The sequence below is a fragment of the Bubalus kerabau genome, chromosome 15 (genome assembly GCF_029407905.1).
Source record: "Bubalus kerabau isolate K-KA32 ecotype Philippines breed swamp buffalo chromosome 15, PCC_UOA_SB_1v2, whole genome shotgun sequence".
Lineage (NCBI taxonomy): Eukaryota > Metazoa > Chordata > Mammalia > Artiodactyla > Bovidae > Bubalus > Bubalus kerabau.
The window spans coordinates 25,284,903-25,356,991 of record NC_073638.1 but is presented as its reverse complement, the minus strand read 5'-3'; the positions used below and the strand labels follow the sequence as shown (position 1 = coordinate 25,356,991).

The 72,089-nt window shown below is 43.3% G+C and overlaps 1 long non-coding RNA gene across 1 annotated transcript; it reads right to left on the bottom strand.

Annotated features, from left to right (window-relative positions):
* Positions 1 to 14,303: 14,303 nt before the first annotated feature.
* LOC129628014 (uncharacterized) lies at positions 14,304 to 59,696 on the bottom strand. Its single transcript, XR_008702689.1, has 2 exons — positions 59,442 to 59,696; positions 14,304 to 14,732 (listed from the first exon to the last, which is right to left on the bottom strand). It is a non-coding gene; the product is annotated as an uncharacterized LOC129628014 (long non-coding RNA).
* Between the last annotated feature and the right edge of the window lie 12,393 nt (positions 59,697 to 72,089).

Below are 72,089 nucleotides of genomic sequence, written 5' to 3'. Positions count from 1 at the left end.
GAGATGTCCCTGACCTTACAACCCCCTGCCCAGCACTTTGAATAGCCTCCTACTCTACTGTTTTTCTTCCTAAGAATGTAGGACTGCCTGACATTCCATTAATATCTTTATTTGTTTGATTATGCATTGTCTAACTCTCCCACCGTACTGTAAAGTCCATAAGGATGAGGGCTTATTTTTTAACTGTTCTCTTCCTAGTGCCCAGACTAGGTGGATGGTTATGTGTATGTATGTGTGTTAGTTTCTCAGTCGTGTCTGACTCTCTGTGACTCCATGGACTGTAGCCCATCAGGCTCCTCAGTCCATGGAATTCTCCAGGCAAGAATATGGAGTAGGTAGCCATTCCCTTCTCCAGGGCATCTTCCCAACCGAGGGATTGAACCAGTGTCTCTCCTGTATTTCAGGTATATTCTTTACCATCTGAGCCACCAGGGAATGGTTGGTATTCAATAAATATTTGTTGAGTGATCAAAAGAATGATGGGAAGCACAAGTCACAAGGGATGCTGGAGAGATTTTGTGCACAGTTCCTGATGGTAACACCAGAGAGATGAAGGGGGAAAAAATCATCTATTTGGGGGCCCCCAGAGAGGGACCAATTCAAACAACTTCCCTCCAAGCATAAAAAAGAGATATGATAATGTGGAACTCTAAGAAAAATAATAATGAAACTCCCCCTGCCACTCAGAGAGCCACACTTACTCAGGAAGAGGAAATACAAACCTGGTTTTTTCCCTCTAGAAATTTCAGTTACTGTCCAGGTCATTTGCAGGAGTGGCTTAAACCCTTGAGAGAAGGGAAAGCACTGCATTTTTATCCCAAACAGAACCTGCCCGGCAGGAGAACAGTGAACACATGCATACGGTAAAGCAAAGGGGACATAGTGGGTCCACAGGCCCTTCTCCATTTTACAAACTCTTCTTAATTACTAAAATTCTTTAAGAACTAACTCAAATACCATTTCCTTTTCCTAGCAGTCTCAAGCAGAATTACATGTCCTTTGTACATATCACTGGAATAGTACTTTTCCCGGTGGGTGATTGGTTGTTGTAGACACACCCACTTGCCCTGCTGGATCGTGTAGGTAATGCCATGTCTTATTTGTCTTTGCACACCAAACATGCATGCTACATGCTAGGTTGTTTCAGTTACGTCTGACTCTTTGAGATGCTATGGACTGTAGCCCGCCAGCTCCTCCGTCCACAAGATTCTCCAGGAAAGAATACTGGAGTGGGTTGCCATGCCCTCCTCCAGAGGATCTTCCCAACCCAGGGGTTGAGACGGGGTCTCCTGCGACTTCTGCATTGCAGGTGGATTCTTTACCACTGAATCACTGGGGAAGCCCACTGAACATGTTATTTAATAAACGTTGGCTTAATTAGGGACCAGCTCTATAGAACTCATGCAATTAAAAGAAGGGGCTTTTTACCAATGTTTTTCTCTGAGTAGGACTTAAAAGTCTGGGGTATAATGCAGAATTGCTTCTTTGTTACTTACTTAAAGCCTGCATCTGTTGCCGTCTGTCTATGTGAAGCCCATTTCCACCCACAACCCTTATTTCTGGCTCAACAGATCTTCCTCTGCAAAGAAGATCCCTGTCCTCTTGACATCCATCTCCACCACTTCCACCTTCTGCATGCTGTCCTGTAAACTGGCTCTCAGTTTGTTTACCTCTGTCCAAGCTACTCAGCCAACATTCAGAGCCCTCTATGAGCTGTCCTGGACTACTCCAGATGGCTGGCTGAGGGAGCTAGGAAAAATGAGGTTGATACATTAATTCCTCCCTTACTCACACATGGTCATCACTAAGCTCTGCAAACAAACCTACTTGATAAGGTGCATTGATCAAAGGAGGACACTAAGGCAGAGTTGCCCATTTCCTCTAATCTCTTATTCTTGGTCTCAAGGCAAGATAACTCTATCTGGGTATCCTTTCCTGGCATGGATGTGGCTGCAACAAAAATGACTGTCAGGGGAGAAGTGGAGAAGAGATGGTGGCTCTTGGGCATCCTGTGAACAGGTGGGATGGGTTTTGGAGCAGTTCCAGGCTGTGACCAGGTTCTGTCTTCTCAAGTTTTCCATTTCTTCCTACATCAACTTGAGACTTTATTCTCAGAGTGCATTTCCCCTAAGACTACTAGCTCAGAATTCGAGTTTACTTCTCAGTGATTGTTCATGCACACTTTAGTCTCAGGGACCCAATTGGTGAGGGAAAATCAGTTTTAATAATACAAGAAGTTAAATAATTTCTGGTCTGAGGAGTATAGTTATTAAAGTGCTTATTCTAATTAAATTAAATCTCTCCACTTATAGGAACTGGTGTTGTATATTTGCAGAGTTGATGATTGTGGCTCAATTAGATTCCTCCTCATCTCCTGGCTAAGTGCATAAAAGAATTGGGTTGGCCAAAATGTTCATTTGGGTTTTTTCATAGCATCTTATGGAAAAACCCAAACAAAGGGTTTTGCCAACCCAATATAAAACCATCTTCTCCACTGACATACAGTCATGCATATTGCTTCTTTCTCTCACCAGTTTTCTTTAGTTAAAGACCATTGAGTACAACTATAGCTCCATCTTTTTCAGATTTCCCATAGCACAACCCTGTAATGTTGGAGAAGACGCTTGAGAGTCTCTTGAACTGCAAGGAGACCAACCAGTCAATTCTAAAGGAAACCAATCCTGAATATTCATTGGAAAGATTGATGCTGAAGCTGAAGGTTCAATACTTTGGCCACCTGATACGAAGAGCCAACTCATTAGAAAAGACCCTGATGCTGGGAAAGATTGAAGGTTGGAAGAGAAGGGAACAAAGAGAAGGAGATGGTTGGATGGCATCACCAATTCAATGGACATGAGTTTGAGCAGGCTCCAGGAAATGGTGAAAGACAGGAAAGCCTGGGGTGCCGCAACCTATGGGGTCGCAAAGAGTCAGACACAACCGAGCAACTGAACAGCAACAAAAAGCACAGCTCATCCACAGCTTTAGTAGAATACCTCCCTCATAATATTAATTCCAATTAGTAACAAGAATAATAAGAGTTTACTATATGTAGGCATTGTTTCAAGGACTTTACAGACCTTATCTCATTTAATCCTCACTATAACCATGAAAACTTTACCACTACCCCCACTTTATAGAGGAGAAGGCTGAGACAGGGAATTTAGATGCCTTGGCCTATTCATGAAACCATAACATTTCCAGAGCAGAGCCTAGACAACTGTACATCCTCCCTGGTACATAGGAACACGCAATAAAGTATGAGAAGGAGATTTTAAAAGGAATTATCACACCAATCAGTGCTTGACCATAGTAGGAAAAGGCAGCAGGGTCTAAAGAAAATTAATTTAGGTTCAACCTTCTGAGTCCTGGGGAAAGAGGAGGGATGGGGGTGGTAGGCAGGGTGTATGTATGTGTGTAATTGAAAAGTCTGTTCCTCAGTTTCCTTATCTGTAAAATGGGGATAATAACACTCACCCTGTTTGTTTCATAGGGTAATAATGAGAATCTGATGTAGTGATGTATATATGGGAAAGACTGTATAAACATTAAGTGCTATACAAACCATAGTTGGTATGAATTAGTTGAACTTAGAGTAGTGATTTTATACCTGAGGCTCAAAATTGTCTTTATATATGACAAACAGAAGTTTTATGAACCTTGCCACCTGCTCTTTCAAGACACTTGGATGAAGGGATCTGTGATGCCAGGCCATGGCCTGTGCTGCTGGATCAGCTGCTGACCAGTTGTGGACAGAAGTGTGTGTAGGGTGCATGGGTGTCCTGTGGGTGTGTCTTGAGTGGATGAGCAGAGTTACGTGGGAGATTAGTTGGTACCCTTTGTCAATAGATTCAAAACTTGGATATCACGTTGCGTCCCCTTCTCTCCACAACTCTTGTCCGGTTACTACTGGTAGAAAAGTAAGTAGAATAATGTTTTCCTTATTCCCACCATAGTCTGTGTCCCACTATTGATGAAGAGGGGGCTTCCCTGGTGGCTCAGATGGTAAGGAATCTGCCTGCAATACAGAAGACCCAGGTTCGATCCCTGGGTTGGGAAGATCCCCTGGAGAAGGAAATGATAACCCACTGCAGTATTCTTGCCTGGGAAATCCCATGCATAGAGGAGCCTGACAGGCTATAGTCTATGGGGTCGCAAAGAGTCAGACACGACTGAGCAGTTTAACACGCACGTTGATGAAGAGCAGGTGATTCTTTCCAAGGCTGATCTAAGACTGAGGTTGGGGTTAGGGTTAGCTCCTTATCCTCCATCTTGCTATAGAGATTGGGAGCCTCTGGGTTTGGGCACACCAGCCCCAGCTCTGCAGCCTGGCCTGCTCCCTGAGTTCTCATATTCTCCATCCATCTCTCTCACTGATTGTCCTGGGCACATGGGGTAAAGTGTGGGTTCTCACATCACCATTTCCTCCTCCAAAGAAGCACTGCTCTCTCCCCTTCCTCCAGCCAGACATCACTGCATCTATCTCAGAGTCATTTCATCGAGATGTGAGCTGGAACAAAGCTGGAGCAGCTGCTTCGTTTCTAAGTGCCCTTTAGGGACCCCCTCGGCAGACACTTTGTGGGGTATAATGATGACATTCTAACGAGCATTAATGTACATGTTGTCATTTTTCTATATTTACTCTTCCCACAGGAGGCATAGCTCTGAGAAGGCATCACAGAAAGCAGGGAGACAGGGAGAAAGTTCTGTGGGCAAACCTCACTGCCAACCCATTGGCTGAGGAGAGAAAAGCTTGGAGGGTGAGGGTCAGAGAAATGGAACATTTTGGAGGCCAAGAGGATGGGATAGGGGAGCAGAAATGGTAAGACTCCTAGAATAAGCAGGAGACAAATTTGGGAGGAAATAGATTCCAAAGGGCCCCTCAGGTGGCACTAGTGGTAAAGAACTCACCTGCCAATCGAGGAGACATAAGAGATGAGGGTTTGATGTTTGGGTCGGGAAGATTCACTGGAGGAGCGCACAGCAACCCACTTCACTATTCTTGCCTGGAGAAACACTTGGACAGAGGAGCCTGGCAGTCCATAAGGTTGCAGAGTCGAACATGACTGAAGTGACTTAGCATAGCACAAAGATTCAAAAATTGATTTAGGACTCAAGACTGTCTTTCTAGATCAAGAATATTACATACATTTTCTTCAGTTCACAACCCTGAACGCTGTGTATTGCATCTGTCCATCCATCCATCCATCCATTTGATAAGTACTGATTGAATTCTTCCAACATGGCAGACATGGTCCTAAGCACGCCAAGAGTACAAGGGTTTCTAAGGAGGACCTCTCAGAATTTAATTCACTGGTGGTGGATTGCTGAGGCCTGTAAAGGGTAACATCACATATGCCACTGACCCCTCATGACAACTGCATGAGGTTAGTGCTAATTTCCTTCTTTTATAGATGAGGGATGAGGGTTAAAGCTCTGAAGAGTTCAGTAAATTCTTGTAGATTTCAGAGTGCCCACAGTCGAGATTTCAACACAGTTCTGTCCAGCGTTCAAAGATCTTTCACCTTTGTAATTTTAGGAAACATAGATAGGGTGAGGTGGAGACTAAATCCCAGTTCTATAGTTCCTGGGAGCTCCAGAGATCTCTTGGAATGTCTGTTAGGGGTCAATGCAAAAAAAAAAAAAAATACACTGTGCACCAGAGTTTAGGAGTCTCCTTTTGACTAAGGCTAACCTGGAGTATCTCTCAGCTGAGGTTGGAGATAGGCATACAGAAAGCCCCATTGGTTACTCCCAGCTTTACTTCTCTCCCAGAGAAGGCAATGGCACCCCACTCCAGTACTCTTACTTCTCTCCAGGTTTTCCTTCTGAGTGGATTCTGCAAATATTTCATCATGTATTTTCACTAATTAATGAATTGATTCATGATAATTATACACTTAAATATTTTGTTGCCATTTGTAAAGTTCCCATAATCATTATCATTGTAATGATGCTGTGAGCTGTTTTCGCAGTGGACGCATCAGAAAACAGGGGCCCGGAGATGTCAACTTGCTGAAGATCAGCCAGCTGGGAAGCTGCTACGCTAAAACTCCAGCTCTAGGCCTTCTGACTCCAGTCCTCTGTTCTGCCCAAAGCCTTGGGCTATCTCCACAGACCATGAAAGCTTGACAGGGTTGCAGAGATCCCCTTTCTCATTTTACAGATGAGGACCCAAGGTCACCAGCCCAAGGCCACCAGCTGGCCCATACCAATCTTTTTTCTTCAACATGGAGCCACCCCAATCTGAGCTTGAATAGGCCTTTGCTAAATGTCCCTCTGGTCTCTGTCCCTAAGAAACAGATCAGAACAAGCATGAAACTCTTGAAAATCATCTCAAGGTCTAACACAAGCAAATGTGTAAGGGGGTGGTGTGGATCTCAGGGGAAGAAAGCAAAGTCAAAGCCAGGTCTCTGTGGGGTGATAGTCCCAGAGCTCTAAGGGAAGCTTAGAATTTTCCAAGGGTGTGGAGTTAAAGAGTGTTCCTCAAACAAGTAAAAGTGAAGACCCCTTACTTTTCCTTAGACAGAGGATAAGGTCAAACTTTGTCCTCTCCTGCCCATAGATCTTATCTGGTGGGATTGTATCAAATAAATAATGTATCAGAATATTCCTCCCCTGTTACATTAGCCCCATCAGGAACTCGAGCACAGCTCCGCTGTGTGATAAGTGGTAATAAATGGCAGTGCTTGTCGGTGGAAATTTTTCTGGCAAATTTCCGAACCAGATTAAAAAGTAAATTAGATTTCTTCTGAAGAGTTATTTTCAAGGGTTTTTATCCACTGACGTGTGTATGCAAGATTGCGGCTTTGCCAAGGGGGAGAGAACAAAGCTGAAAATAAAATAAAATAAAATAAAAATCAGCACGCAATTATCTGTCTGAACAAGGCTATCGTTGGGAAGGCACCTAATCAGAGATGTCTCAAATTTGCTTCAAATACAATGTGCAGTATAAAATGTATTTATAATGTGCCTCCTATGCTCCAATAAAATTGTTACCAGGACCAGACAATTGCAGGAGACAGGGGTTGTAAAATGGAATGGGTAGAATCAAATCAGTTATTAATAATAGTTGAATAAAATGCAGCTTTGGGGGAGAAGTATATTGTTTTGTTGGTGTTTTACTTACTTGACTAAGTCTTTTAAATTGTGTGTGTGTCAAATGCCCATGACCTTGCTCCCTCCCACAGCATCCCTCTGCCCTTGGCAGGCTCTCTGCCTCTACCTGCACAGTTCAGCCTCCTCCTGACTGCTTCCCATCTTGCCAACCCCTTCCAGGCCACCTTCCACACTGAGCCCAGGGTGACCTCCTATTAAGCAAACTGACTGTGCCATGCCCCTCCTTCACAACTTTCTGACACGCCTTGCTGTCTATAAAATGCATCTAAACTCCTTATCTAGCCCTGTAAGAGCCTTCGTTATCAGAGTCCACTGGCTTCCCAGTCTCATTTTGTGTCCCTCATGCTTTCAAAAAGACAGAGACACTATAGCTCTGTTCTAAGTCTCCTGTGGCTCCCAACTACTCAGCGAATAATTGAGAAGTAAGTGAATGGGCAGAGGGATGTAGTCTCCGGGTGGGTGGTGCCTCCAGGAAAGAGGTAGGTGTGAGGGTGGTTTCCAGGAGAAACTTGGCAGCTAGAGACTAGGGAATTACAGTGACCATCCTGCGCAAACCAACACTAATTTACAAGGACTTTCTCTAAGAAGGAGAATGAAGGGAGAGGACCAATCAACTAGGTTCATGCTGCATACCTGCTTGGAAAAAAAATAAAAAAAACAATATTTTGGTTAACTTCCATTTTTCATTAGGAATCGTGATTCTCTTTGGATTAGGGGTTATTTGAGACTTTTTTTTGGTTCTTTTCTCACTCACCTATTGCCCATTTTAGGCCTTAGAAGCAAAAGCAAGAGAGTTGAAATTCATTAGACTTCCAGTGAAGGTCAAGTTAGAAGAGATGGTGAAAGTTTTGGTCTAGGCTAAAATGAGCCCTGTTAATTTAAGTTCTCCATTCCCCTTTCCAACAGATCCCATTTACCCTGCTAGAAAGGAAGGGAAAATTTGCTTCTATTTGTCTTCCAGAAAGATGGAGAACTCTGTAGAACTTGCCTAAGTTTCCCTACCATCTCTGCACACAGGTTATTCCTCTCTCCCTCCCACTAGACCCTTCTGGCCTGCGTGTGGTTAAGGAAAATACTACCTTTAAGAGCATTGCTTTCTCTCCCCTGCCCTCCACGCCGCCCCCCCGCCCCATCCCATAAGTGTATACTTTCCCCTCATGGTAAATTATTAGAAAAGAAAGAGGAGCATTGGGGTCTCATGGTTTTACATGTGAAGATGAAGGCTAGTGAGGGAGAGGGCATCAGAGAGAAGATGCAAGGGACTGGGCTGAATCATGCAAATTAAGTGGGTCTTGGAATTAACTGAAGAACCACTTATTTTGGTCCAGCCCTCAACAGCCTCCCTTGGGAAGCTAAGAGATAAAGGTGCAGAGAGGCCTCCAGGCTCTTCCTTCCCTAATGATATTTACTTTGACCTCAAGTGATGTTGATTTATGTAATACCTGCATTCAGAGAAGCCAGTCTCTGATTACCCAGCACAGGTCAATTTCGATGTGGGAAAGATGGCCCAGCCCTCATCCGGGAACAGCCTCAGAGCACCTGCGGGATAACTCCCATTGCATTGTATCCACAACACTACCTGGGGACCTGTGTGCCTGGGCAGTCAAGTTAGCACCCCTGCTGTGTCTGCTAGAAATCAGATGAGAAGAGGTGCCTCGGGAGAGTCAGTGGAATTCAACCCAGGGAACAGAGAAAGACCAGCTGAGTCTGGTTAAATCTAGCTGGGGATAAGTTGCCCCACAAAGTCTCCATCTGATAGCTGTCCAGTGGAGTCTGTCCAAAACAGAGCTGGCTGGAGCAGGTGATGACAGGGAGGAAGGAGCAGGATTCTCCTTTGTTAAGTGACAGCTGTCCATACCAGTCAACCTGCAATGGGGCCCGCCTGTTGTTTTTGAGTAGTAAAAAAGCCATGCTTCCTCTGAACAGTCATCCCAGGTCACAGATACTCCAGATGGGTCTAGGCTCAGCGAGGACCTAAACCTGGTGCCTTGTGAGGATGCAGAAATGGGAAGCAGGCCCCAGGGGCCAGATACTGGTTGCTTAGAAATTCCCAGATTCTCTGGAACCCATTTTCCTCTATCCCCCTTCAAACACCAGCCCTGTTTCTTTATCTACTTTCTCTTCCCCTTTATCCTCTTCACTTTCCTCTCTGCTTCACCTTTGTGATTTCCCTCCTCCCTCGCTTCCTCTTCCTTCCCCTCCCCACTCTGTACCCCAGTGGCACGCTGTTTCCCCATCACTTCTCTTTTCTCCTTCCCTCTTGTCCTTGGGCTCCTTTTCCCTCTTGTCTTCACCCTTTCTCCTCTCCCTCTTCCCCTTGCCCCTCCTGTCTTTCCATGGCCATTTCATGAGCGTGTTCCAGGCCCACAGCTCAAGCACCAGTGTACAAAGATGAACAAGAGATGCAGCCCACCTTCAAGGAGCTCCCTGCAGAGTGAGAGGCAGGCAAGGAAGCAAACAGTCCTGGAGGTGTGCCCTTGAGGAAGGGAGGTACAGCTGCCCAGTGGAGGGAGAGACTAATTCTGCCTCAAGGACTCAGGAAAAGCTTCCAAGAGGAGGTGATACTTGAAGGATGCCTGGTGGTTTTCTAAAATGAGGAAGAGCTGAAAGGCCATCCGCTCAGAGGACACCCCAAGGGCAAAGATGTGAAGATGCAACTCCCGGTGCTTTGTTGGTGGCTGGAGCATGGATGTGTGGAGACGGGGCAAGAGCTGGTCCCACCAAGCTGATCTCCAGGGCTGGTGCCTGAGCTGAGGCTCTTAGACTTACTCATGCAGATGAGGGGTTCTTCGAAGGTTTTAAGAAGAGAAAGGACAAGGTGGTCTTCCTCCTTCTTTACTTCAACATCTTCCATGTCCTTCCTTCTCTTTCTCCTCTGCCTCTTCTCTCACTGAGCCTCCCCTCACTTCATCACTGTTCACCTTAGCTGTTCTCTAATGCCAACTTCACCCTGGACTGGGGCTATCCATGTGCACAGATCCGTTGTCGGAGGCCACAGCTTCGAGCACACTTCCGGGCTATGTCTGCATGGCTAAGTTCTAGAAGAGATGGGAGTGGTCTAAGAACAGATTTGCCTCTCTCTGCCCCCTAAACAGTCTCCTCCTGTCCTTCTTGAGGCATTGTCCTTGCCTCCTTTCCCCATTTTTTCCAAAGTCCCATTAAGCCACTTTGTCAGTCACTTTCAGCTTTGGGCAGACAGAGATCCATGGTCTCCTGCACGGAGCTGGGGACACAGAGCAGAGGTGGGTATGCAAAGTCCTCCATCTTTCTGTCTGTAAAACTGACTGATTATTAAGAACCAATCTTTGTGTTTGGAGATCCTTGTCTTTAAAGGTTAAAGGATACCTTAGAGATAACAATCCCTCTCACCAGTACCAACACAAATACTGACATGGATCCTTAGACTAAAACTAATACCAGATGCTAACAGCCAACTTCGCACAGTTTCGTTCAGTTTAACAGCAATGCCTCATTCAAAACTCATTGCCAAATCAGTAGACACTGGCGGAACCCCTATCCTCTACCAGATACTGCATTTAGCACTTCTTATACATGTGCTTTGTTTTATGCTCACGAGAATCTCGTGAGAAATGCATTTGTTATTTCTCTTCATACTTGAGTAAGTGGAGGCTCAGAGATGTCAGGGAACTAAAAACCTGATTTTCATCTAAGTCTTCTGACTTCGAGGTTGGGACTCCCTCCACCATGCCTACAATAATGGGTGTTTTCAATGAGCACAGTTTACAGATGATGAAAACTACATTCCCAGAGGTCAAAGTCTAAGTCTAACTGTCCCATGATGCAGATAAATAAAGTGGGTCCAAAGGGCTTATTGATGTGAGTTATAAAGTAACACTCAAATAATGTCCCTCAAGACCATTATGGTTTTTCCCTTTTTTACTGGTTTCACGGTCTCTTGCTCCTCTCTCTGACCACCCCACCATCCCTAATCAGCATCAAGAGGCAGACAGACCTGGGGGTGAGAGTAGAGGTCACTGGGGCAGTGTAGTAGGGAAAGGGCCTTTGGCTCCATCTGTCACTGTGACAGCCCCATATGTCTCCCAATCAGAAAATTCTCGCCTTCCCCAGAGCAGCTCATTATTCCTCCCGATGTTGTTGCCTGAGGAGCTGGAGCCCGGCCTCTCTCATGCTGGTGACTGACGATGTGGAGAAACAGCAGCGTCCAAGTGCAGTCCCCAGCTCCCCAAGGCACCTTGGCGCTGGGGGGAGGCAGGGGTGGGACTGGCTGGTCATTGCTTTGAGAGTGGCATTGATCCATCCCCATGCAGACGCAGCTGGAGGGGAAGGCTGCTTGCCTGACCAGCTTGTTAGTAGGACTCGCTCAGAAAACTCAGCTTGCGAGCACTTCCACATGTGTCAGTAAAGATGGCACCACACTTGGGGAGAACCAGCCCAGATCAAGAAAGCTTCTGGACTGGAACCTGATGGCTAGGTGCTAGAGGGAATGGCAAGTGGTCTAAGACACAGCCCCTGCCATCCAAGGGCTTATGACTGATGTGGGTGATGAGGAGGGAGATGTGAAGGGCTCACTGTATCAATGATGCAGAGCTTTGTTTACACGGCGATTAGGAAGGCTAAGGGAATGTTTATTTAAGAAAATCCATCGTTTTCATGACAGCATGGTGTACATATTAGAAGAACATGGGAAGCAATGTGTTAGGTTAAAACACAGCTTCTGTTAGACCTGACTCAGTGATCTTGAACAAGATCACTTGTTGAACTTCATTTGTCTGAACTTCATTTTCCCCGTCTGTAGAGTGAAGAGGCTAATAGCCCTATCTCAAAGGACTGTTGGGAGGATAAAGCAAGACAAAGCAAACCAAGGACTTAACCCCATGCTTGGCACACTGCAAGACTCAGGGGTGATGGCAAGCTACAGTGGATGTTAGAGGAATTACTTCATGCTCCAGCTCGGCCCTCCTCTGTGTCACCTTGAACTTGTGGCATACTTTCTCTGAGTCTCATCTGTAAGAGGGGGTGCTTCCATTTCCCTAAGGAGGTCATCAGAAGCATGATGCAAGATAAACTGTGTAAATTGCCAGGCACATAGTGGGAACTCAATGAAATAGTCACTCCCATTAGATGTCAGCAGAAGCAAGAGTTGGATTAACCTCAGTCCCGGCAGGAAATGAAATCCTGTTACATTTGAATGTCCTTCTGGAAATTAATTTCTTTTTACTTATTCATGGCTATTACTTTAATCAAAATGAAATGTCTTACTTAAAGGAAAATGATTAGTTCAACTAATAGAGAGGTAAAAAGAATCTTCATCTTTGAACTTTCTATTCTTCTTTCTTCCTAAAATATGGGTGAGAGTTGCGCATTGCTGGAAAGCTGGCTGATCCCTCCTTCTACAGCTCAAAGTCAGGGAGAGAATCTTGGTCCTGCATCCTGCCCTTAAAGTGTAAGTAGCTGACAACCCTCTAATCCTGCCAGAGGTATTTGTGAATTTAAAATAGGACTTTATTCTTCCTGGTTCCCTTTCGTCTCCCTTAATCCATTCTCCATACTGCAGTCCAACTGATCTTTCAGAAACACAGGCCTCATCATTCCTATCCCCTACTTAAAATTCTTTAATGACTTCCCATTGCTCTAGGATAATGTCCAAATTCCTTATCAAGGTTTACAAGGCCCTCAATTGTGTTGCCTGCCTAGCCCTGCAACACTGTCTTCCTGCTCCTCCCTCAGCTCAAACTATCTCCCACTTGACTCATTATTTCTCTTCCTGGAATATCCCAGGACCCTCATCTCTCAGAATATAAAAATATGTGAATAGCATCCCTCTTGAGAAGCTTAACAGACAATATGGTAGACTGAGGATAAGATGGCTTCAGTACCCCTTCCTATATCCATGCCCTTGCAATATGTCTTTGCAACTATTCCCTTCTAAAGGCAGAGCCTATTTTGCTGCTCCTTAATTTTGGACCGGCCCTGTGACTTGCTTTGGCTAACTGAATGCAGCAAAAGTGACAATGTGCCAGTTCAGAGCCCAGGCCTTAGGAAACTTTGCCCATTTTCATTAGTTCTCTGAAAACTCTGCCAAGTGGCCATGTGAACAAATCCCAGCCTACCTGCCAAAAGGTTAAAGACATGTTGCCCCGTCACCTCTCATGTCTTAGTCAATATTCATTTAACCTCTAGAAATAGAGCTGCCTAGCAGAGCAGCTTCAGACAGTAGATACTTGAATGAACATATCCAAGACGAGAAGAGTCACCCAGCTGAGCATAATCCAAATCACCAACAGACAGACTCATGGAATAAATAAATGACTGAAAAGAGTTTTGCAATTATTTGTAAATAGCACAAACTAACTGATACAGGCCTTCTGTAGGATAAAAATAAATATATGCATAAGCAGATAACAATACCAGGTACTGTGTGCTAAGTCTGCCACAAGTGAGCAGACTTACTCCCACGAGTGAACAGAGAGTACAGAGGAATGAAAAATCACTGAGGACTGCAGTTATTCAAGCAGGTGATTCATTCAGGTACATTTTATTACTTCCTCAGCAGACAATAAGCTTCCTGGGACTACAGATTATGTCTTAAAATTATTTTTGTATTTTTTGCAATATCTAGAACAATGTACGGAGAAGGCAATGGCACCCCACTCCAGTACTCTTGCCTGGAAAACCCATGGACGGAGGAGCCTGGAAGGCTGCAGTCCATGGGGTTGCGAAGTGTCGGACACGACTGAGCAACTTCACTTTCACTTTTCACTTTCATGCATTGGAGAAGGAAATGGCAACCCACTCCAGTGTTCTTGTCTGGAGAATATCAGGGACAGGGGAGCCTGGTGGGCTGCTGTCTATGGGGTCGCACAGAGCTGGACACGACTGAAGTGACTTAGCAGTTAGCAGATCAATGTAAGCTATACCATTCAGTTCAAAAACCCAGAGGGATGGTATGGGGAGGGAGGAGGAAGGAGGGTTCAGGATGGGGAACACATGTATACCTGTGGTGGATTCATTTACAATATTCAATATTGTAAAGTCTGAAAATAAAAAAAAAAGAAACAAAAAGTACTTGATGGGCAATTAAAACAAGGTAGAAATTATATCTATTTTGTCCACTTTTATGTTCCTAGTTTCTGTACAATGCCTGGAATATAGGAGCCCCTAGTAAATACTTGTGAATGAATGAATAAGTGTCTGAGTTCATGACTTTTAAAAGCTTATATATTTGTGAATGTCTTTCCAAGTGATCCCAGGCAGTGTTTCTAGGTGTGAGAAATGAGAAAAAGGCAGAAACCTGGATGGTGATAGGACAAACCACCCCACCTAAATTTAACATTTGTAACTATTCCAGAGCACAGTAGATGGCACATTTGTCCATGGTTCTTTTCTTACGCTTCTCACCATCTTTCTCTCTTTTCCTCCTTTTCTTCTTTCCTCTCTTGCAGTTCTCTGTTCTACCTGTCCTCTTGATCCTTTCTGAGCCAGCATCTTTAATAGACTGTCATCAAGTTCAAGGTTATGTCTTTGTGCCAGAAAGGGCTTGGGGAGATGAGGGTGGCAGGTGCGGGTCCTCTATGGCAGGTGCAGTGTCAAGATAGGCTCTGCATTTTCAATTCTCTTTTCTCCTCCTCTCCCTAAAAAAAAAAAAAAGAAAGAAAGAAAGAAAGAAGGAAAAACATGGGATCAAAAGGAAAAGGAAAAAGTATATAAAAGTATATAAAAGCTCTTCCAGGCCTGAAATTCCCACCTGAGCGCAGTTTTCTTGATATATTGTGTGCCTGCACGTTTCTAGAGCCTTGATAAATGCACCCCTTTCTGGTGGTTTGGAGCCAGACTACGCGCCACAATACAGGACTTGCAAAGGTCACTCTATAACTCTACCCTCTAGTCATACACTCTTTACAGGGATGCAGCATTTGTATTCTTCAGCTTCACCTTGACTCTATTTCAGCTCTTCTCTTGAAAGACTTCTCCTTCTTGTTCAGAAGTGTCTGTCCCTGTTTCTGGAAAACTTCCTTGGTTTGTCTCTCCCAAGAAGTCCTAGTGCTCACTGTATGTTATTCATTTGATAATTGCCATATAATAATCTCATGACTTTTCTTGTTTCAGTAGAAAAATATGAGTCTTTCTTTGCACTTCTCAAGGAAACAAGAACCACCCTATGGTTTTGTGGTTCCCTGAATCACAATGAACTGGAAAATTCTGAGAGATGGGAATAGCAGACCACCTGACCTGTCTCTTGAGAAATCTGTATGCAGGTCAGGAAGCAACAGTTAGAACTGGACATGGAACAACAGACTGGCTCTAAATAAGAAAAGGAGTATGTCAAGGCTGTATATTGTCACCCTGCTTATTTAACTTCTATGCAGAGTACATCATGAGAAACGCTGGGCTGGAAGAAGCACAAGCTGGAATCAAGATTGCCAGGAGAAATATCAATAACCTTAGATATGCAGATGACACCACCCTTATGGCAGAAAGTGAAGAGAAACTAAAAAGCCTCTTGATGAAAGTGAAAGAGGAGAGTGAAAAAGTTGGCTTAAAGCTCAACATTCAGAAAACTAAGATCATGGCATCTGGTCCCATCACTTCATGGGAAATAGTTGGGGAAACAGTGTCAGACTTTATTTTTGGGGGCTCCAAAATCACTGCAGATGGTGATTGCAGCCACGAAATTAAAAGACGCTCACTCTTGGAAGGAAAGTTATGACCAACCTAGATAGCATATTGAAAAGCAGAGACATTACTTTGCCAACAAAGGTCCATCTAATTAAGGCTATGGTTTTTCCAGTGGTCATGTATGGATGTGAAAGTTGGACTGTGAAGAAAGCTGAGCACCGAAGAATTGATGCTTTTGAACTGTGGTGTTGGAAAAGACTCTCGAGAGTCCCTTGGACTGCAAGGAGATCCAACCAGTCCATTCTAAAGGAGATCAGCCCTGGGTGTTCTTGGAAGGACTAATGCTAAAGCTGAAACTCCAGTACTTTGGCCACCTCATGCAAAGAGCTGACTCATTGGAAAAGACTCTGATGCTGGGAGGGATTGGGGGCAAGAGGAGAAGGGGACGCCAGAGGATGAGATGGCTGGATGGCATCACCGACTCAATGGACATAAGTTTGGGTGAACTCTGGGAGTTGGTGATGGACAGGGAGGACTGGCGTGCTGCAGTCCATGGGGTCTCAGAGAGTCAGACACGACTGAGCGACTGAACTGAACGGAACTGAACTGAGACACATTGTAGGAAATCAGAATTCATTTGCTGAATGACTGTATGTGTTCATGTCCCCCTGGAAATGGCTGGTTTGCTTTTGGAAGCCCCTATAACATTAAAAATGGTTACTTTTTTTTATTTTTTTTTTATTTTTAAACTTTACATAATTGTATTAGTTTTGCCAAATATCAAAATGAATCCGCCACAGGTATACGTGTGTTCCCCACCCTGAACCCTCCTCCCTCCTCCCTCCTCATTCCATCCCTCTGGGTCGTCCCAGTGCACCAGCCCCAAGCATCCAGTATCGTGCATCGAACCTGGACTGGCAACTCATTTCATACATGATATTTTACATGTTTCAATGCCATTCTCCCAAATCTTCCCACCCTCTCCCTCTCCCACAGAGTCCATAAGACTGTTCTATACATCAGTGTCTCTTTTGCTGTCTCGTACACAGGGTTATTGTTACCATCTTTCTAAATTCCATATATATGCGTTAGTATACTGTATTGGTGTTTTTCTTTCTGGCTTACTTCACTCTGTATAATAGGCTCCAGTTTCATCCACCTCATTAGAACTGATTCAAATGTATTCTTTTTAATGGCTGAGTAATACTCCATTGTGTATATGTACCACAGCTTTCTTATCCATTCATCTGCTGATGGACATCTAGGTTGCTTCCATGTCCTGGCTATTATAAACAGTGCTGCGATGAACATTGGGGTACACGTGTCTCTTTCCCTTCTGGTTTCCTCAGTGTGTATGCCCAGCAGTGGGATTGCTGAATCATAAGGCAGTTCTATTTCCAGTTTTTTAAGGAATCTCCACACTGTTCTCCATAGTGGCTGTACTAGTTTGCATTCCCACCAACAGTGTAAGAGGGTTCCCTTTTCTCCACACCCTCTCCAGCATTTATTACTTGTAGACTTTTGGATCGCAGCCATTGTGACTGGTGTGAAATGGTACCTCATAGTGGTTTTGATTTGCATTTCTCTGATAATGAGTGATGTTGAGCATCTTTTCATGTGTTTGTTAGCCATCTGTATGTCTTCTTTGGAGAAATGTCTATTTAGTTCTTTGGCCCATTAAAAATGGTTACTTTTTAATAAGTACTTATCATGTGCCAGGTACTGAGCTAGGCACTTTACATGGGTTATGTCATCTCATCAGGTGAGGCGGGGACTGTTGTTACCTTCACAGCTAGTAACATGTTTGAGGCACAAACATTCAGCTTAGGCCAGTTGGGTTCCAAAGCAGGTATTCACGGTCCCCCAACCAAAGATTCCTTCTTAGAGGAATCACATGACATTTGTAGCAACAAGCTAACCACCCCAATTGAAGAAAGTGTGCCTTTTTCAGGAAAATAAAGGAGGCATATTTCAAGGGAAAAGTTTTCCTTCATGATGGCTCTGGGCACATCATGTCACCTGATTATTAGCTGTTTGCAATTATTTCACATGCATTAATTTTGTTTACCCAAAATAGAATATAGTAATCACTATATAATAATAACTTCCACATATTACCATCTATCAGGCTGTATGCTAGACACTTTACATTCTATATTTTCTTAAATCTGTGCAACAGCCCTGAGCATTTATGTTCCTGTTATTCCAATTTTATAGGTGAGAAGCTGAGAACTGGGAGGCTAAGTTCCCAGTCATTCAGTCAATGGGTGCAAATCTTCTGTTGGAACCCTAGTCTCTCCTACCCCAAACTATTTTCTTACATACTAAACCACTGAATTTCAAATTTCAGCGTGCACAAGGATCTCCTGGGGAGTTAGTTAAATGCAGATGTCCAGACCCCACCTTCAAAGATTCTCTAGTAGCTGTGAAGTGGTATCCAGGATCTACCTTTTCAAAAACGACTCATGCAAATCTATTCAGCATGTCCATGACACACTCCACTGCCATCTTCCCTCCCTCATGCAAGGAGCTGGAAGTAAAGTCTTCCGTAGGCTGCTCCCAGATGTTGGGTTTCACCACGCTGCCCATGAGAGATGCAGACAGTGCCCCATATGTAGCATTCATAAGCTTGCCTTGCAACCTCAATCATGATCAACATGTCAAAAGCCCATAGCTCTTTCTTAGGTATGGATTCTGCCCTTAATGCTCTTTTGCTCTTCTATTTTGGGAGGGCTGGCTGAAAACAGTAAAATCCATTCTATCCTTATTATTTAAGGTATGATAGTCACTCAGTCGTGTCTGACTCTTTGCGACTCCATGGACTGTAGCCCACCAGGCTCCTCTGTGCATGGGGTTCTCCAGGCAAGATTACTAGAGTAGGTAGCCACTTCCTTCTCCAGGGGATCTTCCTGACTCAAGGACTGAACCCTGATCTCCTGCATTGCAGGCAGATTCTTTACCATCTGAGCCACCAGGGAGACCATTATTTAAGATAGAGCCTTATCTAAATATCCAGCTCCATGTTTCTCTCTCCCTGGATCCCACAATGCCTCCTTGCCTGCTTCTCTGAACCCGCCACCCAGACAAAAGACTGAGGGTCATAAAGCAAGCATGGATAGCTTCACAGCATCATAATTTCTCCCCTGAAACAATTGTTTCTTGGTTCTGAGAATGTTATTCATGAGGAATTTGCCCAGTAGCCCTACAATTTCCTTCTGTTCTTTACCAAATTTTAGAGAGATTATTTGCAAGAGCTCTATACTGTGTCTATTCTTTTGTTAATGAATTCAAGCCACTGTTGCTGTCTTTTTTCCCCAAGGGACATCATTGTAAATTTTGGGAATGTCCTGGCTATTCCATCAAAGGGCTGCTTTTCTCATCCTTGCCTTTTTCCTCTGGGGACCCATAAGATGGGTGGTTCCTTTCCTAAGGGTGCTTTGCGAATGTCTCTTTCAATAGTAATATGACACCTGCAGATGTAATACTGAGCAGCACGGTTTGTTACATGGCATCGAGGGTAGCAGGACTTCCTGTGAATAACAGGTCCAGGTACAGGGTGCCATGTGAAGTTAAGCTGGTGCCAAAGAAGAAACATGTGTTTACTGATATGTGTGAGACCCCTGCTTCTCCAGGGAGAGCAGTCTTCATATCAAGTGTTTCTGCTCAAACAGTGAGCAATGCAATGACTTTGGACACTTGTATAAAGATGGCAAGATGTGTTTGTACTAGAGTGGTGAATGCAATACAGGTTTTTGGTGACTGGCATGGTGGTCTTTTGAATAATTTAATTTCTTAAAATATTGCTCTGCCATCTCCAAACCCCTAAATTGGGACACTATAAAATAGTGAGTAACTTTCCTAGATCAGATTTATAGTTCCGTGATCATTCATTTATCCATTCATTCAGAAATATTTACTTGACATCTATGATGTAACAGGCACCATGCTAGAAATTAAAGCAAAATTTATGAGTGAAACAGAGTTCCTTCCCTTAAGGAACTTGCAGCCGGATGGAGGAGGCAGAGAGGTTATAATGTAGTGTGTTAAGTGTTATTTTTAAAATGAGCACAGTTTGTGCTCTGATAGCCCAGAGGAGAGGTTCTCAGCCCAAACGGAAGGTGCAAGAAGAGGAAAGAATTCAGGGAAGGTTTCCTAGAAGGTACATTGGAAATGAGTATTTGGAGGCTAAAAGTATTTGGCAAGAAAGAGGGGGGGTGATCAAAAAGGAGGCAGAAAAAAAAAGAATGAATGGCTTCATCTTCTCCAGTTGTCAGTCAATCCTTGCCAGTTGTCCAGGTTTTACCACCTGTCAACTAAAATTTAATTGAGAGAAATCTCTCATCAAGAGGTTAATTGTGACATAGATTCCTATATCCGGGGGAAAAATCCGTCACCTGTGCAGACTGCTTCTTTTTTGGCATCTGTAACAATCCTGTCTGTTAGCAAAATGTAGATACTTGCAATAGAGTTATTTCCAGTACTCAGGTTCTTTCTAAGCTTCTTATCTTTCCTTGAATATCCTCACTCTATATTTAAAAACCTCTTGGCATTCCATTCCAAATGGACTAGGATTGTGTCTGTCTCTATTGGACCCCTATTTCCCTGACACTCCATTCCTGAATTAAAAGTGTTCCCAAGGACAAGTCTCTATTCTTTCCTATGAGCACAGTAGAATTCTCAACCCAGGGACTTCCCTGGTGGACCAGTGGTTAAGAATCAACCTTGCATTGCAGGTGACTTGGGCTTGATCCTTGTTTGGGGCACTAACATCTCACATGCTATGGGGCAACTAAGCCTTCACACCAACAACTGCTGAGCCTGAACACAGCAACGAGGGATCCCACATGATACAATGAAGATCCTGTGTGCTGCAACTAAGACCCAATGCAGCCAATTATATATGTATATAAAATACTCAACCCAGGAAGCCAGAAACTCAAACACAAAAATTCATGACCTCCCACTAGCTGGAGTTACAGCCTCTGGCTCTTTGTATATTTCTCCAATGCCCGAAGGATCCTAAGGAGCCTTTCTTTCATTCCCACTACTTTGACCTTTGCTCTAGGCTCTTACCCTGGGATTCCTTCAACCTGTAGATCCACCCAGGATCTCCTTCTTCATCTCTCTCTTGCCTAACCTCTCTCATCCTTTCCCCTCCCCAACCCAGTTCCTTTTTGCTCTATCTCTATTCTCAGATGATGTGCATGTGTGTCCACTGACTTTTGAGATTCCATAGGGAATGGATCAGGCAGCCTGGTGCCTGAAGAAAGTGTGAACAGTGATAGTTTCTGGATGACTCCAAATTTAACATGAGTTGAGTTCTAAAAATATTCTATATATACTTTAAAGATGAAAGCATAAATAAATTAATGAAGTGGTCAGCAAGAAGTAGATAAATCAAACTATCAGGGGATTCTACAGGATGTTCCAAGCCTAGGATTTTCTAGAGTAACAGAGGTAAGATCTTCTCTTTGATCTCTGGAGATATAGCAGAGGATTTTTGTCCTGGTTCTTTACTGCAGGCAGCTGTCGTCTTTGTTTGTTATTATTATGTTTAAGCCACAAGAGTTCAGGAGGAACCAAGGACCAGAATCCAAGAGAAGGTCCATGTGAAATCCTGGCAAAGCAGCCTGAGGGGCAGCTTAAGCAGCAGTTCTCAAGCTCGCCTGAATCAGGGGAGGAGGAGGGAGATGCTTTTAAAACAACAGGGACCACATGCAAAGGCAGATGTCCCTGGGAAACAAAGTTGTTAAGTCCAATCTAGGTTGTATGTGACTTTATGGCATCCCAGAAAACTAGTATATCCTAGAGGAAATCAACCCTGAATATTCATTGGAAGGACTGTTACTGAGGCTGAAGCTCCAATACTTTGGCCACCAGATGCAAAGAGCTGACTCATTGGAAAAGCCCCTGATACTGGGTAAGATTGAGGGCAGGAGGAGAAGAAGGTGACAGAGAATAAGAGGGTTAGATAGCATCACCAACTCAATGGACATGAGTTTGAGTCAACTCCAGGAGATAGTGGAGGACAGAGGAGCCTGGTGTGCTATAGTCCATGGGATCACAAAGAGTTAGACACAGCTTTTACTGGCTGAACAACAACCACCACATAAAACTAGTGAAGTCATGAACAGTGTTGACAATCGCAAACTGTGGGCACTGTGAACAAGACAGGCTGGGCCAGCAAAGTCAGGATGTGGCCTCTGGAGGTGTCCTGTCTGTGGAGTCAGATAGACCAATGCTCCAGTCTAGCTTCTGCACCAACCATCTGTGACACCTTAGACCCGTCACTTAACCCCTCTGAACCTCAGTTTCTTCCGATGAAGATGAGATCATAAGTCTGCCCTCAGGGTTGTGGTGTTGTATGTGAAGCCCTAGGCACAATGCCTGGGCAGACCTGGCTTCCCAGTAGCACCTACTCTAGCCTTATGGGACAGAACCAGATCAGCATCACAATAAGGGTGAGGCTCTAGGAACTGGACTTGAATTTTACTTTGAGGTCAACATAGGTAATTACTTTGCACTGGAGCTGTGCTAGCGCCAGAGACACAAAGACTAGGATGGCCTGGGCTCTTTCTCAAGAAGCTTTCAGGCCAGTGGGGGAGAAAAGCACAGGAATAGAGTGGAAGTGCCACATAGTGAGGGCTATGAGAGGGGTGTGCACATGTGGAGAGCATGGGGACTGGGCAGGGGGTCCAGGAAGGCATCATGGGGAAGGAGGCCATTGAGCCAGATGGGAAACCCCCAGGGAAGGGCTATGAGTAAGCTGTCATCCCGTTGTTGCCATGGGAATGCAGACTAGCAAGGGGACTGAGCCAAGGGTGTCAGGATGCAGACGACCCAGCCTTACAGCTCCAGGGAAGAATGACATGTCCCTGAAGACAGCTCACACAATTAAGACCCCAACCACTTGCAGCTTCTTCACCCTCACCTTGTCTGTCATTGACAGACCACTGGCAGCCCTTTCCATTGAGATAAATACAGTATGAGAGGGTAATATGACTGACTAATTTCTCAGCCAAGGGAGCTCTACCAGGCTCCAATTGCCCTATGGTCTTTGCATTCAAATTGCTTTAGAAGTGAGAGTTAGAGGAAACCTGGAACCAAAGGAAGGGAGTGGAATTGAGGGTGGACACAAGTCACAGAAGCACCCAAATAGCACATACTGAACTCACCAAGACTGAGCAATCAGCTTTCTTCCCCAGTCCCACCTCTACCAGTCCAACAATGATTAATTTACTAAAAAGTTTTAACACATTTTTTGGCTTAAATGTTAACAAACACACATGAGTCATCACACTGGTCCTTCCAGGAAAGTGTCTTCTGTCAGGTCATTTCTCTCTTTCTGCATATCAATTTCTTCATCTTCAAGAATGGGAAATTTGGGTGACAACAGTCCCTTTGGATTTTTCCAGTTCTAATATCTGGTAGCTGCAGATCCCGGGGGAACACAGATCTCCAAGTGAAGGATAGAGAATGAAAAACAGAAAGGACCTTTGGTACAAGGGAATTTGGCTACTAGGAAAGCCATTGAGCAACCCCCATATTGTACCAAGACACCTTGTGGTTAAATCCTCATGGTGACTGCAGCCATGAAATTAAAAGACCCTTGCTCCTTGGAAGAAAAGCTATGACAAACCTAGACAGTGTTTTTAAAAGCAGAGACAGACATCACTTTGCCAACAAAAATCCATGTCGTCAAAGCTATGGTTTTTCCAGTAGTCATATACAGATGTGAGAGTTGGGCCATGAAGAAGGCTAATGCCACAGAATATATGCATTTAAACTGTGGTGTTGAAGAAGATTCTTATGAGTCCTTTAAACTGCTAGGAGATCAAGCCAGTCAATCCTAAAGGAAATCAACTTTGAATATACATTGGAAGGACTAATGCTGAAGCTGAAGCTCAAATACTTTGGCCACCTGATGCAAAGAGCCAACTCACTGGAAAAGCCCTTGATGCTGGGGAAGATTGAGGGCAGGAGGAGAAGGGGCCAACAGAGGATGAGATGGTTGAATGGCATCATCGACTCAATGGACATGAGTTTAGGCAAACTCCGGAGGGTAGTGAAGGACAGGGAAGCCTGAAATGCTGCAGTCCATGGGGTCACAAAGAGTCGAACAGACTTAGCAATGGAACAACAACAACAACCCTGTGGTTTAGTTGTAGCCGTTTCCCACGATTGCAGAGTGCTTCCTATATTCAGCCCAGGTGTGAGGGATATTGCTCCTTCTCACTCATATATGTGTCCCCAGCACCATGCTTGTCACATAGTCTACTCAAAGGAAGTTTATTCTGCTGGCTGAACAGAATACCTAGACCTCCCCAGGGCCCAAGGAGAGAGACATTGAATGATGACAGAGGACAATCCAATCCTGCATTCTGGATTTCTCTACAGATAACTAGTCATCTATTATGGTTGATTCTTATTAGCTTTTCTCTTAGAGATTTAATTTCTTTCTAGTCCTGCAGACATCCTCCTTTCCAGTTAAATCCTCCCTTTCCTGTTAAAGACCTCCACCCAAGCCAAGAGCAGGTCGTCTCCCTCTCCACACTACCTTCTGCCTTCTTTGTGTCCATAGCAAAGTAGAAAAGAGGATTCACAGTGTAAGTCAACTTGGTAGTATTTATCTTCAGCTATTTTCATGCTTCTTAGGTTCAGGCAGGGCAGGCTCCAGAGGTTCAAACCTGTTACGTGGTTGACAAATCTATTTAGAAGGTGAGATGCAAGAGTCAGCTTGGGGTCAGTCTCTCCAAGGAGGCTGATCTGACCATCTGCTTATGGGAAGGAGATTTTTCATTCCTGGGCAGGGAAATAGAAGGATAACCACCGGCCCCTCTCCAGCACCACCACTACCAAGGAGACAAAGCATGTGACTGAAGTTCTTTGTCAAAGTGCTTGACTTCAGGAAACCTTAATGGTGTCCAAGACAGCAACCCTGTCCTGGCAGCAATGATGGACACCAAACCCTCTCATTTGGAAAGTCCCTAACCTCTATTACACTGAGGTAGCTCTTGGTGAATTCCACATAAAATATATATCATCCTATATTCTTGAAAGGCAGCCAGGTATAGTAGGAAGAACGTGGAATTTGAGGACATAAATTCAACTTCTGGGTCTATTACTTCTTAACTCTGAATCTCTTTCCTTCTCTGTCAAATGGGAAAAACTGTATCTATGTTAAAGCCATTGTGAGGATTAAAGGAGAATATTCATTTATTAACTCAACAAATATTTATTAAGCACTTCATTTATTAATCAGGATTAATGATTTCTATGCCTCAGTAGATAAGCCTCTAAATCTCAGTGATGCAACACAATAGAAATCTGAAGAGTCTGAGGTATGATGGCTGGGGTCCTCCCCTATCTACTGACCTGGGATCCAGGCTCCCTCCATCTTGTGATGGTTGCTGAGGTGGAAGAGAGAGATGGTGAGGTAAATTATCTTTTCCATGCCTTGGGCCGGAAGTGACATATCTCTCTTACTCTTTTGTATGTATTTGCCAAAACTTAGTCATATGCTTCCAATTTCACTCCAAGAGAGGCTCAGAAATGTTTCTCCACTTTAGCCCAGGAAGAGGAAGTTGTATGGAGAACAAATAGTGTTGTCTCTGCCACAGCATCTAACGTGTGTCAAGAACTATACTTAACAATGGAGACAAAGAGATAAGCAAACAAAGTCCCTGTCCTCAAGGAGAACATAGTCCAGAGAAGCAAGTGCCAGCACTGTTAGCTCGTAGGATAATTCAATTCCCCTTTTCATTCTGTAACTACATTAATTCAATTCAATTCTGTCTTCAATTAATTCTGTAACTTCACCATTTCCTGCTACCAGTGATTACTTATATCTGAAATAGTGTGTGTTCTTAAAACTTTATTTCACGCCTATAGGTCTCCTCTGAGTCATTCCCACCTCCCTCCATCCCTAGGGCTGAATCTATGTGACTATTCCAGTCACCTGTCAGTCCCCCATGTAACCTGATGGGGTACCTGAAGTGGCGGAGCGCCCTTCCCCTATAGTTATTGAGTATGAGCTTTACATTTGTATCTTTTTGTTTCTTTCCTCCAATTATATTTCTCTTCTCCCTTTGCTCAGGGCTTCACCCAGGCTCCATCTTTCCCAGACAGACTGCCACAGGCTAAAAGAGGAGACACCTTACTCCTCAGCCCAGCCCCTCCCGTGGTATCTCAGGCGGGGGCGGGGGGATGCCCTTATCCTGGGCACAAAAAAGATGAATCACAGTCCCTCTCTTCTTTCTCCCCTCTCCCTGCTGGACTCTTTCCACCAGGAAATAGATCATCCTTGGGAAGATTGCAGGGGTTTGCTGGAAAGGAACTGTCCACAGTGCTGACCGTCAGGAGGTGGATGAGAGATGCTAGCAGGGACTCTGGTCGCTCCAGGGAAACTCCTGAGGCGACTTCACAGGGGTCCTTCCTCGGAGTTCGCCGCCAACACGCGTGCTCCAGCCTCCCACTCTAGCGGGGTGGGCGCAGCGCCCCGGACGCTTGCCCTGCCCCTCCTCCCGGACCGCGCCTGCGGTCCCAGCCATAGCTCACAGCTCTTATCATCCCTGCTGCCGGGTCCTGCCATGTTGGTGAACAATAACAGATTCAGCCTCCCATGTTCATCCTTACCCTGCACCTTTAATCAGGAGTGTTATCCGCGGCTCCTGCCCAGGCCTCATTTAGATTTCTTGTTTGTAGCAATAATACCCTTTTAATATGCTAAATGAGCGAGCAAATGAGCCTTCCTCCACTCGCGAGGTTTTTAAAAACATCCCTTCTTTAGTGGATGAAGGTCATTCTTTTGGCAGATTAATACTTAACTAGGAGGCCCTGTTTATTGTCTGGGGTCACTTCAGCGGCTGTCACAGCATATTAAAGAGCGCAGGACTGCCGGTGCTGGAACAATGCCGCTGGGCGGGGGCGCGGGAGGGGCGGCCCGCTCCCGATTCCCTTCCCTGGCTCTCATTTCAACTCCGCAGCCGTTATTAATACTTTAATTTGTACTGCATTAATGAATTCTAATCCCCATTATGTGTGGAGCCAGTAGGCCTGCGGCAGGCTCTGTGCTACCCGAGTGAATCCCTGGCTATGGATAGGCAGAATCAGGGATGGATGGCATTGACCAGGGGCAGGGTCCCAACCTTTCAAAGGGGCCAGCCGAGATCTGGAGGGGGATGCTAGTTCTAGGAGGCTCAGCTGCGGGGGGAGAAATGAACAGGTGAAGAGGCAGTCTGGATGGCGCTGTTTGAAACTTCAACCTGACTATGCCAGCTCCAACTTTGAGCTTTCCGGTTACTGGGAACCAATTTTCCCCATTCCTACTTAAAACTTTCCCTCCTCTGTATATAAGAATACTCTGCCTGCAATGTGGGAGACTGGATTTCAGTCCCTGGGTTGGGAAGATCCCCTGGAGAAGAGAACAGCTTCCCACTCCAGTATTCTTGCTTGGAGAATTCCTGGGACAGAGGAGGCTGCCAGGCTACAGTCCACGGGATCACAGAGTTAGACACGACTGAGCAACCGCCACTTCTAGAGTATATAAGAACAGTATCCACTGTAAAGGACAGGCATGCATACTAAATGGAGTAATATATGTAGACTACTGAGGGCACACAGTAAATGCTTCGTCAGGTTTAGTGGTCAGCATAATTCTCTCACCAAACGTCCCCCTGCCCACAGTCCTACCTGGTGAGTTGAGGAGAATAACTCCTTCCCTTTTCTGTCACACTTCTACTCAAATCTAAGGGCCCTTCTCTACTTCCAAAAGCACCAGCTTATGAGCCTAACTTTTCTAGGAGAGCATATCCCCTTGAGGACAGGGACTGTGTCATTCTTATTTTTAAATGGTTGTTGTTCAGTTGCTAAGACTCTTTGTGACTCCATGGGCTGCAGTGTGCCAGGCTTCCCTGTCCTTCACTGTCTCCCGGAGTTTGCTTAAACTCATGTCCTTTTTTTTATACCCCCAGGGCATTTAATAGCAGTGCTTGTCAGAAAGTACGTGCTTCATAAAGGCTGGTTGTGTTAAACAATTGAATAAATGAAGAGTGTAGATTGGGCTTTCCCTGTTTCAGGACCTTACTCTTTCCACGAGCCCTGGGAAGACAGTTGGCTGAGGCCACAAAGCTCTTTTCTTGGCGTGTCTAATTGTCACTGAACCAGACTTGGGTCTGCTCCCTGTGTGCAGCAAAGCCAATCCATTGACACCAGGTTGTGATGGATGCAAGTGCAGCATTTATTGCAGGGCACCAGGCAAGGAGTTCAGGACAGCCAGTACTCCAAACACCTGAGCTCCTTGATTGGTTTCCAGAAAGCATTTTTAAAGACCAGATGAGGGAGGGGCAGCCCAGGGTCTGTGATCAGCTCCTGCACAATTCTCTGAGGGATGGATAGTGAGGTAACAGGGTGGTGTCACAGGGGTTAACATTTATCAATTCTTAAGCACCAGTAGGTCTAAGGGCTATGTGCTCAAGGTCATCAAGTAGTTAGTGTCTTCCATTTGGTGGGGGTTTTAGCATCTGTAAAACAACTCGGGAAATGTGCATCAGATACTGTTATCTGGGTACTTCAGAGAGGAGCTAAAGCAGAGGCTATGGGGAAGGGTCTGTTCCTGGAAGGCCCCTTAGGGAGATTTCCTGGGTGACTCCAGCCCACTCTCTCTCTTCTGAACTCTGAGCCCGTTTCTTGAGCCACAGCATGGTATCAGTTTGGTCACATCCTCCTCCTGGGCACACCTTGGTTCTCATCTTTTACCCATATGTCTAAGCCTAGTGACCTGGGCTCATTTTAGATGAGAGCAGGGACTATATGTCATACTTTTAATATATCTTTCACCTTAAGAAAACATACTAAGAGCCACTATTTATGAGGCTTTACACTGGATCAGGCCCTGTCCTGGGCACTTTACTGCCTCACTCAGTATTCCAGAATCTTAGAGCCAGAAAAACCTTAAAGATAACTTGGAACAAATACTCAGGTTTTTATTGGGATGCCTGAGGCTCGGAAAGTTTTAGGATTGTCCAGGGTCACTTAGCTCATCTGTAACTCAGTCAAGGGCTCAAAGACAAACTCTTTCCCCCTCTCACTGGCCCCTATCCCTGGGCTCCAGGTTTGATGGGTCAGGATGTGCTGCTACAGGAATGGAACAGATGGAACCAGAACCTCTGCTGGATGGGCCGGGACTCTACGGGCCAAGCCGTCCTGTCTCGGAGCCATGAGGAGTTGAATCAGGATTGCTCTGTGCTCTGGTCTCCTTGGGAGATGGATTACACTACACAGCCTCCTACGGTCTCAATTCAATTCATCAAGTACTTACTAAGTATCTGCTCAGAGGCAAAAAGCCCCCTTCTAAAAGCCAGAGACCCTGATTCCAGCCCCATCTCACTGATCAGCCATCAAGTATTCTCATACCTGAGTTGTGAGTTGCTCACTTGTACCACAAACTGACCCGTTTAGGGGCTGATATTTGAACTGGAGGCTCCCTATGACTTTCTGACCATACTGCCCAGTGTGCCTGTGACTGTAGGCTCCCCCAGCCCCACCCAGGCCCCTCAGAGACCCGGCCCCTCCCCCCATGGATTCTGTCACAGACTCTTCCTCCTCTTCTTTGTGCCTTCTCAGGACACAGGGTCCAGTTGTTTGGAAGAGAAGCAAACATTACTGGTGTGTTACATACTTCTGATGCCTTGTACACCTGCCTGAACCTCCAGCCTGTGGGAGACAGTGAGCCGTGGTCTTCCACTAATGTGAGAATTTTGTCAGGCTCAGACTCTGCTTGCAACGGCACAGACTGACAGCTTCCTTGGTCTTCTCCGCCCCTCTGCCTCACAGCCCCATGTGCCTCATTGCTCCAATTGGCAGAGAGGTAATGGATGTGAAGCTCAGTGAATCAGAAATCAAAAGGAAAAGGAAGAGTCACTGATGGACCGTGCTCCACAGAGGTGATGGTTTTTCTGGCCAAGCTGCTGTCTTGCTGTTTCCTGACGTATCAGGGTGAGGTCACCCAGCCAGCCTGGCCTCTTCCTCGGCTCCTATGGTGCTCTGAGAGCCGACAGCAGCCTTGCCCTGAAAGAGATGCCCGGTTTCAATCTGTGTGTTTCTGTGGGAGTGTTGGAGGGGCAGGAAGATGTAAGAATATGAGGACTGTGTGAGTGGTGTGTGTAGCTGACATGTGGGGATCTATATGCACCAGACCATATGGATAATATATGTGGTAGGTCGTCAAACATGAACATTATGAATGGAGGTTAGTTGTGTGTTCATTATTGGGGAGTAGGAAAATTGTGAGTATTTGAATGTGAGAGTCCGTTGGACTGCAAGGAGATCCAACCAGTCGATTCTAAAGGAGATCAGTCCTGGGTGTTCTTTGGAAGAACTGTTGCTGAAGCTGAAACTCCAATACTTTGGCCATCTCATGCGAAGAGTTGACTCATTGAAAAAGACCCTGATGCTGGGAGGGATTAGGGGCAGGAGGAGAAGGGGATGGCAGAGGAAGAGATGGCTGGATGGCATCACCGACTCGATGGACGAGTTTGAGTGAACTCCAGGAGTTGGTGATGGACAGGGAGGCCTGGCGTGCTGTGATTCATGGGGTCGCAAAGAGTTTGACACGACTGAGTGACTAAACTGAACTGAACTGAATACATTATTCGGGCTTCCCTGGTGGCTCAGACAGTAAAGAACCTGCTTGCAATGTGGGAGACCCAGGTTTGATCCCTGGGTCAGGAAGATCCCCTGGAGAAAGGAATGGCTACCCACTCCAGTATTCTTGCCTCGAGAATTCCATGGACAGATGGGCCTGGCATGCTACAGTCCATGGAGTCTCAAAGAATTAGCCACTACTTAGCAACTAACACTTTCACGCTAACAATGCACTGTTGGTGTTACCTGAGTGCATGGTGTGGCTGTGTACACTGACCTGTTTAAGAATCTTTGGAATGTATGTGAAAGGGGTGTCAGTGTGTGTGTTTTGATAAGGGGAATTTAGGGACTATGGGAATGGTATGTACATGAATATGTGACAACTGAGGATGAGTTGTGTTTGTATAAATGAATGTCTACTGTTAGTTAGGGTTGGTTTATAAGTTTGAAGACGTCTATGGATTGTGGGTTTGTAAATGTGTATAAATAACAGTGTGTGCTATATACATCAAGGGTATATATGAACAACTTGTGTGTTAAGATGGACAGATACAAGTGTTGTGAATATGTGTACCAGTGAAAATGCATGAAGATGTTAGTAGAGTGTATGTTCATGAGTGGGGGTTCCGGAAGATGGGACATACATGAATAAATGGATGATTGGATCTGTGTGTGGAAAATAACTGGAGGGTTTGGTGTATATGAATATGAAAGCACAAGCAGTGTGTGCTGGAGCTGGCTTACACCGGCCTGTGGGAGCAACTGTTAAACTCAGGAATTGTGTAAGCTGGTTGTTAAAATCAACCAATATTAAAAATTAAATTGTATGCACTTACAATGACATAAATTATATAAGAATGAAAATAATTAAAACTCATGCATTTTTTAATTATTTTACATTTTACTCTTGTTTGCATCTGGAGGTTATTTACACCTACTTTGTGTAGTGGAACAGGCTGTTGCCTGTCATCTCATCCAACTTCAAGTTCCATGATATCTATTGGTAACTTGAAATTGGTCATGGTGGGAGTATTCATCCCAGAGAAGGTGCAAAGGCTGCAAATCAGGACCTTTATTACCTGGAGAGCTGGTTGTTAAACATTTACCATCATACAACTGTATATGCATGGGAGTGTTGGTTGGTTATTATTGACATAAGATTTGGAATTGAGTGTGTGTGTGTGTGTGTGAGAGAGAGAGAGGGAGAGAGAGAGAGAGAGAGAGAATTGGTGGATAAGTGTAAGAATAACAAATGAATGCATTTATTGCTGTGGAAGTATAAGTATATACGATAGATAAGTCCAGGTAACTTTTAACCTGGGATCCATGGATCTTTAAGGTGTCCATGGAAAGAATTCAGAGGGTCCATGAACTTGAAGAGGAAAAAGAAAATTAAATCTTTATCTAATTCCAACTAAACTAACTTCTGGCTGAAATGTAGCATTTCCTCCAACTTGAATGTAGACAACAATCCATAGTAGTATTAGCAGTGTCGATAATTTTATTACCAATAGAAATCACAGATATTTCATATCGTTTTACAATTCTTACAGACATAATCAAACTATCATTTATAGCCACTACAACATTAGTTATAAAATCCATCATTAGATGTTATTTAAAGTTTTAATAAGGGAGCACATATATTACCAAACCACAGATTCGTTTCTAAAATATTTTTGAAACTGAACTTTAATATAATTATTTTCCTTTGTAATTCTATGTATTTTATCTCACACAGTTAAAAACAGTTTTTTTGGGGGGTGGGAGTTATGGGTTCCATCAGACTGCCAAAGGAATCTATGGCACAAAAACTCATTACATGGATGCTGTGTGTGAATGTGGTCAGCAGACCAATGAGTAGGGAGCTTGTGTGTATGTATAATTGTGTATGCGGTTAAGAGTTGGGATGTGGGAATTTGACTTGTAGGCATGAAGAGTGTGGGCAAGTGGGGAATGGAAGTGGTTTATGGTCCAATCCCTAGAAACAGATTCCTCTTTTTCCACAGGGAAGACATAGGAAGCCTAGAGTGGTGGGTAAAGAGATGGGGAATGTTTAATTAACAGTGGACATGAGCTGAATTCTAAACCTTCTCCTTCTAAGATAGAATTACTCTTAGGTTCTTTTATGCAATTACTGTTAGCAGAAAAGGGATTTATTTTCTGAATGTTGACTGCCTTACTGAGTATACATGGGGTAACAATTCTCATCTGATTCATGGAAATTCTTGTCTCTGCCAACAGCCTCAGATCCCTGTGGACACAGCACTTTGACCTCATCACTGACCTGTTATTTCATTTGTTTATCTCCAGACACACTCACACCCATCCTGATGTACCATTAGATCTCTTTGGTGTAGCTAAATACTCCACTCTTCACCCTTAGCATTGTGCACACTCCTGGGCTTTCCTTCACATGACGTCAGCTATATTTGATCAACTCCACAGCTCTGCTTCCTGGCTGGGGTGTCTGCCAACGTGACTCTGCCAGGGAACAGCCTTGCCAGGCCAGCAAAGGGGAGGAAGAGGCAAAGGTAGAAAGGGAAGGGAGGGCAGAGGAGGGGCTGCGACTGCATCAGGGGCTGCTCAAAGTGTCCACGCCCAGAGTGAGGGCTCTCAGAGTCAGATCCCTGGGAGGCTGCCCTCTTCCTTGACATTAAAATAAGTTAATTTCACCCTGGTATGTACTGGTCACAGATCTCCCAAGCTAAAGGGAGGGACAGAGATCCTCTGTGGACTCCCAATCTACCCACTTCCTCAAACTGGGGTAAGATGCTCTCAAATTCTCCCAAAGGAAGCCAGTGGACCTGTCCATAAACCCCTGAAGATGAAGCTCTTTACCCTTTTTAAATTGAGTCTCACAAGGCTTCCTCAAAAGCTGTTCGAACCCCAAATCCTTCCTGCTTCAGCATAAGCCTCTTGATCGGCCCTTGGAGGAGAGAGACCAAAGTTGTGTGATCTTTGAGTCTTTGGAGATAGCAACCAGACTCTTTTGAAGCAAGCCTGGGAGCAGCTTGACCTTGAGCGATCTCTGCATCCTGAAATGGTCTGTGCTCACCTGCATGGGGAGAGGGATGTGTCTCCGAGGAGACACACAGTTTGGCTGCCCCCATATTTGTGCCCTTTGTGAGAATGTGTATCTGATGACCCCAGGACTGTGAACCAAACTTGGGTGAGGATCCCATAGGTGGCCAAGCACAGAACAACACTTTAGGCCTCTGGACATGATCTTATGTAGGAGCAATTTTTGTTGTTGTTTGTTGCTAAATCGTGTCTAGTTCTATGAGATCTCATGGACTGTAGCCCGCCAGGCTCCTCTGTTCATGAGATTTCCCAGGCAAGAATACTGGAGTGGGTTGATGTTTCCTTCTCCAAGGGATCTTCCCTGCCCAGGGATCGAACCCATGTCTCTTGCATTGGCAGGCAGATTCTTTACTGCTAAACCACCAGAGGAGCCCAGGAACAAAACCAAAACGGACCTCACACACTGACTATGGGACTCCTTGGAGTAACACCGTCCTCTTTTGTATACAAAATTGCCCTCAGGTTGAGATGTTTTCTGGAATCTATAAAAGGGACATTTCTTGGGGAAAAGAATTGCAGCCTGCCCTGTCCTCTAAGTCTCCTTAGGTATACTGTGATGCCAAGGTCTGATTCATACTCTTTTCAGTCTGCGCCCCATACACGGTGAGGCTGAGAAGTTATGAGTGAATCATTGGAAGTCAGGACCATGTTTTCAGTTTTTGTCTCCAACTCAAAACTGAACTGGAGAAAGCCTGACTTCTAACAATGCCTTCAGACTCATCAAGTGTTGCTGGTTAGAATGGATTCTCTGATTTCTTGTTCTGAAAAATTCCATCGAGAAATGATGGTGAATTCTCTGAGCATCCCTTCTCAGGATTGGGAGGACAAGTTTTGCTGAGTGGTCCTCATTCAAAGTCTGATGTTCAATGAGAGGGGGAAATGAGGCTCTGCAGTTTCTGACTGTCTAGCTTTGGACTGATGGAGATGGTGGGGAGATTGCTAGAGAGGCCAGAGTGCTGAAGACTGGGAGCTCAGCTGCCCAAGGTGATGGGAGGGGCACCTGGCAGCTGTGAGTGCTTCCCCATTAGAGGCACGTTTAAATTTGTGTTCTCAATTCCTGAGAGGGCTTCCCCCATGATTCAGTGGTAAAGACTCAACCTGCAATGGAGGAGACACAGGAGACATGGGTATTATCCCTAGGTTGGGAAGATCCCCTGAAGGAAATGGCAACCCACTCCAGTATTCTTGCCTGGAGAATCCCATGCACAGAGGAGCCTGGGTGGCTACAGGCCATAGTGTGGCAAAGGGTCAGACACGACTGAAGCAACTAAGCACACATGCACTTCCTGAGAAAAAAACACGACTTTGCATTTAAACGTGAAATTCCTCACTCACCTGTCTCCATCCTTTTTGGCACAGGTAGCCCTTCAAACCTCTTAAACACAAGCTACAGCTACCAACTGCTTGCAACTTCCCTCATTCTAGAGGAAGCAGAAGTGAGGCAGACCATGAAACTCTCCCCAGCTTGAATTTTTCCAGGTCCTCATCCCCATAGCTAGGCTAGAATCAACTCATCTCCTAGATGAAGGCAAGAGGTATCTACCTACCCGCCACCTATATGTTGTCCCTTTCGTGCTTACAAAGTAGCCATGTCACTTAGTTAAGAACATAGGCTTAAAGGCTTCTAATATACCAGTATTTGGCAAAGTATCCAAACTTTCCAAGGTTTAGCTTCATCTTTTCTACAGCGGGGATAATGAGAGCACCTTTGTCAAATGATTATCTCCAAAACTGAGGCAAGCCATGTAAGATCATCAGCCTAGAATCCACTGCTGCTGCTAAGTCACTTCAGTCATTTCTGACTCTGTGCGACCCCATAGACGGCAGCCCACCAGGCTCCCCCATCCCTGGGATTCTCCAGGCAAGAACACTGGAGTGGGTTGCCATTTCCTTCTCCAATGATGAAAGTGAAAAATGAAAGTGAAGCCGCTCAGTCGTGTCCGACTCTTAGCGACCCCAGGGACTGCAGCACCAGGCTCCTCCGTCCATGGGATTTTCTAGGCAAGAGTACTGGAGTGGGGTGCCATTGCCTTCTCCAGAATCTACTGCATTAGTCTATAAACATCACTGTTGCTGGTGTGTTGTCATCCTCCACTCTTCTCGGACCTCAATCCTTTGTCCCACTGACTTTGTGAGATTCCTCTAGGCTTCCACTCCATTCTGAGAATCCTCATTCTTTGGGGGGAAATGTGTAGAGACGGGAGCAGTGTGAGATAGCACCCCAACAGGTAGTCTGTGGAAAAGGGCTACATTGCGCCCTGAGGTATTTGTCTCATCAACCCTCGTGATGGTCAGGGAGGCTTGAGAACTGAGCTCCACTATGAGCACCTACTTCTGGACTCCTGGGTTGCTGCTGGAGCCATGGTACCTGGTATGAAAAAGCAGGGAAATGCTACCTGTATGATCACAAAATGTTCACACCAGGCAAAAATTAGGGTCTGGGCAGCCTGAGCTCAGTGTCTCAGGAGAGAAGTCCTTTGGAGTATCCTGGGGTGGAAAATCATGGGTATATTTGTGTTAGGGGAGGAGTCAGAATGCCTGGAGAGAACACTCCCTCTTGAACTTGAATGTTGCCAGTTTTCACTGGGTGGAGTGCTGCCCTGATGTCACCTCTCCTTTGCCTACATTCTTACAGTCTACGCTCCATTTTTTTACATTCTTCTTATTCCACAAAAGCTTTGATGTGCATAAACCATCCTCACATGGTTGTTAAAAACATGGGGAATCCTGATTCTAAGCAGCTTACATTCTCTTAGATGACTAACTAGTCCTTGCAGGTGACCCTGAATTCCCGAGAAACGTCTCTCACTACAAGCCTCTTCGGGAGCCTGTGAGAACATCCTTAATGCCTTCAACAACCCCTGCCAAGTGTTCTTGACTGTGTCTGCAGAGAGACATCAAACAAATCTCCTTCTAGTCACATGAGATTAATGGGGATGAAGAAATCACACTGGAATCCCCGTTACTGATCCTGTGGACGACTCTTGTGCAACAAAGTGGGTCTACCTGGGGTGTGGTCCTGTGTCTCTCTCTTCTTACACATCTAAGAAATGTGTTCCAGGGTGAAACTTCACTAAAGGAAAGCAGGATCTCCAAATCTCCATCTCATAGCCATTGGGAGAAGAGGACTTTGCAGATGCAAAAAAAAAAAGTTAAAATCTAAAACAAGGAGAAGCCATCCAACATGTAAGAACTAATCATCAAGTTAAAATGAGGGTGAAATAATAAATTTTTATGTTCTAAGACAAAAGCAGGACTTTCCATAGCTTGTTAGGACCTTCCCGAACTCCTTATCTCAGGGGCTGGCTTGCACTGAAAAATCTAAAGATGTTGCAGAAAGAGAAGTCGGTGAATTTTACCAGGTTATTAAGCAGAGCTGTTTGTCAGTCAGCATTTAACATCTAATATGTGTCAGATGATTTACTGGAAACACAGTATTCTTGGTTTGATTTCTTTTTCACAACAACTCTGTAAGTTAGGAACTATTCTATTTCCACCTTATGGTTAAGACTCACACAGTTTAAGGAACACATTTAAGTGAGATGCAACCTGGGAATCCAACTTATCTGTCCAACGCCAAAGCCTATGATACTTCAGCTATTCTGTATTATCTGTAAGATAGAAAAAAAGAACATAGAACAATTGCTTATCTTTGTAGGCTGGTATCAGATAGAAGGTCAAGATTGTAACTCATTTATTCATGCTTTCTTGCATTCCTGTGTTCATTCCTGTAACAATTATTTAGGGAGTGTAACAACTATTTAGGGAACACCACTGTGTTCTAGGCTCAATGTGTTTGGTCAGAACATGTTCCTTGGGTCCATAGTTTAACATAAGCCACTAGGTTAATACCCACTATGCGGGAAATATTTTGCTTTCATGACTCATATCAAGGTGATAGAAAGCAATAGACACCAGAAGCCCTGTGTCCGAAACTTATTTCTGTCAGATTATTTCACATTGCAGCAGCTGTACATCTTCTAATCAATGGTGCTCCCTCTCCTCCCCTAGGGGATACTGGTGTGGTTGGCATGGTTTTTCAGTGGGCAAAGACTATTCACAGTTGTCTGTCCCAGGAGCTGACCCTACTTTCCCAAGGCTTCCTGTGGGTACCAACTCATGTGCAAATAAATTGTCTTCCCTTTGTATAGTAAGAACCATGACCTCTTCATGACCCAAGCGAGGCCAATAGCTTGTCCATGTACTGGAACCCATCTTCTTACTGTGCTATTCAAGAACATTTGTGCAGTAGCCATCCTCTCTTTCTCTTGAAACATCATCTTTCTCCTCTCTTCTGGATCATTTTTATCAGCATTCATCCATACCATGAATTCGTCCATATTTAAGGGGGGAAAATCACCTCCCTTGACCTTACTCCTCTTACATGTGTGTGGGCCCGGTTGTTTCAGTTGTATCTGGAGTGGGTAGCCATTTCCTTCTCCAGGGGATCTTCCTAACCCAGGGATCGAAACTGCATCTCCCGAATTGCAGGCAGATTTTTTACCCCTGAGCCACCGGGGAAGCCCTACTCCTGGCACAGTCACCTCCATTTCTCCCTTTGTCTTTATAAGAAAATTGGTCTGAAAAATTCCTAACATTCATTTTCTCTAATTTTTTCTTCCCGTATCTCTGTTTAGCATGCTCAAATCAGGATTTTTTTTCTTGCCACTTTACCAAAACATCTTATGAAGATCACCCTAAACACAATGGCCATTTCCCACACCTTATGCTATTTGACCTATTGACAGGAACGTTGACCCAGTCAAAGCCAGTCTCACACTTGTGTTGTATGGTTGTTGCTAAGCGAGACTGATTGGTTTTGTGGTTAAGCAAATCTATTTTCTTGATTGATCACTAACTTACAGGGGTCTCCCATGCTTCTTCCTTTACTATGGTCCTTTAGTGGGATTAACTATTTAATCACCTACTTTGCCCCTTTACTCTGTCCCTAGAACAATGAGGACAGGGATGTTATTCTTAATTGGAGGATAATTGCTTTACAGTGTTGTGTTGGTTTCTGCCTTACAACAACCTGAGTCAGTCATAAGTATACCTGTGTCCCCTCCCTCTTGAACCCCTCTCCCACCCCCTGAACTCCATATCACCCCTTTAGGTTGTCACAGGGCACTGGGTTGAGCTCTGTGTGTCATTCAGCAAACTCCCACTGGCTATCTATTTACATTTACATTTTACATATATTTACTGTCTGTTTCCATGCTACCCTCTCATGCATCCCACCCTCTCCTTTCCCTGCTGTGTCTGCAAGTCTGTTCTCTGTGTCTGCATGTCTATTGTTGCCCTACAAATAGATTCGTCAGTACCGTCTTTCTAGATTCCATATATGTGTTGAGGACAGGGATTTTTGATGGTTCTCTTTATTACCATCATTCAGCACTTAGAAGAGCATCTAGCATGTAGTATATTCTCAAATGTAGTGAGTGACTACATTGGATGTGGAGAAAAGAAAGAAAACCTAGGCTAGAGAAAATGCCTAGCCCACAAAAGCAACCTGAAAAACACCAAAATATAGAAAAGTCACTTCCAAAACCCTAACACTGGGAAGTTACTAGATACCAGATCTTAAACCTCTGAATCTTGTCCATAAAGTGCTTAATAAAGTGAAATATTCGCTATTCTCTTCTGGGAACTAGGAGGGGAAAAGTTGCAAATACTGCAAAAGTATAAGGTGAAGGCCAATGATAAATTAACTCGGATATTGCTTATCACGCTCTGAAATCAGCAATAATAAAACACAATACAAGCTTTGAGTCAAGTGTCATCAGGGACTCTCATCCACCCAAGCTTTTCCTAGAGGCAATTTAGCCCTGCTTTTTCTCCCATGAAAACGTGGGCAAGTGTTTCCGTGATAAACACTTCTCAGCAACCTGCCTAGGAAGCCTGTCTGTGGGATCACATGTGAGCAGGAGTGATAAAGCCTGAGGCTGCACCCAGCAAGGCAACTGATTTCTCTTCCTAAGGGTGCGTTTCATATCAAACAACACGACCATCTGCCAAGCAGATCTGAGAAGTGGGCGCTGACTGTAAAGACTTTTCAGCCGCAAGGTGGGTCTTACGTGGGGATCTGAGAGTAGAGATGGTGAGAACGTGAATGTTAAAAGTGTGTGTAGGGACTTCCCTGGTGGGCCAGCAGTTAAGACCCCGTGTTTCCAATGCAGAGAGTGTGGGTTTGATCCCTGGTCAGGGAACTAAGATCCTGAATGCCATGTGGTGTGGCCAAAAAAAAAAAAAAAGTATGTAAGTGGTTTCAAGGGAAGCAGATGGGCCCTGACCCCCAGGCTTAGCTTTTAAGCCTCCTCCACCTGACCCCACATCTTGGAACTGACAAATGCAGGACTGGCATACCAGTCATGGTCTCCACACCATCTACACACATCATCTATACCTCTCCACACTAGCTCTGTTTCTCAGCTTCAACTCACCATTTTAGCCCTGGTTCTACACTTTGAATTTGCTGGTTACCCTTGATTTCCTGTTTCTACCCTTTTGTTGAGCCTTTCTAGCTGGATCTTTCCATGCTCGCCCCCTGAACCTAAGACACCCCCTGTCCTCCCCAGCCCCAGAACCCATATTCCCACAAGTCAAAGGAGAAGGAAGCCAGGCCAGGTGATTTTCTAGCAGGGTTTCTGTGTGTGCACCTTTGGCAGGGAGAATATGTAGCTCAGGCAGCCAGGGTCACCTCATCTTACGAGCATCTCCTTGTTCTGCGTCTAATTCAACAAACTCCATGGCAACGCGGGGCCTGCTCAGCTTACCTGACCTTCCCCGACCTCACTGTTAACAACTCTGTCACTTAGCTGAGTGTGGTGTGAGCCAACAGCCTCCTTTGCTTCCCGTTGGTGCGGCAGTGGGTGAGAGGAGCCTCCCTGCACAAGAGAATTGGGACGGAAACTGAGAGGGAAGATTCAAGCCTGAGGGTAGAGCAGTGGGCACTGAGTCTCTGCTCTTACAGGAGCTCTGTTCTAGAAAAACTGTGACTTAGGTGGAAAAACTGTCTGTTGGCTCCTGCCTTCCATAAGAGTCTGACATAGAGCATGTTCTGAGATTGTTGGATTTTTTTAGTTTTGGAACAACTAGCACAGTGGGTTGATGTTCAGGTCACTCAGGATACCTCCCAACAGCTCAGGGTGAGAACACACCCTCTATCTTTCCTGACTCATCACTCAGACGGACACTTATATATAGTTTTGAGACTTTCCTCCCCAAACAAAGCCTTCTCTGGCCATAACAAATGCCATAACATGCTAACTGGAAGATAGTAATCAGCTGTTCCATAGGCCCACTGATTTATGCTGAGTTTTTATCATTATTCTTTTTGATAATAAGCATTTTTATTGTTTTACTATCCTTTTTATTCTTATTTTATATGTGTAGAGTGTTAGATAACTTTCAAAGCATTTTCTCATACACAATCCCATTTGACTCTCATGGAGCCAAAAAAGGGAAGGCAGTGAAGGTATTGGTGGTATGTATCTTCCTGAAAGTAGTCAGACCAAGTGCCAGGAGGCTAAAGGACCTGGGTGGTGTCAGGATGTGAACCCAGGCCCTCGGCTCCAAGTCCAAGGCTTCCCCTCTTCACCAGCTGACTCAGTGTGGCTTCAGGAGGAGGGTTGATCCGCAGGACGTGTGAATGTGTACAGAAATGAGACGAGTGGTAACAGGGCTGTGACTGCCATGCACAACATTCAGTTGATGTCCAGGAGCACTGGTATCTCCCCATTCCTTTCTCCTGAACAACCTCCCCCAAACAGAATTAATCTCTTCTGCTTCTATTCTCCTGCACCATGTAATTCAAAAGGGCTAAGAAAACACTTAAAAGATTGTAGTACAGATTGGTGTAAAAGGGTGGCTGGTCTGAGACTAGAATATGACAACTTAGAGGTTAAGCAACAGTGCCCTGGAGGTCTTCTCCGTACTCTGGGCAGAGAAAATCCTCTCACTGTCGTGAAATGTTCAGGTGCTTGTTTACAGGTGTCAAGCACCATCCTGTGATTTCCTGGGACTTGGGAGTTCCAAGGTAAATAATATGAAACTTTACCAGATTTGGAATGCAGAGCTCCATCGATGTTATTTGATGGACTGTATGGGGAGGGGAACCCACAGAAGAGAGAGAGAATGGGAATCTGTGGAAAGAGGTCTCTGTATGTGAATAGTGAATCTGGCAGGCAATCTGGGCCTCAGGCACAGGGTCTGAGGATGGGATGGGCACAGGGCACCCTGGTGTAGAGCAAGGCTCCCCTGGACACCATCTCCACTTCCTCTAGTGAATCTACGATCCCTGCTGGGGAAGGGAGCAAGTTGAAGGCCTGAGTGATTGCAGGTCCTGTCCCTCTGCTGTGAGCCCCTTCTAAAGGGTCTGGGCCCTAAGACAGTCTGTTTTCCTCACCAGTGACAGAGAGAGCTGATTAGTTGAGTTTGCCAGAAGGATACATTAAGGAAACTCCTAATTGCAGTGCTGAAAAAGGTACAGCTGCTCTTGGCTGTGCTTAGTCACTCAGTCATGTCTGACTCTTTGCAACCCCGTAGACTGTAGCCTGCCAGGCTCCACTGCGGGAATTGTCCAGGCAAGAATACAGGAGTGGGTTGCCATGCCCTCCTTCAAGGGCTCTTCCCAACCCAGGGATTGAACCCAGGTCTCCCACATTGCAGGCGGATTCTTTACCATCTGATCTACCAGAGACACCCAAGAATACCAGAGTGGGTAGCCTATCCCTTCTCCACACCCCATACCCCATACTCTGTGACTATACAGTCCATGGAATTCTCCAGATCAGAATACTGGTGTTGGTAGCCTTTCCCTTCTCCGGGGGATCTTCCCAACCCAGGGATCAAACCCAGGTCTCCTGCATTAGAACCATCCAAATCTGAGTACAAGCTGGTGACTCACTCTGCTGGCATTCTAGTTAAGAATTGTTAGAGGCACCCAAGTTCTGAGATCCACAGAGAAGCCAGGCCAAGACTGCACCAAGCAACAGTCATCATTGTGACTGATTTGTGAAAGGCTCTGGCTCTTTTGAGGATACTCCTACAGACCCAGGAACAAGGAAGGCTGAGGCTTGGTGGATATAATGGAAACTCTTACACTGGTAGAATGGAAAACAGCCAAGGACAGAAGACAACCAAGCTACTCCAACAAAGCTGGTTCATATGATTGGCTCACTTGATTTCTCCATCATTAACTATGAAGCTTCCAAGGCAGGAAGCAGGTCTTTGCAGGTGGAAGATGTTTAATGATAATTACAGATACTTGTGTACAGAAGTGAGAACCTCTGTGTTTTTAATTTTATTTTTTAAAATTTTTTATTGGAGTATAGTTTCTTCACAATGTTGTTTTGTTTCTACTGTACAGTAAAGTGAATCAGTTTACAGTAAAGTGAATCCATATATGCATATATACATATACATATATCCACTCATTTTTAGATTTTCTTCCCTTTTAGGTTACCACAGATCACTGAGTAGAGTTCTCTGAGTAGGTTCTGACTGAATAAGGTTCACAGAGCAGGTTCTCATTAGTTATCTATTTTGTTCATAATAGTGTATTTATGTCAATCCCAGTTTTCTGATTTATCCCACCCTCCTACCTTCCCCCCTTGGTAACCATAAGTTTGTTCTCTACATCTGTGATTCTATTTATGCTTTGCCAATGAGTTCATCTGTACTATTTTTTTGTTTTTTATTTTAATGAATTTACTTTTTTTCTTGTTTTTCTGTTTTTTTTTAAATTTTTTATTTTTTAATTTTAATTGGAGGCTAATTACTTTACAATATTGCAGTAGTTTTGCCATACATTCACATGAATCAGCCATGGTTGCACATGTGTTCCCCATCCTGACCCTCTCTTCCACCTCCCTCCCCACTAGAGTTAATTAATGAATACAGTAAAGTTGCAGGATATAAAATTAACACACAGAAATCCCTTGCATTCCTATACACTAACAATGAGAAAACAGAAAGAGAAATTAAGGAAATAATTCCATTTACCATTGCAACAAAAAGAATTAAATACTTAGGAATAAATCTACCTAAAGAAACAAAAGACCTATATATAGAAAACTATAAGACACTGACAAAGGGAATCAAAGATGACACAAATAGATGGAGAAATATACCATGTTCATGGATCAGAAGAATCAATATAGTGAAAATGAATATACTACCCAAAGTAATCTATAGATTCAATGCAATACCTATCAACTTACCAACAGTATTTTTCAGAGAATTAGAACAAATAATTTCACAATTTGTATGGAAATACAAAAAACCTCAAATAGCCAAAGCAATCTTAAGAAAGAAGACTGGAACTGGAGGAATCAACCTGCCTGACTTCAGGCCATACTACATAGCAACAGTCATCAAGACAGTCTGGTACTGGCACAAAGACAGAAACATAGATCAATGGAGCAACACAGAAAGCCCAGAGATAAATACACGCATCTATGGACACCTTATCTTTGACAAAGCAGGCAAGAATATACAATGGAGAAAAGACAATCTCTTTAACAAGTGGTGCTGGGAAAACTGGTCAACCGCTTGTAAAAGAATGAAACTAAAAAATTTTCTAACACCGTACACAAAAATAAACTCAAAATGGATTAAAGATCTAAATGTAAGACCAGAAACCATAAAACTCCTAGAGGAAAACATAGGCAAAACACTCTCTGACATAAATCACAGCAGGATCCTCTATGACCCATCTCCTAAAGAAATGGAAATAAAAGCAAAACTAAGCAAATGGGACCCAATTAAACTTAAAGGCTTTTGCACAATGAAGGAAACTATAAGCAAGGTGAAAAGACAGCCTTCAGAATGGGAGAAAATAATAGCGAATGAAACAACTGACAAAGAACTAATCTCAAAAGTATACAAGCAGCTCCTGCAGCTCAATTCTAGAAAAATAAATGACCCAATCAAAAAATGGGCCAACGAACTAAACAGAAATTTCTCCGAAGAAGACATACAAATGGCTAACAAACACATGAAAAGATGCTCAACATCACTTATTATCAGAGAAATGCAAATCAAAACCACAATGAGGTACCATCTCACACCAGTCAGAATGGCTGCCATCAAAAAGTCTACAAGCAATAAATGCTGGAGAGGGTGTGGAGAAAAGGGAACCCTCTTACACTGTTGGTGGGAATGCAAACTAGTGCAGCCACTATGGAGAACAGTGTGGAGATTCCTTAAAAAACTGGAAATAGAACTGCCATAGGACCCAGCAATCCCACTGCTGGACATACACACGGAGGAGACCAGAATTGAAAGAGACACGTGTACCCCAATGTTCATCGCAGCACTGTTTACAATAGCCAGGACATGGAAGCAACCTAGATGCCCATCGGCAGACAAATGGATAAGAAAGCTGTGGTACATATACACAATGGAATTTTACTCAGCCATTAAAAAGAATGCATTTGAATCAGTTCTAATGAGGTAGATGAAACTGGAGCCTATTATACAGAGTGAAGTAAGTCAGAAAGAAAAACACCAGTACTGTATACTAATGCATATATATGGAATTTAGAAAGATGGTAACGATGACCCTATATGCAAGACAGCAAAAGAGACACAGATGTAAAGAACAGACTGTTGGACTCTGTGGGAGAAGGCGAGGGTGGGATGAGTTGACAGAATAGCACTGAAACATGTATATTAATATATGTGAAAGAGATCGCCAGTCCAGGTTTGAATTTATATTTTAATTGCAATAAAATATTTTAAAATAAATGTACCATTTTAACCTTTTTAAAATGTATGAAGTTAACATTAAGTACATTCACACTGTTGGACAACCATCACCGCCATCTATCCATAGAACTTTTTTTCATTTTGCAAAACTGAAATTCTGAGCCTATTAAACAATAAACCTCACCCCTCCTTCCCCCAGCACCTGCCAACCCCTATTCTGCTTTTCCCCTGTGTGAATATGACTAGTCTACTAAGTACCTCATGAATAGAATTATGCAATATCTGTTCTTTTTGTCACTGACTTATTTCACATAGCATTATTTCCTCAAGTTTCATTCATGTTGTAGCAGTGTCGTTATTTCCTTCCTTTTAGAAAGACAATAATACTCCATTGTATGTATATCCCATATTGTGCTTATCCAGTCATACATCAATGAACACTTGGGTTGCTTCTGTCTTTTGGTTACTGTGAATAATACTGCCATGAACATTAGTGTCAAATCTCTTCCTCTGTGTTTTTTAGCACATTATTTTTTATGCCCCCATCCCATCACACTCTCTGCTCTCTCAGCACTCTTACTTATCCTCCTGATCTCACCTTCAATGTCACTTACTCTAGGAAGACTTCCTTGATTCTACAGACTAATTAGTTGCTTCTGCCCACCTCCCATAGCTTCCCAAGCACACATTTCACTGTTATTGCCTATTTGTCCTTCCCACTCACCTGTGAACCTCCTGTCCAGCTTACCATTATATTTCTAAACCTCGAATGGTGCCTGGGCCACAGAAGCCCTAAGAAAGTTCTTGAATATAAGAGCACATTTAGCGGGCCAGGCAGGGATGAAATGTATACCCACTTGCTGCCTGAGCGGCTCCCATTCTTCTATGATGCTTCCCTCATTTGACATGGTTCCTTGTCCAAGTACTAATGGAGTGTGCAATACATGCTAAAGTGAAAGTGAAAGTGAAGTTGCTCAGTCATGTCTGACTCTTTGCGATCCCGTGGACTGTAGCCCACCAGGTTCCTCCATCCATGGGGTTCTCCAGGCAAGAATACTGGAGTGGGTTGCCATTTCTTTTTCCAGGGGATCTTCCAGACCCAGGGATCGAACCCAGGTCTTCTGCATTGCAGGCAGACGCTTTAACCTCTGAGCCACAACCCTATGTTAAATGCCAAGGACAAGTACAAGCTACGTGAGTTGTGTCTCCTGAGTTTCTGGGGGCATCCAGGCCAGTTGAAGAGACAAGAAGTAGATCTGGGAATAGTGAGAGTCAAAGGTGATGAAATAGCAAACTGAAGGGCAGAGGCAGGTTCAGAAAAGGGAGAATGCTCTAGCTTCCTATGGCTGCTTAACAAATTGTTTCAAAATTAGTGGCTTAAAACAATACCAATGTATTCTTCTACATTTCTGAAAGTCAGAAGTCTAAAATCAAGGTGTTGGTACAGCTGCATTCCTACTGGAGGCTTCAGTGGCACATTCACTTCCCTAGCTCACCGAGCACCTAGAGGCTGCTTGCATTCCTTAGCTTCTGGTCCCTCCCTCCACCCTCAAAGCACATCATTTCCACCTCTGGTTTTGTGTTCACATCTCTTTTTACCAGATTTAATCCTCCCACATCCCTCTTACAAGGACAGGTGTGATTAAATTGGACCCATCCAAATAATACAACTCGTCTCCCTGTCCTTAACCTACTCACAGCTGCAAAATGCCTTTGGCCACATAAGGTAACATAGTCACAGATTGATGGGAATAGGACACGGATGTCTTTGGGGTCCATTACAGGAAGTCTGGGCTTCCTGTCTATTACACGAAGTTCATGGAGTTGCAAAGAGTCAGACACAACTGAGCAACTAGCACTTTCACTTGGGGCTTCCCAGGTGGTGCTAGTGGCAAAGAACCTGCCTTCCAATGTGGAGACACGGGTTCAATCCCTGGGTCATGGGGATCCTTTGGAAGAGGATCTTGCAATCCACTCCAGTAATCTTGCCTGGGAAATCCCATAGACAGAAGAGCCTGGTGGGCTACAGTCCAAAGGGTGGCAAAGAGTTGAACATGACTGAAGCGACTTAGCACACATGCACAGGAAGTTTAACGGAAACCAAACCAGGGAGGGCAGGCTGCTAATGGTGGGATTAAGTGTGTGTCTTCAAGGATGGGAAAGGTTTTGGGAGACTATGAGGACACTTCAGGTGAGGGAAGGGGTGCAGGAAATGAGTGCATCTTTGTGGGTACAATGCTGAGGCCACGGCCGATTGGAAGGAAAAGGTTTTTGTGAAGTAGGTGTGTGAGGTAATGCTGGAAAGATGCTGGGGACATTTGCCTGGATTTCTCTGGGCCCTGGCTGCTAGGCGGTGGCGCCATCTGGCCTTACTCTGTTGGTCGTAAATACCCCTTGGCAGTTTCCGTGTAGGAGTTTTGCACTCTCTCAGCTAGGTCTGCTCTGGATCACCTCCCAGCAGCCTTTTTTACATGCTTTTTTAACAAGCACTAAGATGAAAGTGGAATAAATCTCCTCAGACCCTTAAGTGAGCACTTTTGTTGCTGTTCCCCGGCAGCCCTCAGCAATGGCGAGTAAATAAAAATGACACTCAGGAGCTGGGGGACTCGGTCCAGGGAGTGGGACTCAGCCCTGAGGTTGGGTGCTCAGCACCAGGGCCAACTTCCACACACACACACACACACACAAACGCACAGCCAGCTGTTTGTAGAGAGCCCAGGAGACAACAGAAGGTGTCCTCCTCCCCAAGAAAACCATGTTCCTGTTCCCGTCAGCACGGGAGAAGCAGGCTGGGCTTGGGGCGGTGGTGTTATCTCTGCTCTGACACTTTGTCCTCTGGGGAGGAGGTCAGTGGAGACGCAGCAGCTGCTGGAGCTGAGGTGATGATCTCAGCACTTCTTGTTGCCAGAATCCCAGTCCCTTCTCCACCTGGTGGGGCTTTGGGGAAAGTGTGTGGTGGGGGCAGCGTGGGCCCTGGCTAAGCTGTCATGGTGCCCTCCAGCCCCCAGCTTTCTCATCCTGCTTCAAGGAGGGGCCAGACAGCTAGGCTGATACATCTGCTCTGATCATTGGACGCTGTTCATCTCTTGCCACGCCCAGATTTCCATCATCATGCTGCAAACTGGACTCTGTTATTTTCAGCCCTAAATTCTTGTCCAGCTAAGAGCTTGCCTTCTTCCTGCAGCCTAAAAATAGTCAAATATATCCTTCACCTGACCATGCTCTGTATCTGCACAGTCCAGGGCATGATCATCCAAGCAAATCCCTCAACATCTCTTTGGTCTAATAATCACCTCCTTACTGCTCTCACTGCTTGTACCCTTGAACTTCTCCGATTAATTCTCACAAAGCAATTTGAAACACTAATCAGATCACATCATTCACCTGCTCAGAAATCTCCAATGGCTCATCTGCTCATTCAGGGTAGAATCCAGCCTTCGGTCTATGACCCTGCATCATCCAGCCCCCATGGGTCCCCTGAATCCTGCCTCCTAGTACTCTCCCATTCCCTGTCTGGCCTCCTTGCTGGCCCCAGGAGACTTCAGGGTTACTCCCTGAAGCCTCCCTTCTTGCTATTTCCTCTACTCAGGACACACTGCCTCAGCATCTACTCAAATGTGAACAGCTTACAGAGGCCTCTCCAGGCTACTCAATCTGAAGGAGTGCTCTCTTCCACCTGGCATCGTTTATCTTCTAGACACCCACTGATATTTGACAGTTATTAATGACAATGTGTTTGCATTCCCCTGTCATCCCCCACAAGAAGGTAAGCTCCATGGAGGCTGCTCTTTGTCTCATTCATCACCACATCCCAAGTGCCTTGTACAGCACCTGGCCCGGAGCAGATACGCAACACATACTTGTTGAATGAAGAGATGAGGAAATCATTTACTTCATGGACAGTGACTAAGGCTATTACACGTCAGGCACTGTGATGGGTGGACAGGGTTTATTCTCTGGGAGCCCATAATCCTCTGAGCAAAGATAAATACATATATATGTATACTTCCACAGAGTGTGATAAATGCTACAAATGAGGTATTCACAAAGCAGCATGAAATTGCAAATAAGGTGACAATGAATGTTTTCCCCCAAAGTCTAGGGAACTAATAGACAAAGGAGTTGGACTTGGACTTGAGCTGAGCTGCCCGCTCCTCAGTTGAAGATATCTGAACTCTCCTTGATCTAGCTGGTTGCTTCTAAGTCTTTAATATAAGCCATCATGTATGAAATTGTTCAGAGTTCTCAAGGCTGTTCATACCCCAAAATATTGGTGGCAAGATTTCAGGGTCTGATAGCGGCCCCCAGAGGCTTGCTCCTATGAGGTCAGTGGCGTCCCAGGTCATAATCAGGAACCCCAGCATAGGGCCCACTGTTCCCAGGACTTCATCAAAGAAACGCAGCTAGAGGGGCACCCTCTGCATGCTGCAAAGGCCTGAAGACCTACTGGCCATTTGCGGTGACCAGTGCTGATTTGGCCTGGCCTTGTCATACAAAAAATTGTCCTTGCTATGTCGTCCTGGGTGTGGATGTCAGAGAAGCCTGTCTTGATTGAGTGGCTATAAGAGGCTTCTCCAACCTGCCAGGTATCTCTTTCAAGAGTAGGTAGAAGTATGCTGGTTCACACCCTGCAGGTAACAACAGTTACTCAGGGTAGGAGTACCCCCAACATGTTTGCATTATGACAGCACCTCTGGAGACAGTCATGGTGCTGAGGAGGCAACAGAGCTTGGAAGGAGAATGGAGAAAGCATCAAACCACCTCTACCCAGTCAGTAAGGCTGTTCCTCTGCAACCTTGCATCCAGGATGGGCTCTGTAAACAGCGCCAGCACTGAACATAGAATTATGAATATTTTAGACATTATGTAATTTGGTCCTCACAGCAGTCATGTGAGCTAAAAGGATTGTGTATTTAATCATACTTTAAATACTAGTTCTCCCATTATAGTTTATTGTTGAAATTTTGGAATTTATGAAAAGACAGAGCTAGTGGTAAAGATCCTGCCTGCCAATGCAGGAGACATAAAAGACACAGGTTTGATCCCTGGGTAGGGAAGATTCCCTGGAGAAGGACATGGGAACCAATTCCAGTATTCTTGCCTGGAGAATCCCCATGGACAGGGAAGCCTGGCAGGCTTCAGTCCATAGGATCACAAAGAGTTGGACACGACTGAAGTGCCTTAGCATGCACACTAAATAAAATACAAATCACACATAATCCCATCATGCAAAGTGTCTTCCATTAAGATGTTGTTGCATCGTCCATCAGGCTTTTCTCCAAAGTCACAGATGGACTAAGAGATGTCAACTATGGGTCATTCTGTCTTCAGAAAGCCCAAATAAGTTTGGGTCAGATTCCTATTCCATGGCCCTTTAGAAGTATACTTGAAAATTCATAGACAGGCTTATAGTCTCGTGCTTCTCTCTGCCTCTCAGTTACCATAAGCTTTGAATTTCTCTCAGTTTCACACAAGTTGTCATTGCTTTATGCCAGGACAATGCAAATGTGGAACTCAATCCTTTTGCCCATTTCAATTGCCCCACCCCCTCCATATACTCGAAAGTCTATTCATATTCAGCATTTTCTAGTGTATAAAAATGCTTTGGAGACAAATGTTTAGAGAGAGAGGAGGTCTTCTTTGCAGGAGTACAGACAACCTCACCACGTGGTTCAGCTGAATTTTCCCCTCTTCTGTTCTTTCCTAATTTTCCAGTGCTTTATGGATTTTTAATGTAGAACACTTTAAGGATAGATTTTGTTTATTAGTCTCCAGTTCCCTTTGCCCTTGAGCTCTTACTTTTCTCTTCAATCTGTTATCAAAGACTTTTTTTAGCAAAAAAATTTTGCTTCTTTTATCTCATAAAGTTTCTTAGTTGCAAGCCACCAGAGATCAACTTGGGCAAAAAATAAAATTTATTAGTGAACATGGGGTATCTCATAGAATTGGGTGGGGGGGAGGGTGGAACCTCAGAAAGGATAGAAACCAATGTATCTTAAAATGATGGATGGCTGAGAACCACTACCATGATGAAAACTTGAGCCTTTTCCAGGCTCTTTTTCAATCCACTTAAGATTCAAATTCCAGGGAAAGTATCTGATTGGCCTAGATTGTTTCATCGGCTCACAACTCGGTCATGGAAGGGCAGGACACCTAGCCTGACAGTCCCAACAAGACTGCATTCAACAGCAGACAAGGAGTGGAGGAACAGAAACTTGACCCTCCACTCACTTCTCTGAACAATCTTTTAACAACTAATTTATTTGTGTGTGCGGGGGAGATATCCTTATGCATATTTCTTTCCTTCCATGTATGCATGTGTGCTAAGTCACTTCAGTTATGGCCAACTCTTTGCAACCCTATGGACTGTAGCTTGCCAGAGTTCTCTGTCCATGGGATTCTCCAGGCAAGAATACTGGAGTGGGTTGCCATGCCCTCCTCCAGGGGATCTTCCCAACTCAGGGATTGAACCTTGAGTCTCTTATGTCTCCTGCTTTGGGAGATGGGTCTTTTACCACTAACTTCCCCCCTAGTGAAAGCTTCACCCCTTTCCTTCTATAGGTTATACTTTTGATGCCTTAAGCCCATGTCACTTGGCTAACTCTCATTCATCTTTTTTCATTTAGTTCTCAGTTTATACTTTTATTTTCAGAGACATCCTTTATGATCCTCAACTGAAATAAGGCTTTGGTTTCTCTATTTTGCATTGCTAGAGCACCGCACAGGTTTTCCTAAATGAACCATTAAGTCCCTTAATCTGTAGGACCTAGAATAGGAACTAGCATGTAGATGATACACCTAAAATATTAAGGATTGACTTGTCTAACATGAAAAAAATGTCCTCAGAAAACTTGCTCTTAGAAGAGTAGAAGGAGAGATCTGGAATTGATCTCAGAGAAGAAAAGATATCTGATTGAGGAGAGTATAGTAGATGGACACACGAAAAAAACACATACACACAAAGAAACATACATGCCTACAATGTCTGCCCTAAAACACAAAGGACAAAATGATTGGAGATAATTTTATGCACGTCAGTTGTGTCTGATTCTTTGCAACCCAATGGACTGTAGCCCGCCAGTCTCCTCTGTCCATGGGATTATCCTGGCAAGAACATTGGAGTGGGTTGCCATTTCCTTCTCCAGGGGACCTTCCTGACCCAGGAAGGTCAAACCTGCAACTCCTGCGGCTCCTGCATTGGCAGGCGGGTTCTTTACCACTGAGCCACCTGGGAAGTCCCTGAGATAACTGCAGCTTGAAGCAATCAACCAAACTGCACGTCCTTTGGATTCCAGGAGGGTAAGCTGTGGGGAAGCCCCCAGCAGGAGCACTGCAACATTTGGCCAGAAGACTGGAAAAAAAGGTTTTACCTTCACCTTCAGTCATCTGAAGAGAGCCAAGAATGTGGGACATGGGGAAGGGTGTACAGATTCTGCTAATGTCCAGTACTAAAAAGCATAAAATAATTTTTTACAAGATTCATTCACTAAACTTGCTACTCAGTGCCTGTAATGCTCACAAAATATATATGAAGGATCACTATACAAGCCAATATGACAGATCTTCTTAGGTAAAATAATAACAAGTAACACTGAGTGAATGCCCCTTATGTTCAAGCACTCTGCTGAAGCCTTTTCATTTACTGAAGTCCTGTGGCAGGAGCGGATGGGGAACTATAGCCTGGCCTGCTCAATGTCCACTGAACCCACTCCTAGGATTACTTCCTGTACTACAGTGGCTGAAAAGCTGAAGATAGATTTCCCAGGATGCTTTGCAGTCTGGATGCAGTTCTGGTTTATCCAGTCAGGTTTCTTGACACTTGAACTCCTTGATGAGTTAGGTAGGGAGACAAGGAGAGGTAAATGAGCCATTTATTCCTTGTGACAGATCCAGTTTGTATAATAGTTTGACCCTAAAACTTGCAGTTGTAATGATTGCTTTAGATTGCTCCATCTCAGGTGATCTTGGGGCCAAGAATTCTGGTGACTTCCTGATTCTTGGAATTCCATCTATTAATAAGATGATCTGATCTTGAGTTCAGAACTTAAGACAGCAACCTCTTGCTTCCCCAGCTTTCTGATGGTAGATGTGTGAGAGTTCTCTTAGTGGGTCAGTACCAGGTGGCTCATTGGGTAAAGAATCCTCCTGCAATGCAGGAGACAGCAGGAGACATGGGTTTGATCCCTGGGTCAGGAAGACCCCTTGGAGGAGGGCATGGCAACCCACTCTAGTGTTCTTGCCTGGAGAATTCCTTGGACAGAGGAGCCTGGAGGGCTACTGTCTATAGGGTCACAAAAAGTTGGACATGATTAAAACGACCAAGCACACACAGTGGTGGTATTTTGGAACTTATTTGTAGAAGCTGGGCCTAGAGCCTGCTCCTCTCATCATTCAACAGTTTTGAAAGCACCTGATTCCTGTACTCAATCCTTTTCTGCTCAGAATACCTCAACTGTTTTATTTATCTGTAGCTAAACCTTGACTATGCCAAATGGTAATGTTCCATTTCACAGATAAGAATATTGAGTTAGAAAAAAGTTACAGAACTTTTGAACTCAGTAATTTTGCCTGGGCTCAGTGTCTGTTCATCACCATGCTATTCATTCATGCTTTCGCCTACAGTTATTTACTGGAGACCTTCCACATGGCATAAAATTTGTTAATCTCTGGCGATACTACAGTAAAAAAGAAAAGTGGAAAATTCTTCATTCTAGCTCTCCTGACTTGTAATAGAAAGTAAGATAGTTATAAGTATATTTAAATAGTGATATATTTTGCTACAGGCTTGCATGGGAAAGAGACATGGAGCTTTTAAAGGCAGGCACTCTGTATCAAAAGCAGGTTGTAAAAGAGCTGGTTGCTAAAGGGAGTCAATTCAAATTTTGATTTACACATAATTCAGTCAAAATATTGATAAGAATAAAAGAAGGAAGTGAGGAAGAAAGGAAAGAAAAAATGAGTTAGTAAATAGGTTGGCAACCTTTTATTTTATGAAGCCCTTTGATCTTCCTCCTGGATCCTGCCACCCCAGACCAGCAGCCTTAAGTGTTTTACTCCCATTTGGGATTCTGCCCTATGGATAAAGAAGAAGGTAAGTTACAAGTAGGGAACTTGAAAGGAGACAGCTTTCTCCTGCTGGAAATTTCTTTCTAGTGCTAAGATGGAAGAACTTGGTAGTTAGGTCATGTGAGACGTCTGATCACTGCCGACTGAGGAAGAAAACTCTCCCAACAGAGTCTTAATCTGCTGTTGGCAGAAGAAAGACTCCAGGGACCTTCATATCTAGTGAAGACACAGAAGCACTGGAGCCACAAATATGCCCCAGGAAAGAATTTTGACTCTAAGTTTCAAGACTGAAAGTGACTTGAAAGAAGTGTACTCAAGGTTAGGGATAAAACCCGGGCAAGATAATCGATAATAATAAATTATTACAGAGATACACAAAAATTCCTGGGGGATTTTATTTTCTTTAAAGACTTGTGCTTTTGCACTATCCACATCTCTCTGTAACACTTATTTATTTAAATAGAGAATCATCTTTTATAAGAGCAGGAAGCTGTATCTACTGGATGCCTATCTGTTTTGACCACATGTTTATCTGAAGGTAACTTAAAGACATTGGGTGCTAATTGCTGGCCAGGACTCAGGAAGAAATAAAAAATTTTGTGTGTCTTACACTCGTGGATCTAAATGTAAAAATGACGGCAACATCCTAGATTTTGCAGACAACTAATAAGAAATTTTGAGTAAAATGTGGTCTTGGACAGTTCTCAAGTTAAACATTTAAAAAAAAAATTGTGCCAGGTGGATGGTTTCATTTGTTTTAGAGAAATGGGGATCTCTGATCCTTTGCTGTCAATTCATCAGTTGACATTTTCAGACACTTGCTATATATCACAGAGGAATTTCTCCTTCAATCATTCAACTCAATTCAAAATGTAGAGACATGATGAACACCTACTATCCATCAATAAAATATATACTTGCTTCCTACTATGCGCTCAACTTTAAGGGACACAAAAGATATGTCAGTCAAATAACAGATGATGGAAAACTGAAATACATGAAAGTCTTAAAAGATAACTCTTTCTTCCTCTTCCCTTCCTGAGGGGAAATTATTCTTTTTTGCCCCATTGAAGTCAGACCCTGCCTTGTGACTTTGGCCAGCGAAATTTACTGGAAATTGTCATGCGTCAATTTCAGGCAGAAGTTGTAGGAGCTAATTCTTGCTTTACCATAGGTTTCTTTCCTTTTACTGCAATGTCTGGCAATGTTCCAACAATAACTCCTTTGTCAGCCTGGTTCCCAGAGCATAGCAATATGGAGTTTGACTCCTAACTGGGCTACAGGAGATATGTAACATGGGTGAGAAATAACCTTTTGTTTCTATGAGAAGCAATGTTTTGAGGTTACTCGTTACCATAGCATAACTTGGCCTACTCTGATTTATACACAGCATCACTCTAAAAGTAACATTTATTGAGTGTTTACTATATCCAGAGCATATGATCAGGGCTTTATATGCATTATCTCATTGAGTTCTCATAAAACACCACGAAGTAGGTATTATATTACTTCTATTTTACAGATGTTGAACTAAGTCTCAGAGCTAAGACCTGTTATGCAGTATTAGGGTTGAGTTTTAGAACCTAGCTTGCTTGAATCAGAGCCCATAAACTTAACTATTATGCCATACTACTTATATAATATAATCACAGGTTAAAAAGGAATCTTTTGAATAGACCAGAAGTGCCCTGGGCAGTTCAGAAGGGGAGAAATCAATGTACATAGAACTTCTCAGGAAGAGCTTCAAGAAAGAGGTGAGAATTTTTAAATGGTCAGGTTGTAGATAGGTGAAAAGGAAGCTGACTGTTTTCTGGCTTTTCTGGGATGGGGAGGGAGAAGAAAGAGACCTCATCTGTCTGGGTAAAATAAAAAAATACAATGGCTATGCCAAACCTGGAAATTGGTTTAGTCTACGCTTAAGAACTTCACAGTCAGAGAGAGACGATAAGGCATTTACCCAAATTGCTATCATAATTCAGGCAAGCTCCATTAGGAGACTTGCTGGAATTTTCCAAACTGTGTGTTAACATATCAAGTTAAGACTAAGCAGAAACCACTTCACCAATGCAGGATAGGGATTTGGAAAGAACAAGTCATCTGCAGAGAAGGAGCCAGGGACCTAGATAAATACTCTCAAGCACATAACATTCCTTGTCTCAAATCCAGAAGGTGCCAGTGTAGACATAATCCAATTAAACTGATGGAAAATAGCAGGAGAAGTAATGTGTGCATGACAGTTCCTGGTCACATCAGACCAAAAGGGTTGGGAGTGGGGGAACCAAGGCTGTTTCTGTACATCCTGTGCATCTGTGATGCTAGCTCAGGCATAGAATGAGATCAAGATTTCACGAGTACGTCAATGGGGCAGCTTACAGCAAAGTGTTTCTGGGTCCCTTGCCCATGGCATCTTTATTTAGGAGACCTGGAGTTGCACCCAGGAATCTCTTATGATTCTAATGTTGATGATCTTTGAATCTCATTAAATAGCACACACATATACACATAATAATAACAACAATAAAGAAAGCATTTTTCTAGAAGTTAAGGAAAGCCAGTGTTGAAACTGAAATACAGGGAATAACATGCTGAGTTCTATGAAAGAGATACCTTATGCTTTAAGAATTTAGCAGTCAAAAAATATCACATAATTTTAAAATAAACTGTAATTCAATGATTAGCAAAAAGGAATGGAGGAGAGGGTCTATGAACCTCTGAAATCATATGCAGATGTTCTGTTGGCTCATTTTCATCATTCCTGAAGAAAATCTATATATTCATCAGATTTTTAAGGAGGTCATAATTCAAAATGTTTAAGAATCACTAAGTCAGAGCTAATTCCATTTCACTTGAACTTCAAATGGAGGCTGGAATTTTAGGAACCAGAAATGGCAGCATTGGAGACAGGACTCACAAAACCAAGGGTACAGGGTCAGAAAAGCGAGATAATTATTTGTGATGCAGTAAGTTTAGGTAGAGTATGAGATGTTTATAGGACAGTTGTTGGAAATGATTCTGGGAAAGTAGGTAAAAACATAATCCTGGAGAGCTTTGAATGCCAATTATTCATTATGTGATAAGAAGTCATTGAAGGTTTGGCAGAAAAATGACACATTGAATCTGTTCTTCAAAAAGAAAGGATAGAATGCAAGTGATGGAGAGAAAAAGGTGAAGGTATTGGACAGCAAGCTGTAGTTGGTCCTAATGAAATAGCTGATCACGTGAAAAGCAGGAAATAGAAACAAGACATGTTATTAATGAAGAATTTACAATACTTAACAATTGATTGGGTGTATGGTGACGTGAAGAATGACCAACTTAGGGTGACTGACAAAAAGAAGGGTAACAGGTGCAGTAACGGCACTCATATTTATTGAACCAAAACTATTTTCCAGGCACTAAGAATGACAATTTGGGTTCATTCTCTCTTTTAGCTTTCTCAGGAACTCTGTGGGGTAGGTACTGCTATTTTCCCCATCTCACAGATGAGGAAATACAGACACAAAAGTAAATTTCTTTGGGTTATACAGCTAAAGTAGAGAGAAGCTGACACTGGAATGCAAGCCTATAAAACTTGAAAAGCCATGTTCTTAATCATCACTCTGTACAGTTTTGAGAGAAGTGAACATTAGTTCACATTTTGACCTATTTCGGTACGTCATGTGAACATCCATGTGGAGATAACCACAGTGCATTTGGAAAAGTGGAAATGGAAATTGGAATAGTGGTCAGAAGTGGAGTTAGTAGCATGTGGATGATGGTGAAGCCACAAGAATAGAGGAGATTGCTCAAGGAGAAAGGATGGTGGGAGAAGAGGAGTGCTAAGTTCAGGACCGGGTGACCAGCCATAGCTAGGGACAAGGAGAAGAGGGGAAGTCAAGAACAAAGGGCATAGAAGAAGAGTTTACAAATGTAGGAGAATAATCAGAATAGGGAACAGTCACCCAAACTAAAGGAGGTGATATTTACAAGGAGAGGCCAATTATGCACAGCAGAGAAGTCAGAATAAATGAAGAACGTCGAGGGGCTTTGAAGGTGTCAATTAAGAGAGGTTCAGTTGTGTAGTGTATAATTCAAGTTAATTGTTTAGAATGGGAACCAGAAAGAAAGATGTTCAAGAGTTCATAGATGGTAACATAAGGAAGTTGTGAGAGTAGATAGCATTTGGAGCAGTTGGATAAAAGGAAGGAAGAAATAGGTCAGTCAGTAGTTCACATAGGTAACAAAGTTCCAAAAAAGTATTTGCCTCTTTGTTTTCACTTGCTAGTGTATGGAGAACTTGAGTGTGATCCATGTTTGATAATGCAAGGGAAAATGGGGAGAATTGATGGAGTAAAACATTGGGAATACAAGAGAAGGACGGGCCTTGGACAGGTAGCAGAATGTTATTATTCATAGAAACCTGCCATTATTATTACTATTATTGTTAAGATCACAAAAATGACAATACTAGAAACCCAGGGTGTGCCTATAGGGCCTTTGTGATTAATCTACGAGGATAGCTCAAAAAAGCAAAACCGAAACAGAACAAACCTCTAACCCATCTTTCTGAAAATAATCACCTAGCTGTTGGGTCTTGGACCTGGTAGCATGGTTTGGAGTAATCGCAGTGTCTCCCCTGCAGAAAGAGGTCTCAAAGTTGCATAGCAGCTCTGTACCTTGAGTACCTCAGCTGCCTGTAAGACAGAGCACCCCCTTGGGTTTCTTACTGGATAGTTTTATTGCAAGCTTATAGTAAATGTCTTACTAAATCCAAATGAACAGAGGCTAGACTTGCCTCCTTGGGGCCAATTAAATGGGACTGGGTAGATCTATACCCTTTGGAGCTGTAAGGCTGTACTGCTAAATAGATGAAGTGACTTGTCCAAGGTCACATAGCAAATGACAGAGCTGGGTCTTAAACCCTCATCTCTAGGACCAATCACTTTCTAATGCATCTTGAAAAATAGCTTAAATACAGAATGTCACTAGGAAATCTCTTCCTATAAACAAATACATGCTTCTAGGGTTTTTTCTCACCACCTACTTTAGATCTTCCTCCTCATTGGAGAATAAATTCTCAAAGCTGTGCTTGGGGACCAGCCGTGGCATCCAGAGATGGGTACAGAAATGTTTCTTGGTGTTTTTAATCATTTAATATTTTCCCATCACAGAGGGTCTTAGGTTCCTATTATTCCTGTAACAAATTAGCACACACTTTATGGCTTTAAACAACACAGACTTACAGTTCATGAGGCCAAAATTCTGTATATATTTCACTGGGATGAAGTTAAGGTTCCAGCAGTCCTGGTTCTTATGAAGTCTCCAAGAAAGTATCTGTTTTCTTGTCCTTTCCAGCTTCCAGAAGCAGCCTGTAGAGGCCCTTGACTCACAGCCCTTTCCCTCCATCTTCAAAGCCAGAAGTAGAGCGTTTTCAAATCACATTCTCCCTGTCTCTCTGCTTCTGTCATCTGACTCCTCTGCTTCACTTTTATAAGTACTCTTGTGATTACAAGGGGCCCACCCAGGTAATCCAAGGTAATCTCATCTTAAGATTCTTAACTTCAGTTCAGTTCAGTCGCTCAGTGGTGTCCGACACTCTGCGACCCCATGGATGGCGGCACGCCAGGCTTCCCTGTCCATCACTAACTCCCAAAGCTTTCTCAAACTCATGTCCATCGAGTTTGTGATGCCATCCAACCATCTCATCCTCTGTCCTCCCCTTCTCCTCCTGCCTTCAATCTTTCCCAGCATCAGGGCCTTTTCCAGTGAGTCAGTTCTTTGCATCAGAGAGCCAAAGTATCGGAGTTTCAGCTTCAGCATCAGTCCGTCCAATGAATATTTAGGACTCATTTCCCTTAGGATTGACTGGTTGGATCTCCTTGCAGTCCAAGGAACGCGCAAGAGTTTTCTAGTCCAACTCTCACATTCATACATGATTACTAGAAGAACCACAGCTTTGACTAGATGGACTTTTGTTGGCAAAATAATGTCTCTGCTTTCTAATGTGCTCTCTAGGTTGGTCATAGCTTTTCTTCTAAGGAGCAAGCGTCTTTTAATTTCATGGCTGCAGTCACCATCTGCAGTGATTTTGGAGCCCAAAAAAAGAAAGTCTGTAATTGTTTCCATTGTTTCCCCATCTATTTGCCGTGAACTGATGGGACCAAATGCCATGATCTTTGTTTTTTGCATGTTGAGTTATAGTCTTAACATGTTATATTCTTAATTGTGGCAAAGTCTCTATCATGATGTAAGGTAACATCCATAGGTTACAAGGAGTGGGTCAGGGACATCTCGGGGGTGCCATTATGGCCTACTACACAGCAAGGAACAAACACGCACTGTTATGGATGTAAGTCAACAAATCAATTAGCAAATATTTATCAAACACTTATTATGTACCATCCTATAATAGCGGAGTTGAAGGAAACATATATCAATGTGAGACTTGTTTTCTTCCCTCAAGGATCTACAGTATTCTCAGGAGAAGAAAATTAATTTTCACAAAACAACTATATTCTAAATTCTGGGGTACTAACTCTAAATGCCACAGGGCTCCAGAAAACTCAGTTGAGTAGTATAGGTTGGAGAAGCTGGTGAAGTTTTCATGGGGAAAATAGAGACACTCAAAATATAAATGTATCAGGAAAGGAGGTAGGGAGGAAAAGCAGCAATTCCCAAATGAATTGGGCTGTAGGAGCCAAAGTGTGGCTCCAGGAATGGAATAAGCCTTAAAAATGTGCAAATACCCTGTACAAGCTCAGGGGTCAAAAAACTGTGGGCCTCAGGTCCAATTCAGTCCTCCCCCTGTTTCTGTTGGTTTGTTTGTGTTTGTTGTTTGATTGTTTTCCCCCATTTTATTGGGATGTAATTGACACAAAGGACTGTATAAATTTAAGGTGTATAGCATAACGATTTGACTTACATATATAATGAAATGATTATCACAATAAGTTTAGTGAACATCCATCATCTCATATAGATACAAAATTAAAGAAACAGAGAAAAATTTTTTCCTTGTGATGAGAACCCTTAGAATTTACCCTCTTAATAACTTTCATATATAATGCATGGTGGTGTTCATTTTATTTATCATGTTACATACATTACATGGCTAGCATTTGTGTTGGCCAAAATTTCATTTGAGTTTTCTATAACATCTTATGGAAAAGCCAGAGTGAACTTTTGGCCAACCCAGTACTTATTTCTTATAAGTGGGAGTTTACACTTTTGATTGCCTTCATACAGCTTCTTCTCCTCCAATTCCCCACCTCTGGAAGCCACAAATCTGATCTCTTTTCTTACTAGCTTGTTTTTTAGTATAATTAACTACCACACAATTGCACTTATCTCACACGCCTAGTAAAGTAATGCTCAAAATTCTCCAAGCCAGGCTTCAGCAATACGTGAACCGTGAACTTCCTGATGTTCAAGCTGGTTTTAGAAAAGGCAGAGGAACCAGAGATCAAATTGCCAACATCTGCTGGATCGTTGAAAAAGCAAGAGAGTTCCAGAAAAACATCTATTTCTGTTTTATTGACTATGCCAAAGCCTTTGACTGTGTGGATCACAATCAACTGTCGAAAATTCTGAAAGAGATGAGAATATCAGACCACCTGACCTGCCTCTTGAGAAACCTGTATGCAGGTCAGGAAGCAACAGTTAGAACTGGACATGGAACAACAGACTGGTTCCAAATAGGAAAAGGAGTACTTTTCCTAAAGGAAAAGGAGTCAAGGCTGTATATTGTCACCCTGCGTATTTAACTTCTATGCAGAGTACATCATGAGAAACGCTGGGCTGGGAGAAGCACAAGCTGGAATCAAGATTGCCGGGAGAAATATCAATAACTTCAGATATGTAGATGACACCACCCTTATGGCAGAAAGTGAAGAGAAACTCAAAAGCCTCTTGATGAAAGTGAAAGAGGAGAGTGAAAAAGTTGGCTTAAAGCTCAACATTCAGAAAACGAAGATCATGGCATCTGGTCCCATCACTTCATGGGAACTAGATGGGGAAACAGTGGAAACAATGTCAGACTTTATTTTTCTGGGCTCCAAAATCACTGCAGATGGTGATTGCAGCCATGAAATTTAAAGACGCTTACTCCTTGGAAGGTAAGTATGACCAACCTAGATAGCATATTAAAAAGCAGAGACATTACTTTGCCAGCAAATGTCCGTCTAGTCAAGGCTATGGTTTTTCCAATGGTCATGTATGGATGTGAGAGTTGGACTGTGAAGAAAGCTGAGTGCCGAAGAATTGATGCTTTTGAACTGTGGTGTTGGAGAAGACTCTTGAGAGTCCCTTGGACTGCAAGGAGATCCAACCAGTCCATCCTAAAGGAGATCAACCCTGGGTGTTCTTTGGAAGGAATGATGCTAAAGCTGAATCTCCAGTACTTTGGCCACCTCATGCGAAGAGTTGACTCATTGGAAAAGGTTCTGATGCTGGAAGGGATTGGGGGCAGGAGGAGAAGGGGACAACAGAGGATGAGATGGCAGGATGGCATCACCGACTCGATGGACGTGGGTTTGGGTGAACTCCAGGAGTTGTTGATGTACCGGGAGGCCTGGCATGCTGCAATTCACCTGGGGTTGCAAAGAGTCGGACACGACTGAGCGACTGAACTGAACTGAACTGAACTTATGTTAGTTCCTATTGTACAAAGTAATGATATTTGTATACATTTCAAAATGATCACCATAAGTCTAGCTATGATATTTACCATACAAAGATATTACATAGTTATTGACTGTATTTCACACTGTACATTTTATACCATGACTCATTTTATGCCAAACTCATAAGTTTCTACCTCTTAATGTCCCTTAACTATTTCTTTCCTCTCACAACCCACATCCTCTCTAGTAATCACTTGTTTGTTCTCTGTGTCTTTAACTCTGTTTTGCAATGTTTGTTCATTTGTTTTGTTTTTTAGATTCCACATATAACTGATAACATACAATATTTGTCTTGTTCTGTCTTACATATTTCATTTAGTATAATATATTCTAGATTCATCCATGATGTTGTAAATGGTAAGATTTCATTATTTTTTATATGGTTGAACTACATATATGGTTATACACATACACATATAAAATATACATATTCTGTATTAATTCATCTATTGATGGACACAGGTTGCTTACATATCTTGGCTATGGTAAATAATGCTGCAATGAACATAGGGATGTGTATATCTTTTCAAATTAGTGTTTTCATTTTCTTTAGACAAATTTTCAAGGGTAGAATTGCTAGATCACATGGTCGTTCTATTTTTAATTTTTATCTCCAAAATGTTTTCCATAGCAAATGAATCAGTCTACATTCCCACTAACAGTTCATGGGGGTTCCCTTTTCTCCACATCCTAACTAATGCTTGTTATTTCTTGCCTTTTTGATGTTAGCTATTCTGACACATGTGAGGTAATATCTCATTGTGGTTTTGATCTTCATTTCTCTGGCAATTATCAATGTTGAGCATCTTTTCATGTGCGTTTTAACTGTATGTCTTCTTTGTTCAAATATCTATTCAGTCTTCTGCCCATATTTTAATTGAGTTGTTTGTTTTTTGATATTCAGTTGTATTGTTGTTGTTTAATCACTAAGTTGTGTCCAACTCTTGCGATCCTGTGGACTGTAGCCCACCAGGCTCCTCTGTCTAGGCAACCTAGGGTTTCCCCGGCAAGAATACTGGGGTGGAGTGCCATTTTCTTCTCCAGGGGATCGTCCCAACCCATGGATCAAACCTGTGTCTCCTACATTGGCAGGCAGATTCTTTACCTTTGAGCCAACAGGGAAGCCCAGTATTGAATTGTATAAGTTTATATATTTTGTATCAGTCAGTTCAGTTCAGTCGCTCAGTCATGTCTGACCCCATGAATCGCAGCACGCCAGGCCTCCCTGTCCATCACCAACTCCCGGAGTTCACTCAAATTCACGTCCATCAAGTCAGTGATGCCATCCAGCCATCTCATCCTCTGTTGCCCCCTTTTCCTCCTGCCCCCAATCCCTCCCAGCATCAGAACCTTTTCCAATGAGTCAATTCTTCGCATGAGGTGGCCAAAGTACTGGAGTTTCAGCTTTAGCATCAGTCCTTCCAAAGAACACCCAGGACTAATCTCCTTTAGAATGGACTGGTTGGATCTCCTTGCAGTCCAAGGGACTCTCAAGAGTCTTCTCCAACACCACAGTTCAAAAGCATCAATTCTTCGGCACTCAGCTTTCTTCACAGTCCAGCTCTCACATCCATACATGACCACTGGAAAAACCATAGCCTTGACTAGACGGACCTTTGTTGGCAAAGTAATGTCTCTGCTTTTCAATATGCTATCTAACCTCTTATCAGTCATATCATTTGCAGATATTTTCTCCCATTCAGTAGCTTGTCTTTTTGCTTTGTCAGTGGTTCCATTGTTGTGCAAAATCTTTTAATTAAGTTCCATTCTAAAATTTTTTGCTTCTGTTTCCTTTGCCTTAGGAGACTGATTCAAAAAATATTCTTTGATTTATGTAAAAGAATGTTCTGCCTATATTGTCTTCTAGTTTTATGTTATCCAGTCTTAAATTTAGGTCTTTAATTAATTTTGAGATTACTTTTGTATATGGTGTGAGAAAATGTTCTAATTTTATTCTTTTACATATAGCTATCCAGTTTTCCCAGCACCACTTATTGAAGAGACTATCTTTTCTTCCTTGTATATTCCTGCTTTTGTAATAGATTAATTAACAATAGGTAGATGAGTTTATTTCTGGATTCTCTTCCATTGATCTGTGTGTTCGTTTATGTACCAGTACCTTACTATCCAGATTGCTATAGCTTTGTAGTATAGTCTAAAATCACAGAGTGTGATACTTCCAACTCTGTTCTTCTTTCTCAAGGTTGCTTTGGCTATTCAGGGCCTTTTGTGGTTCTACATAAGTTTTACGATTATTTGTCCTAGTTCAGTGAACAGTGACATGGGTATTTTGATGGATTGATTAAATCAGTTTTGAGTGGTATGGACATTTTGACAATATTAATTTTTCCAATCTATGAATATGGGATATTGTTCAACTTATTGGTATCCTCTTCAGTTCCCTTCATCAGTGTCTTATACTTTTCAAAGTATAGGTCTTGCACTTCTTTGGTTAAGTTTATTCCTAAGTATTTTATTCTCTTTAATGCAAAATCAGATTGCTTTCTTGAATTTTCTTTCTGTTAGTTAATTATTCATGGAGAAGGCAATGGCACCCCACTCCAGTACTCTTGCCTGGAAAATCCCATGGACAGAGGAGCCTGGTAGGCTGTAGTCCATGGGGTCACGAAGAGTCGGACACAGCTGAGCGACTTCCCTTTCACTTTCATGCATTGGAGAAGGAAATGGCAACCCACTCCAGTGTTCTTGCCTGGAGAATCCCAGGGACGGGGGAGCCTGGTGGGCTGCCGTCTATGGGGTCGCACAGAGTCAGACACGACTGAAGCAACTTAGCAGCAGCAGCAGCAGTTCATTATTCAAGTATAAAAAAGCAACAGATTTCTAAATATTAATCTTATATCCTTTACTGATATATGTATTGGTTCTAATAGCTTTTTGGTGAAAGACTTCAATATATTCTATATATTGTATCATGTCATCTGCAAACAGTGACGATTTTACTTCTTCCCTTCCAACGTGGTTGCCTTTCGTTTCTTTTTCTTACCTAATTGCTGTGACTAGGACTTCCAGTACTATTAAGTGCAGGTGATGTACAGGTGGTGAGAGTAGGCATTTTTGTCTTTTTCCTGATTTTAGAGGAAAAGCATTAGATTTTCATCATTTTTTTTTAGCTTTTCATCATTGAGTAGGTTGTTAGCTGTAGGTCTATCATAAATAGCCTTTATAATGCTGAGATATACTCCCCTTATATCCACTTTGATGAGAGTTTTTATCATGAGTAGACGTTGAATGTTGTCAAATGCTTTTTCTGCATCTATTGAGATGATCATGTGATTTTTATCCTTCCTTTTGTTAATTAGATGTATCACATGGTTTATTTTGTGGACATTAAGCTGCCCTTGTATCCCTGGCATAAATTCCTCTTGACCAGGGTATATCCTTTTTATGTATTGTTGAATTCAGTGTGCTAATATTTTGTTGAGGATTTTTACATCTATATTCATCAGAGATATTCATCTGTAATTTTCTTTCTTTGTAATGTTATTGTCTAGTTTTGTTATTAGGGTAATAGAGGCCTCATAGAATCAATTTGGAACAGTTCTTTCCCTTTCAGTTTTTTGGAATCATTTGAGAAGGATAGGTATTATCATTATCTCTTCTTTATATGTTTGGTACATTCCCCTGTGAATCCATCAAGTCCTGGATTTCTGCTTACTGGAAGTTTTTTTAATTACAAATTCAGTTTCACTACTAGTAATCAGTTTGTTCAGATTGTCTATTTCTTCCTGATTCAGGTTGTCTGCTTCTAGAAATTTGTCCATTTCCTCTATGTTGTTGAATCTGTTGGCATATAGCTGTTCATAGTATTCTCTTATGATTTTTTTTTTTGTATCTCTGTGTTATCAGTTGTTTTTTCCTCTTTTAATTTTATTCATTTGGATTGTCTCTCTTTTTTTCTTGATAAGCCTAGCTAAAGGCTTATCAATTTATTTTTTTAAGAAACTAGCTCTTGGTTTCATTGGTCTTTTCTATTTTTATCTCTCTCTTGTTTATATGATTATATATGATTTTATTATTTCTTTCCTTTCGCTGACTTTGGGGGTTTGTTCATCCTTCTTTTTCTAATTCTTTTGGATATTAGGTAGGGTTGTTTATTTGATACCTTTCTTGTTTCATGAGGTAGGTCTATGTTGATATAAACTTCCCTGTTAGAACTGCTTTCACTGTGTCCTATAGACTTTGAGGTATTCTAAAATTTTCCTTTGGCTTTCTTCATTGGCTCATTGGTCATACTGGTTTTCTGTCTGTATGATTTTTCCATTGATGTGAGTGGGATATTAAATTCCCCTACAATTGTATTACTGTAATTTCTCCCTTTATATCTGTTAATATTCACTTTATATTTCTGTGTTCCACTGTGCTTAGTCATTCAGTCATGTCTGACTCTTTGCAACCCCATGAACTGTAGCCAACCAGGCTCCTCTGTCCATGGGGATTCTCCAGGCAAGAATACTGAAGTGGATTGCTATGCCCTCCTCCAGGGGATCTTCCCAACCCAGAGCTTGGACCTAGGTCTCCCACATTATAGAAGGATTCTTTACTGTCTGAGCTACCAGGGAAGCATATAAGTTGCATATATATTAAGAAGTATTGTATCAGTTCAGTTCAGTACAGTTGCTCAGTCGTGTCCAACTCTTTGCGGCCCCATGGACTGTAGCACACCAGGCTTCCCTGTCCATAATCAACTCCTGGAGCTTGCTTAAACTCATGTCCATCGAATCAGTGATGTCACCCAACAATCCCATCCTCTGTCATCACCTTCCTCTCCCACCTTCAATCTTTCCCAGCATCAGGGTCTTTTCAATGACTCAGTTCTTCCCATCAGGTGGCCGCTTCAGCTTCAGCATCAATGAATATTCAGGACTGATTTCCTTTAGGATTGATTGGTTTGATCTCCTTGCAGTCCAAGGGACTCTCAAGGGTTTTCTCCAACACCACAATTCAAAAGCATCAATTCTTTGGTGCTCAGTTTTCTTTATAGCCCAACTCTTAATCCATACATGACTACTGGAAAAACCGTAGTTTTGACTAGATGGACATTTGTCAGCAAAGTAATGTCTCTGCATTTTAATAAGCTGTCTAGGTTGGTCATAGCTTTTCTTCCAAGAAGCAAGCATTCTTTAATTTCGTGGCTGAAGTCACCATCTGCAGTGATTTTGAAGCCCCCAAAAAGAAAGTCTGTAACTGTTTCCATTGTTTCCCCATCTATTTGCCATGAAGTGATGGGACCAGTTGCCATGATCTTAGTTTTCTGAATGTTGAGTGTTAAGCCAACTTTTTCACTCCGTTCTTTCACTTTCTTCAAGAGGCTCTTTAGTTCTTCGCTTTCTGCCATAAGGTGGTGTCATCTGCATATCAGACATTGATATTTCTCCCAGCAACCTTAATTCCAAGTTGTGCTTCATCCAGCCTGGTATTTCACATGATGTACTCTGCATATAAGTTAAATAAGTAGGGTGAAAATATACTGCCTTGACGTACTCCTTTCCCTGTTTGGAACAAGTCTGTTGTTCCATGTCCAGTTGCTTCTTGACCTGCATAGATTTCTGAGGAGGCAGATCAGGTGGTCTGCTTTTCCCATCTCTTTCAGAATTTTCCACAGTTTGTTGTAATCCACACAGTCAAAGGTTTTGGCGTAGTCGATAAAGCAGAAATAGATGTTTTTCTGGAACTCTCTTGCTTTTTCTATGATCCAACTGAAGTTGGTAGTTTGATCTCTGGTTCCTCTGCCTTTTCTAAATCCAGCTTGAACATCTGGAAGTTCACAGTTCACGTATTGTCAAAGCCTGGCTTGGAGGATTTTGAGCATTACTTTGCTAGTGTGTGAAATGAGTGCAATTGTGATCACACCATCATGGTTATGTGGATCATGAAGATCCTTCTTGTATAGTTCTTCTGTATATTCTTGGAGAAGGAAATGTCAGCCCACTCTAGTACTCTTGCCTGGAAAATCCCATGGATGGAGGAGCCTGGTAAGCTACAGTCCACGGGGTTGCAAAGAATTGGACACAACTGAGTGACTCCACTCACTCAGTATATCCTTGCCACCTCTTCTTAATATCTTCTGCTTCTGTTAGGTCCATACCATTTCTGTCCTTTATTGTGCCCATCTTTGCATGAAATGTTCCCTTTAATCTCTAATTTTCATGAAAAGACCTTTAGTCTTCCCCATTCCATTGTTTTCCTCTATTTCTTTGCATTCATCACTAAGGAAGGCTTTCTTATCTCTCCTTCCTATTCTTTGGAACTCTGCATTCAAATGGGTATATCTTTCCTTTTCTCCTTTGCCTTTAGGCTTCTCTTTTTTTCTCAACTATTTGTAAGGCCTCCTCAGATAATTTGCATTTCTTTTTCTTGGGAATGGTCTCGATCCCTGCCTCCTGTACAATGTCACGAAACTCCGACCATAGTTCTTCAGGCACTCTATCAGATATAATCTCTTGAATCTATTTGTCACTTCCACTGTATAATCCTAAAACATCTGATTTAGGTCATACCTGAATGGTCTAGTGGTTTTCCCTACTTTCTTCAATTTAAGTCTGAATTTGCCAATAAGGAGTTCATGATCTGAGCTACAGTCGGCTCTTGGTCTTGTTTTAGCTGACTGTATTCTTCATCTTTGGCTACAAAGAATATAATCAATCTGATTTCGGCCTTGACCACCTGGTGATGTCCATGTGTAGTCTTCTCCTATGTTGTTGGAAGAGGGTGTTTGAAATGACCAGTGTGTTCTCTTGGCAAAACTCTGTTAGCCTTTGCCCTGCTTCATTTTGTACTCCAAGGCCAAACTTGCCCGTTACTCCAGGTATCTCTTGACTTCCTACTTTTGCATTCCAGCTCCCTATAATGAAAAGGACATCTTTTGGGGGTGTTAGTTCTAGAAGGTCTTGTAGGTCTTCATCAGATCAGATCAGATCAGTCGCTCAGTCATGTCCAACTCTTTGCGATCCCATGAATCACAGCACGCCAGGCCTCCCTGTCCATCACCAACTCCCGGAGTTCACCGAGACTCACGTCCATCGAGTCAATGATGCCATCCAGCCATCTCATCCTCTGTCGTCCCCTTCTCCTCCCACCCCCAATCCCTCCCAGCATCAGAGTCTTTTCCAATGAGTCAACTCTTCGCATGAGGTGGCCAAAGTACTGGAGTTTCAGCTTCAGCATCATTCCTTCCAAAGAAATCCCAGGGCTGATCTCCTTCACAATGGACTGGTTGGATCTCCTTGCAGTCCAAGGTACTCTCAAGAGTCTTCTCCAACATCACAGTTCAAAAGCATCAATTCTTCAGCGCTCAGCTTTCTTCACAGTCCAACTCTCACATCCATACATGACCACAGGAAAAACCATAGCCTTGACTAGACGGACCTTTGTTGGCAAAGTAATGTCTCTGCTTTTCAATATGCTGTCTAGGTTGGTCATAACTTTTCTTCCAAGGAGTAAGCGTCTTTTAATTTCATGGCTGCAGTCACCATCTGCAGTGATTTTGGAGCCCAGAAAAATAAAGTCTGACACTGTTTCCACTGTTTCCCCATCTATTTCCCATGAAGTGGTGGGGCCAGTTTCCATGATCTTCATTTTCTGAATGTTGAGCTTTAAGCCAACTTTTTCACTCTCCACTTTCACTTTCATCAAGAGGCTTTTTAGTTCCTCTTCACTTTCTGCCATAAGGGTGGTGTCATCTGCGTATCTGAGGTTATTGATATTTCTCCCGGCCATCTTGATTCAAGCTTGTGTTTCTTCCAGTCCAGCGTTTCTCATGATGTACTCTGCATAGAAGTTAAATAAACAGGGTGACAATATACAGCCTTGACGAACTCCTTTTCCTATTTGGAACCAGTCTGTTGTTCCATGTCCAGTTCTAACTGTTGCTTCCTGACCTGCATACAAATTTCTCAAGAGGCAGATCAGGTGGTCTGGTATTCCCATCTCTTTCAGAATTTTCCACAGTTGATTGTGATCCACACAGTCAAAGGCTTTGGCATAGTCAATAAAGCAGAAATAGATGCTTTTCTGGAACTCTCTTGCTTTTTCCATGATCCAGCGGATGTTGGCAATTTGATCTCTGGTTCCTCTGCCTTTTCTAAAACCAGCTTGAACATCGGGAAGTTCACGGTTCACATATTGCTGAAGCCTGGTTTGGAGAATTTTGAGCATTACTTTACTAGCGTGTGAGATGAGTGCAAACCATTCAAATTTAGCTTTTTTAGCATTACTGGTTGGGGCATAGACTTGGTTTACCATGATATTGAATGGTTTGCCTTGGAAAGGAACAGAGATCATTCTGTCGTTTTTGGGATTGCATCCAAGTCCTGCATTTCAGACTCTTGTTGACTGTGATGGCCACTCCGTTTCTTCTAAGGTATTCTTGTCCACAGTAGTAGATATAATGGTCATCTGAGTTAAATTCACCCATTCCAGTCCATTTTAGTTCACTGATTCCTAGAATGTCGATGTTCACTCTTGCCATTTCCTGTTTGAACACTTCCAGTTTGCCTTGATTCATGGACTTAACATTCCAGGTTCCTATGCAATATTCGTCTTTACAGCATCGGATTTTACTTTCATCACCAGTCACATCCACAACTGGGTGTTGCTTTTGCTTTTGCTCCATCTCTTCATTCTTTCTGGAGTTATTTCTCCACTGATCTCCAGTAGCATAATGGGCACCTACCAGCCTAGGGAGTTCATCTTTCAATGTCCTTTTTGCTTTTTCATATTGTTCATGGGGTTTTCAAGGCAACAACACTGAATTGGTTTGCCATTCACTTCTCCAGTGGACCACATTTTGTCAGAACTCTCCACCATGACCCGTCCATCTTGGGTGGCCCTACATGGCATGGCTCATAGTTCCATTGAGTTAGACAAGACTGTGGTCCTTGTGATCAAATTGGTTAGTTTTCTGTGATTGTGGTTTTCAGTCTGTTTGCCCTCTGATGGATAAGGATAAGAGGCTTATGGAAGTTTCCTGATGGGAGGGACTGATTGAGGGGGAAACTGGGTCTTGTTCTGATGGGCAGGGCCATGCTCAGTAAATCTTTAATCCAATTTTCTGTTGATGGGCAGGGCTGTGTTCCCTCCCTGCTGTTTGACCTGAGACCAAACTATGGTAGAAGTAATGAAGATAATGGCGACCTCCTTCAAAAGGTCCCATGCATGCACTGCTGCACTCAGGGCCCCTGACCCTTCAGC